The following is a 70786-nucleotide window of genomic DNA, read 5'->3' on the forward strand; positions in this document are numbered from 1 at the left end:
TCTTGCTCGTAGAACCAGAATTTGGTCCATTAATAAAAGGAGAGGATGAAGCTGGCAATATACAAATTTTATTCAAATGTACTTTCAAATTTGAAACAATATTCAGTAGGATTTAACAGAGTTATTTACGTGAAAATTCCCATTGAATACAGTAGAAAAGAGTATGTATATATATATATATATATATATATGCATATATATATATATATATATAGGAATATCACAGATTTAAAAAATATCTGCATAGCCAGAAAAAGGAGACCCCACAGGAAATGCCCTCTGCTTTCACATGCGCTTTTTCCATTGTTTTTTTTTTTTTTATCCTCATGAACATTCATTGAGACAGCAGGAAAAGACGGGAGGAAGGGTGGGTGGGGGAAGAGGGGTGGGGTGGGTGATGCCAGATGACCCGATGGCACCGATGCAGGCCAGTGCTTTTCATCGTGGCATCGCCCCATGTCCACAGGACACAGCAGACACTACACAGGTAATCCAGCTCCTTTCCCGTTTGTGGCGGGCTGCATCGTCTTCGGCTCGTTGAGTCGTTTCAAATCTCTGAATGAAAATCCACAAAAACAGGGAGTCTTGATCGTACCACCGAAGGGCCGCACGCAGGCGTACTCGTAAAATGTTGGACAAGAAAAAAAAAAAAAAAAACGGCGTCAAAAATGATCTTCAGATTATTATAGGATGTAAACATTTGTGGTATTGATTGTATTATGGGATAGAAAGCGTTGCTGGTGGATTCATCAGTCTCTGACAAAACTGTCACTTTTTCTCCTCACGTCTTGTCGGTCATATTGAAAATGAACAACTGAGATAAGTTTCACAGAAATACGTGCACAAATAAACATACCGGTAATGAAAAGTATTTCTATAATATATATATTCATATATATTCATTTAATATCATTACTGTCAGATGTTATTGAACCCATAAAAGTACCATAAAACAAAGTTTGAAACAGTGATACTGAAAAGCAACATAAACAATTGGGTTATTTTTCAAAAGGAATAAATTATAAAGATTATATATATACAAAATATTAGCATTAAGGATATTTACAATTAGGTTTAAAAAAAAGATGCCAATTTCTTTCTTTTTTTTTTTGCTATACATGCTAATGTATTGATGGGTGGTAGTCTGCCCCCTACAGGCCACAAGGAGGCATAATTAAAATCACTCAGTGGCTCATTTATCATCTCCAGTGTAAGATTGTGCTCAGAGGCCCACACTAATTAGTGAAGAAAAAAAAAAAGAAGTCTTCATGTTAATGAAGCTGAAAAGAGACATAAAAGAAGATTCACCTGATTTGTTTTAAAAAATTTGAACGCCTGAAAACAAATCCAGCATATTGAAAAAAAAAAAAAAAAACTGGTGCTGGAGACGGGTTCAGTGGATTCAGACGTAAAAACCTCTCTTTACACAACTCGTTGTACGAAATAGTATTAAAATACACTTTTACACAGTAGAAGAGGGTAGAAAAAAAAAAAGAGAAGAGATTTTCATTGGCACAAAAAATCTTGAGTTCTCGTCTCCTTCCATCCTGAGATGAGCTTCAGCGATCAGTAGCCGAGTAAGAAAAGTCACAATTATAGAAAATAGAAGACGCGACTCTTCTCTTTGTGTCGAGCTGTACGTTGGTCGCAGCCTTTAAAACCAATTCGTCCACTCGCTGAAGTTGCAACTCACAGCAGTTTGGGAAAATATAGCCTCAGTGTTTTTCACAGGGGAAGCAAAGTTTCAAAATAAAATGTCCCCATTAAAAGTTTTCCAGTTGATCCCGGTCTGTTAACAAAATAAAAGAATTAAGATCCAGAATATCCTAAAATCCCCCCCCCCCAAAAAAAAAAAAGCTTCTCAAGTGGAGAAATGGAAGACAAGAGTCTGTGTGTGTTTCACAAAGAAAATGTAGGAAAACTTTCCTGTAGTGGTGATGTGAGCAGGTCAATACGTACATCCACTGTTAGACTTTTATGTCAAGAGTCCCGTGTCACTTCCCGTGTTGACGCTGCAAATTACAGGACCGGTCGGGCGAACTAACACGGGGATGAATGCACGGGGGAATGCATCAGGGGCGGCTCGCAAACATAAAGGAAGGTGGACAAACCTGTTTATGATCTGAATAAGGACATCTAAATAAAACCACACTTGGAAGTCTTGTACTTTGAAAATCGTTGAGGATGACAGCGACTTTGGAAAGACTGGATTTTTTTTTTTTTGCTGGTCGGCGTGACGTCTCCCCCGACACTCTAGAGAGTCACTGATTGTACCCAGAAACGATGTCGGCTTTCTGCCCCGTTACACAGACAAAACACACTATCTCTCTCGCACACACACTTGTCCACGCTCGCTTAAATTTCGAAGAGAAACATGGTCGGTTGCAGGTTTACAGGTTCTCTCCCGGCTGGTACTGAGGCTCCGTGGAGGTGAAGTAATCCTCCAGGAAGCCCTGCAGGTACTCGAAGGTGGGCCGCTCCTCGGGCTCTTTCCTCCAGCAGGTCAGCATCAGCTCGTGGAGGGACTCGGGGCACTCGGCCGGGCACGGCATCCTGTAGCCGCGCTCCACCTGGTCCAACACCTCCCGGTTCACCATACCTGGAAACGGGGGGAAAAGACACATCGCAGTTCGAATCTAACGCTCGTGACAAAATACACCTCAAAGTCAGTAATCTTGAGTCACAACGAAAATTTAAAATAAAAAAGGTTAAATAAATATGCATTCTTGCCTGGATAGGGCACTCGGCCTTTGGTAGCCAGTTCGGTCAGCAGGATCCCAAACGACCAGACGTCGGATTTAATGGTGAAGCGGCCGTACAGCGCAGCCTCGGGAGCCGTCCACTTGATGGGAAACTTGGCTCCTGCAGGAGGAACCGGTTTATCAGCAAAGTTGAAATTAGAGCACTGAAGCACATACCGACACTGGAATTACCGCGTAGCTGTTGCATTCCTCCGCTAAGCGCTCGAGGTGGAGTTGACGTGCAGGTCTGTCCAAACCCATGTCGATACAGAACTCGCAGTGACCCTGACCTTTGACCTCTAAATTCTAATCAGTGAATCTACGAGTCCGAGTGAATGTTTGTGCCACATTGGAAGAGATTTCCTCAAGGTGTTCCTGAGATATCGCGTTCACAAAATGGATTTGAACTCGCAGTGACCTTGACTTTTGACCCTCGACCACCAAATTCTTATCAGGTCATCGTTGGTACCCAGTGAATGTTTCCGCCAAGTTTGAACAAATCCCCTCAAGGCGTTCTTGATATATGGCTTTCACGAGAACAGGGCGGTCAGATGACGGGCACGTGAGGTCACAGTGACCTTGACCTTTGACCTTTGCCCCCCAAAATCGAATCAGTGCTTCCTCCGTATCAAGTGAATGCTTTTGCCAAGTTTGAAGTAATTCAGCAAACAGTGCACGAACACTCGTGCTATAAAGTGAGCCTGTATCCCATCGTGGTCTCACCTTGCCTGGCAGTGTACTCGTTATCCTCAATGAGGCGAGCCAGACCAAAATCGGCCACTTTGCAAACCAGGTTATCTCCCACCAGGATGTTAGCGGCTCTCAGGTCCCGGTGCACGTAGTTCATCCTCTCCACGTAGGCCATCCCCGAAGCAATCTGAAAAAAAAACAAAAAAAAAAAAAAAAGGCAAACATTTTGGGATTATTTTCCATTTATAAAAAAAACCCCAAAAAACCCCCCAAAAAATTAGAAAACAACGACCAGTGAGAGCAAAGTATTGGTGCTGACCTGTGAGGCCATGTCCACCAGCTGAGGGAGGCGGAGCATCTTCCCCATGTCTCCCTTCAGGAAGTCCAACAAGCTTCCTGTTAGCAGAGACACAGACGGCAAAAGTGAGAATAATCTGACCCCTGCTGGATCTGTCTAAATCCTGGAAAGTCTATAATTCTTAAAAACACCTTTTTTTTTTTTTTTTTTATAAATGCACGATGGTGCGTTTAATGGACAAATTCCATGTTGTTTTGATGAACAGTTTTTTTTTTCAGGCAGTAAAACACACCACTTGGTTTTAAATGTCAAATCCTTGGAGTCACACAGGTTTTTAGCTTTTTCACCCGTAAACCTCCTTTAAGCAGGTTTTTCTTTAATACCATATTAATTCTGCCATATTTATTTGGGAAAACACACAAATAGAGAACAAAAACAAAAAAATTCTGACTGAATTGTTTGCACTTATTTTTTTCACACTGCCTGGAAGCCCTGCAATAAATTTAAATATAAATATTCACATCCAAGATTTTAGTCTGAATTTTTTCCTGAATTTTGCGGCATTTTAACATTTTCCTGCATCTGATAAGACAAACAAAAGACAGGTTTGTTTTGTTTTTTTTAACGGTGCAGCTCGACTCTTTAGAAACACATGAAACGTCACGAAAGAATAAAAACGCCGAAATGTGCGACTTTGACGCCGACCTTGGCCCATGTACTCCGTGACGATGTAAATGGGCTCCTCGGACACCACGGCGTAAAGCTGAACCAGCTTTTCGTGCCTCAGTTTCTTCATGACCTGAGCCTCCTGCAGGAAGGCCTCGGGCGACATGGTGCCCGGCTTCAGGGTCTTGATCGCCACCCGCGTCGTACCGTTCCACGTTCCTAAAGCAAAAAACAGGCGTCAGGATCGCGTCGGTATTGATCGTTAGGACTCTTTTTTTTTTTTTTTTTTTAGCTTCTGGTATTGAATCGGGGAACTTCTGCAATTGGATTAGAGTGTGAAGAAAGAATTGCGACGTAACATTTAAACACCAAATATTGTAGTCGAGAGCACAAAGAAAGCTTTCTGTTTCTGTGGACGCGCGATTTTTCTTGGGGTGACAGACGAGAGCCGGACTCACCCATCCAGACCTCTCCGAAGCAGCCCTGTCCCAGCTTCAGGTCGAGGCGGAGCGACTCTCGCGGGATCTCCCAGGCGTCCTTGGCGAGGCCTTGAGTCTGCGGCTTCAGGACGGGACAGATGTCCGTCAGACTGTGACACAGTCCGTCGGCGTGCTCTGAGGAGGGACGACAGGGAGATAGCGGGTAACGGCGGCGTGAACGTACGAGGCCTCTTTACTCACTCGTGTGATTACCGCCGACTCTGCGATTTTTTTGTTTTGTTTTGTTTTTGTTTTGCCGGTGGACTCACTGCGGTAGTGATTGACAAGCTGCTGCAGGACGCTGAACTGCGTGCGCGACGTGATGTAGAAGCCGCCGCTGTCCAGCTTCCTGATCTTGTAGTGCTTCACGTTCAGCCCTTTGGTGTTGTCGTAGTCGAGCACGGACAGACAGTAGGCACCTGGAGAGGGTAACGAAACACATCGGATGATGCATTAAATGAAGACTCGCGAATATTATGTTATTATGCAGCAAGTGGTTCCGACCCAGAGATCTGATTGGTCGACTCAACATTTGGAACGTGTTTAAATCAGCATGACATCCCACCCTGCTCATCACTCGTAAATAGCACTCCGCCGATATGTAATTGGAATTGAATTTCATATAATATGCAGTATGATGTTGTTCTTACTTGTTAAAGGTCTATTAATTGTGACCCATTTGGTGAAATCGGGTCTCTTTTTTTGTTGCTCCGAGTAACACCACGGATAGTCGCTTAAAATCCCAGCGGCGGCTGGCTTGACCGGTTTGGTTTTAAACACCCGACACGGTGCTAAAATCTTTTAAAAAAAATAAATAAATACACGAGTCCATCGATATCATTTTTTCAGCAGAGATCTTGGTTACAACCAGACTGAGCTAGCTGAGCAGTTTAGTGTTTCTACGCGCTGCATTTATTCAGTTTGAGAAAACAAAAACAAAACCGACCGGATCTCGTCTCCGTTGCTAGGGTCGTTGCTAAGGGGCGGCCTACGTCCCGCAGTCGGAAACACCGCGTAGGTTACACTCGCTTCTGCTGACGCGACTGTTTTCCAGTTGTTGGTCGTGCGCCACGCGTTGCCACGCGAACGGAGATCACGCAAGCAAAAAGTCTCGTATTTTGAGAGCACAGCACGAGCACATTTTGATTACATACTTCATTTGGTCGGTAACTTCTTGTATGATCCCAATATCACCCTCGAGGGTAACACCGCTTAACTATATATTTCACACAATTTTTTCTTCTACCACAACAAACACCGGGTTACATCAGGTGACGGAGCCCGTTCGCGTGGCAGGGCGAGGAGTGAACCGGATTGGGGAAAAAAAAATAGTTTAGATGCGCTCGTTGCACCACCAGAGGGCAGCGTCAGTCAAGTGTAAAAACAGTGCGAGTCACAGAGCCGGGTCCCCTGAAGGCGACGGCGAGGACGAGGACGCCGCCGCCGCCCCCACTGCCTTCTCTTCACGTTCGAAGTGGGCGATGCGGCCGGCGGCCGTCCGAGTCCCTCGGCCTCGGATCCACGCTTGACCTAATTCTGTCTTTGCTCACCCAGCCGGTACCTCCCAAACCGCACGTGCTCGCCTAAATCTAGACGCCTTCTGTCCAGCTCTCCCCACCTTGACCCTCTCCGTACCCTCTTAAGGGCTTGTGTGCATATTCTTTAATAGGAATGCTGTAATGCACATGTGTATGCAGACACACACACACACACACACACACACACACACACACACACACACACACACACAAAGCCCGCAGGGACCGTGTCGCTGCAGCAGCAGCAGCCTATCAGAACCATCTCCAGCAGACCCACGGGCGTCACATCCAACCTTTTCCCATCTGCCCGGGTTTGTTTCTCTTCTGTACCCACGCGAGCAGCATGGCGACATGTCTTACTGCCGCAAAGAATTTGACTTTCTTCTCCTTTTTTTTTTTTATTTTGCTAGACACGTCGGAGAAGTCAAACTCGAGCTTCGTGTCGAGAGTTGAGCTTTTTTTTTTTTTTTTTTTTTTTTACAAGGTTCATAAAAATATACCCGAAGAGTTACATTTCCAGGACAAAGTGCTCTGCTGGTAGGATTGTTGAGCAACACCGTTGACTTAATGAGGTCCTTTACAAGCTCACTATCTTTTTACTGTTGTAAAAAAAAAAATATATATATCTTCTCTCCGCTTCGCTGTTTGAGGAAGCCAAAAGTCGTGACATTCCTTCGGCTCTTTAAAAATACTTCCTCTGTTTAACGGGGGGCTCGGTATCGACTGAAATAGTCTGATGCAGGTGCAGTCGAATACCGGAGACACTTTTAACAATCAGGAGGAAAAGAATTTTCTGTGACGAAATCATGAAAACGGTGTTTTTCGTTCGCGGGACGGGAGAACGTGTAATACACACCGTGCCCGCCGGAGGGCGCCGTGTCAGCGTCACCGTTTTGGCTTGCGTTCGCGTGAAAAGTACACGATTGAGCAAGTACGACCCTGCGGGCCAATATCCATACTTGGGAATCTCTGGAGGGATTCTGTTCAGGTTTATTGACAAACTTTTTACCTTTGGTGGTCTCGCTCTCTCTCACCAGGAAAGTTCCTCTCCGGTTCTCCAAGCTCAGCAGCAGCCTCTCCGAGTCGCGGCGCGTGATTTTGCCGAAGTACCACCTGGTGAGGTTCGAGAGGGAGAAAACGTGGGAGCGGATCGGTGAGAGGACGAAGACGAATGTTGGGGAGAAGAAGAAGAAGAAGAAGAAGAAGAAGAAGAAGAAGAAGAAGAAGAAGAAAGGGGACGGCAAATGGAGGGTGAACCTCTTGGCTGCACGGTGTATTCCAGATGTGATGTGTACGAGCGCCGACAGTGCAACAGCTGCTTACCTGGACTCCAGAGTCAGTTTGAGGTGACTGGTGGAGCAGGAGGCAAAGGTGAGAAATGAAGTGTTAGTGTTTGAGCTTTATTGTTAGCGAGCAGGTTAGTATGTTAAGAACGGCAGAGAAAGCAGTAAATGTTCTACCTAAAGGAACAGTTGGGAATGTTTTGTGTTGTTTATTTTTGCTTTCTCGTAGAGGTACATGAGAATCTGGCTAATTATTATTATTATTTAAAGTTTTATCGTTATTATCCCCTGATGTTATTTATTGATTTTTAACACAGCGTTTTAATTGTTGCCATTTTTAGTCCTGCATCATCTTTGTTCTTCTCATCATTTACATTTTTTTTCTTTCTTGTTTTGTTTATTTATTTTTGTTCCCCTTAGACCGAGCCAAGCTAGCCGTTTACCTCCGTTTCCAGTCTTTGTGCTAAGCTAAGCTAACACACGGCTTCCTTTTAGAGGCATATTTAGAAACAACAACAAAAAAAATACATAAATTTGTTTTATCATTACACACGCTGGAAGTGTAAAAGCAACCGTGTTTGAAACGGTTTCCGGGCTGGACAGTGACGTCTTGGGAGTCTCCGCTGTTGCCTAGCAACCTCATCCGTTTCCCCCGTTTCCTGTCCTTATGCTAAGCTAAGCTACCCGGCTGCAGCTTCCCCGGTGTGATCGTCATCCTCTCATCTACCTCTACCAGCAAGAAAGCAAATACGGTCATTTCCAAAAATGTCAAAACTATTCCTTTTAAGAACTCAAAATCAAAATCACATCAAGCAAAAAAAAAAAAAAAAGTTTGAAAATCTGCACGTTAATACTCAAGTGAACAACAGATAAAAGAGACAGAGCGGGGAAAAAAAAATGAAATAAAAATGAAAGTGTTTTTTTGTTTGTTTTACTCTTCTGCCTGGATGGAGTCGGACGGAGCCACGTAATTGCTGGGGATGTAACCGCTCTCTCCGGTGGTCAGGGAGCGCGCCAGCCACCAGTCGCCTTCTCTGCACAGACCAAAACGACAGCGCACACATTTACACATCCGCGACACCGACGTGCATTTTTCTTCCATTTGCAGTAAACAACAGTTTCATTTTAAGTCATTTCCCGCAAGTAATTAAGCTCTCGGCCACTGGAGAAGCTCGATGAATTAAAAAAGCCCCTTTTTTTCTTCTGCGATATTAAAAGAAAATAACATTTTCGAAGCTACGTAATTGCACAAACATGCGATGGCGCCTGCGATGCTACACTTCATCAGGGACTGGAGCTGCTGCAGATTTGCAGCACCGTGCTAGAGTTAAATAAGTACTTCTTTACATTCAGTCGACTCGAAATGTTTATGGTGCAGCACATCTTTACAGCAACTCCTCTGAACTACAGTACTGAAAGGTTCACGGGAGGTGAGGGGGGAGGGAGTGGGGAGGGAGAGGGGAGAGTTATGTGGTCGGTGCCTTTCTAGAAGTGAAGTGGTTTTAAAGTGTTACGTGACACCAAAAAAAAACAAAAACAACGCAAATACAATTACAGAGAAGCGTCACAAACCTGCAGTTCACCTTCCTCCTGTAAAAAAAACACATGATGGTTTGTGATGAAGAAATGAACGGGAGAGATGAAAAGGGGGGAAAATGGTGGAAAAAGAAGAAGAGGTTAAAGAAATACAGAGAGCAGAGTAGCACAAAGTACACAGATAAGACTCGAATATACGACGTTACATAACGAAGAAAAAGCACAAAGTCTGAGATTTTCAAGCCTGTCGGGTCTCTCTCTCTCTCTGTGTGTGTGTGTGTGTGCACTACTTTAATATTACATTTAACTCAGACAACTAAGCTAATTTGGACTGTTTTAACCCTCGTTAACTAATCTGAGACTTGGATTCGTGGATCCTGGACCCTACTTGACCCAGTAATGATCCGGGTCTGTGGCTTAAGGGGCCAGATGCAGCGATAATCCACCATTGTTCTGAGCTGCTGCCTTCTAGGTCAGCAGTTTGTTTCGGCACTGGTGGGGCGGGGAAGGGTAGGGGGGGGGGGGTTGCAGCACTGCCGTATTACGGTTCACTGCACCTCTATTGATTCATAAGAGCCACCGAAAAAACCCTCTACTTTAAAAAAAAACCAAAAAAAAAAACCAAGCGTGACCTTCCCTTTAACTCCGCCCCCTCTCCTTCCTAAACAGGTTGAGATTGGATTAAAGTCTCGCTTCTTCCACCGGCAAAACAATAAATAAATAAATAAATATCCTAAATGAAGTGCAAACAGCAGCGAAGACGATCAGCTTTTGTGAATGAAGCGACATTTTTTGTGCAGAAATGTGTCAACTCGACTGAGGGGTGGGGGGGGGGGGGTGATGAGAGGAGGTGGGGAGCCCGTTCCCATGGTTACGGAAGTTCTCAGAGAGACGAGTGACACGTATTTTAGAGCCCGAGGCAGTCAGTCAGACCAAAAAAAAAAAAAAAAAGATGATTTTGGGGCGATGCGAGCGACGGAGGAGACGTACGCTGCGTTTTCCAAAACGTCCTGCTCGCGTACTGACGCTCACTATTTTGAGTGCACAAGTTCAGAAGTACAGAAACGTGCACCAGCGTGCCGGCGTCGATCAGGGTGTTTATTGAGCGTGTTAAAACAAAAGGGGGAAAGAAAATATGCAAATTTCTGGGTCAAATATTTGTCGGCACGTGTTGCATTCAAATGTCGCGGTTATTTCCGGTTATTGCCGTCCAAGTACGACACAAGTAAGTGCCTTAACATGAAAAGAGTACGATGCGTGAGCGCACGAAAGGGAAGTATTTAAAACAAAGCCACAGATAAATATATATATATATATATATATAAAAAGTTAGTGCGAATGTTTATTGTGTGTTCCTTACGTGTTGTTTACGATCTGGAGGCGTTCGCCCTTCCTGAACGACAGATCCGAGGCCGTCCGAGACTCGTAGTCGTACAGCGCCACGAAGGTCGTCACGCCTCCTGTTCAGACGAGAAGTTTTACAGTGAAAAAAAACACAACAAAAAAAACACATGGAAAAAGGCGCTGAATCAAAAAAAACAATTTTTTATTTATTTTTTATTAATCTTTGAGCTTCTCACCGGCGAGCGTGATTCTGTTGGGAGAAGTGACGGTGTTGTTGTCCACGCCCCCGAACAGCGCCAGCTCGGCGTTATTCGGATTGCCGCCGAGGCCTCCGTCCACGGTGGGGCTCCGGTTGGGCGTCAGGGACTGCTGGGCGGAGTTGGGGTGGTGGGCGCCTGCCCCTCCCCCGGAGCTCAAGTTGCCTTCGAGGCTGCGGGTTCGGTGGCCCGCGTCCTTGGGCTTACTCTTGGATCCCCCCATAGCCGAGGCCCTGTGGTGCGTTCAGGGACGGAGGAAAAAAAAAAAAAAAAAAAAGTCTGTGAGACGGCAGCCGAAGAGGACTTAACTAAAACACAATTTCAAAGCACAGAAAAAAAAATGAATGATAAATTACACCATAATTTGCTATCAAATAGACTTTTCTAAGAGTACGAAGGCCAGATGCAGAAACAGGAGATGGAAAGTGTCACGCTGAGACCACATGAAGCAAAAAAAAAAAAAAAAAAAAAAAAAGTCCCCGCGGACGGCGGAGCAGCTGCCGCTCTTCGGTTTCAACACAAGACGTGCCATCGGCTTCGCCCACGGCTGCCACCGGCAGAGCGAACACACACGGCAGACATGTGGCACATGTGTCGGATGCCACATAGAGACACATGCGGAGGCAAATTGTTTCCATTGACTTTTTTTTTTTTTCAAACCGAGTTATTCTATTTATTTACTGTAAAAAAAACAAACAATCAAAGTGATTTGATTTGCAAGACGATAGAGGTCAACTTAAGGTGATGACATTTTTTAAGAACATTTTTAAAACCAAAAAATGAAGGCAGAAAACATATATATATATATATATATATAGGTCCATTTATGTCTGTTTCTGTGCTTCTACACTGAGAGAACAAGTTACAAGTCACATTCCTTGTATGTGTAAACACACCCGGCCGATAAAGCTTTATTCGCTTTATATATATATATATATATATATAAACTCATCAGTTAATTATTACTTCCAAACCCACTTTGTTGGCTTTGATCTCCGGGTGGGTCAGAGAGCTGCTGTCACACGTGACTTTAACGTCGTCGTTATTAATATTTTACGACGAGCTCGTGGTTACGACACGGGAAGTCGTGGGCACCGTACGGCTTTCAATGGAGCTCTAAGTGGTTCAGTGGGGAAATAGTTGCCGGGCAACGGCACCTCGGTACCATGATGCAGGAAATGCACATTTTCCTCGTTACCCAAGTTGCGAAGACAAACTCGTTAGCTCCACATCCGACGAAACGTGTCCTCTGACGTTTCTGTAAATATCAGCAAACACACTGCAACTAAACAATACTTCCACAATTATACAATGAACTCATGGAAGAGGAATAATATCTGTTGTTGTTGTCGTTTGTTTTCTTTCTTCACCTGTATTTTTTTTTCTCTCCTGCTCCCCATAATTTTATATTAATGGAATATATATCATTTTATCTATCGTTATGACTTTACTTGCTTATCTAAATTACAGCTTTTTTTTTTTTTTAAATGATGTAATATTGAGCACTCGTATATCAAAATTTTGTTCAATACACTTCACACAAAAAATAAAAATAAAAAGTCGAGTTGCGACCTCGTTGAATACCACAAGAGGGCGCCGTTCGTTTGGACTCTCCCGGCGTACGTCGTAAATACGACGCCGTTTGAACGCAGCGAGCGCTCCAGATGGATTAATAGATACACGGCGGATGAAGTTGTCGTTAAATGGACGGAGCTGAGATACTGAACCCACCGAGAGGATGAGATCAGCCCAGAGGTCGAGAGGGCGGACGCAGCTTTTCCTTCCCCGCCTGCTCAGACCGGCCGAGTGGCTCTAATCACTGCTTACTGCGGTGAAATCATCGCACTAAGCCCGGGATAATTAAAGGACTCGAGCCCCTGCGATTGTGGGTAGATGTGGCCGCGGGGGGTCCGCCAGGAAATGCTAATTTACAGAAAACACTGCAGACGAGTCGAGGGGTAAAATAAAGTGCGCGTTGGTGGGAGCGTCTTCCCGCCCGACTCGGTAGCTATTTCAGGAGGCCGTGGACGCGCCGCTGAAAGTCTTCCCCGCTTTTTTTTTTTCAGTCAGTTCGGAGCGGGGGGGGGGGGGGAGAGAGAAAAATGTCCGGGCGGAAAAAGAAGGACTCCACTTCGCTAACTCGGGCGAAAGCAAACTAGTGAAGCGGTTGGCATCGGTCTTTTTTTTTTTTTCTTTAAAAGCTTCCTCCCCCTCCCTCCCTCCCTCCCTCTCTCTCTCTCCCTCTCAACAGAACAGCTGGAGCAGCAGAAGGAGACGTGGAGATCTTCGTGTTTTCAGGCACTTTTTAAGGAGACTCCTGCGGATCGCTGAGATTAAAAAGAGACGGACAGCTGGATGGACCGAAAGGAGGAAGAGGAGGAAGAGGAAGGGGACGTAACGCGGGGGTTGATATTTGGTTGGCATCGCGAATGTGGTGTGGAGGGTGTGGGGGGGTGTGATGAGGGGTCAATGAGGCCGGACGGTCGATCTATCTGCCCTCCCGGAGGGCATGTCTAGTGATAAAAAGGGGGTCGCATCCCAGCAAGTGTAACACACACACACACACACACACACACACACACACACACACACACACACACACACACACACACACACACACACACACACACACACAGGAGAGCACACACAAAGATGACGGGTGTCTCTTTGTGTGTTTCTGTGTTCTCCACGGCCGCACTGGTTGCATGGTTTTAATAAGCCGCAGGATACTCTGTCTCTGTCTCTGTGTCTCTGTCTCTGTCTCTCTGTCTCTGTCAACGTAACAAAACAAAAAAAAAAGCTTTCCATCGTTCCAGACCAGACTTTCCCTTCGGTGTGACGTCGCTCCGATGGCGATTAAATAACAGCAGAACGTCGGCGGATGAGGGGCGAGTTATGCCGACGAGGTGATTATGTTTTTATGTTTCGAACACCTGCTGTGCGTGTAGCGTCGGATTTAAAGACCATGTTTAAAGGTTGAATCGCTTTGAAATGGATATAAAAGTATTCGTAGCTTCCGGGTTTGAAAAAATGAGGCCGATGCAGAAGCGCCTTAAAGCTGCAATACCACCGCGTGCCACTAGAGGTCGGCTCAAAAAAAAAAAAAAAAAGCCTCCGATCTCCATAGACTCCCATTCAACTTCTCTGATAAATCTCTCAGTCAATAAAATGTGTCCACCAGTTATCTCGGTGTTGTTAGCTGAAGTCGCTCCTTCTTATTAGTTTTCTGGAGGTCCATCTGAAAATAATCCCTCATTCATTAGAAAAGAAGATTCAAGAAGACCTGTTTTTTGGGGGGCGTGTCTATTTGATTGACAGGCCCGTGGTGCAGTCGGGTTACAGCTGTCGGCGGGGCGGGACGTAGTCTCGTCCCGGTTTCCGATCAGATCGAGTCCGACTCGCCGCTCGCTCCGCCCCTCTCCGAGCTCGTCCAAATATGGTCGCTTCCTGCTCCGGACCAGCAAAGACACGGCGACGGACAAAAAGCTTTTAACAAGCAGAAAAGTACGGATGTACGGAAACGAAAGGAACGAAGCGGAATCATGTCCGTGTGTGTGTGTGTGTGTGTGTGTGTGTGTGTGTGTGTGTGTGTGTGTGTGTGTGTGTGTGTGTGTGTGTGTGTGTGTGTGTGTGTATTATCTGCGGTAATGATAACAGGAGGTTGATTCGGACGGCCCTAATAGGCCCGACTGTACCGTAATGAGCACCTACTGTCTGAGAGGAAAGAGCTGCGTGGAAATCCCTGAGGCGAGGCTGGCTGGCTGGGTGGGTGGGGGGGAGGGAGGGTGGGGGTCGGTGGGAGGGCGGGAGGGGGATTTGCTTAATTATGCATAAGATCAGGCAATGAATTCCAAATCCTTCAAGTCTCCTGAGCTTTTCGGTAAATGGGAATAGTCTTTTAATATTGCTGCTGGGGTTATTTAAACCCCCCTCCCCCCCTCTCTCCCTCTCCTTCACAGGATGCGGCCCATCCCTGTTTTTTTGCTTTCTCTTTCATTTTCGTTGTATAAAGAAAAAACAATTACAGCCTCTGAATGGCGTTTTTCTCGTTGAAATAATAGAAGAAAAAAAAAAAAAGGATGTGGCGTCACTCATTCATTAAAACCTAAAAGTGTTTTGTCGGGATCGTCCCGACGACAACGAACGCTCGGTTGCAAATTCAGCAATGTTTTAGGCCCCTCTTTAAAAATAAAAAAATAAAAATTCGCGAGTAATAATAATATGTTTACGTAGCACGCTGGGGCTTGTTCGTTGCCATGACGGCGACAGCTGACCCCGTCACGACGGTGCTTCACGATATTTTTGGAGGCGTGTCAGGTGACGGACTTTGTACATTTAAGCATGTTATTTACGTCATATCTGAACGCCCGCAGTTGTTGTTTTAAAAAAAAAGCCTAAAAGTCAAACAAAGTCATTTTGTATTTACACATTTAACGCCAAATAAATGTCTCTTCAATATTAAGTGGTATTATCAAAGTAAGATTTGGCTGCATGCGGTCACGGTGACATAAAGCGAACCGGAAGACACAATTAAATCATTATTGCAATTATTTGTATGACAATTATTCGCCCTTTTGTTTATGTTTACGTTCGTGCATAATCGGCCACGTGATTTCATCATCACGCCCGAGAAAAAAGAAGCTGAAAAAGATCACGAGCCGATGTGCAATCGAGCTAAAAAAATAAAAAAAATAAAAAAATCATCCACTTTAATTGGGGGAAATCGAGCACGATACGTGTAAACAACTCGCTGCACGTCAAACAGTCATTTCATATCTCGTTTTAACTCTGATAAAAAAAATAAAATAAAAATAATGCTGGAAGACTAATTCAATTAGAGATAATGAGAATATATATATATATTTTTTTTAGTTTTGTTAGCAAAGTTACCGTAACGACTTTAAAAAAGACAATAATTTGAAATAAGCAGGAAATCCAGCCGCCAACATTGAATTCACACGACGCCGATATCGGCTCTTCGTCTGCGAACGAGACGCGTTCGACTCGTATTCACGCAGCGATGATACTGAATTCGCTGCGTCGCTGCCCGCCGGCGACCCGGTCTGATCCGTTCAAGGGTGGAGGTAAAATTGGATCAGAGAAGCGATTAAGAACCGGATGATGGAGACAATTGAACTTTTGGTCTCCGCAGACCTTCCTCTCAGGGCGAAGCTTAGCGGCCCGACCGCAGGAAGTTATCATCCTGTTTTTATTGCATTTGCATAACGGACGTTTTAAAATGGCGCGTGCGTGATCGCCGAGGGTGACTCTTTGTTTGTTTGTTTGTGCCGTTCTGATTTTGGACCATTTCAATGAAAGTAGGTTGTCGGTTGTTTTTTTTCGTCCGTAGAAGAAGAAACGTCGCTTCACTTCAAATCGAGGCTCATAAATCCTCCCGTTTTTTTTTTTTTTTTTTTTACAGCTTCTGTCTCATTTGAATGGAGAGAGCAGAGGAAGTATTTGCCTGAGCGAGTGAGCGAATGTCAGGCCTGGTGCATGTATTCCTTCATCTTAATGCTCTCTATGTAATTACTACGGGAGGAGGGAGGGGAGGGGGGAGTGAGTGGGAGGGAAAGGAAAGGAAAGGAAAGTGGCTTTGGCTTCTTGCGTCACCAGCCGCCAATTGTAAGCATAATCCAAACCCTGCTTGTTCCGTCCAGATTATCAACATCTATTCCCTAATCGTATTCGCCCAAAACGCAAAGCGAGGACTTTCCATCCGGGGGCCGACGAAGGCCGGACAGACCGGTCCGACCGCCGCCGCTCCGATCCCGACTCGATAAATCCTTCAACGACGACAAAATAAAAGATACAAAAGGTTTGCGCTCCTCGTGTTCAGGTGGGCCGCCGCCGCCGCCGCTTCCTCACTTCTGAACAAACAACCGGCTGAATGTCATCGCTTGTACAAACACCAGTAGAGGAAGTGGTTGGCTTTTTGGATGTGTTTGCACAACCGGCGCTGCACCCCCCCCCTCCCACCTCCCACCAGGCTAATACGAGTAAGGAAGTGCGTACAGGTGATTTGTATGAGCACCTTTAACAGGTATAAAATATTTAGAAAAAGGTGCTTCACAATAAATAAAACAGCCCACAAACAGCGTGATTTAGACTTCAATGTAAAGTAGTGCGCTGAATCCAATCCGTTGTGAACCAGCGGATCCAGATGACTTTAAAAGTGACACCATGACTTTATTGGTGCGACACGGTGATCTCTTGTTTAAAAGCGCGAGCAGCTGCATTTTGAAGCCGGTCGAAAGAGGCCCGAATAAAATGACACTTCCTGTTTTTTTGTTTTTGTTTTGTTTGTAGCCATCAGGTTGATCATCACAAAAAGAGAGCGGACAGCATGTCGTAAAAAAGCTCTCGGCATGTCGCACGCAGATTTTAAAACTCAAAGCCAGAAAACGCTCCTCCGCCATGTTTCGGAAGGTAAACAACACTCCCCCTCTCCTCCTCCACCCTCCACACACACACACACACACACACACACACACACACACACACACACACACACACACACACACACACACACACACACACACACACACACACACACACACACACCCGCCCGACGGCAGGACTGCTGAGTCCTGGATAAAAGTGTGTACCTTCCTCCTCCTCCTCCTCCTCCTCCTCCAACCTGTGCTTGCGTCACGGACAGACACAGGGATGGGGAGCTGGTGGAGTCAATATTTACTGCTCCACACACACACACACACACACACACACACACACACACACACACACACACACACACACACACACACACACACACACACACACACACACACACACACACACACACACACGGCCCGGGCCGTTGTTGCCATGGAGGCGATTCCAAGCATTCCACAAAGCAACAAACTGCACAGATGCAGGATCGTTGCACTCGGACTCGCTGGGCCAGAACAGAGGGAGCGAGAGCGCCCGCATGCCGATCTGATGAAGAATAAAAGAGCACGATTGGCCGAGGCTCCCAAAATTACGTCGGTCACCTCATGAAAGCGTGTTTTTTTTTTGGAGGAAGAAAAAACAACAAAAACAACAAAAAAAACCCACAAGAGACCGAGAAAGTGAGATCACCTGGAAGAAGTTCTATCCGTTGTTGTGTTTTTGAGCCCAAACGCAGCATGATTTCCATGAAAACAACAACAACAACATCATGTTTACTAATTATCCCGGCCTTTTTTTTCTCCTTTCAGGAGCCCCTCAGTGCTTCGGCTTCTATAATAGGATCAGAGGGCTGTGAGCCTTTATCCCCTTTTCACTGTGTGAAAGTGAGTTTCTCCGCACTGCTATTTTTTTTTTAGGGGAGGAGGGGGGAGCTTTAAAAAAAAAAAAAAGCGTCCTACGGTATGTTCGGATCGCATTTTTTTTGCTTCGCCGGACGCCCGTCGCTAACCCGGCCCTTAAAAATCACATGACGTCTCGGGCCTCGCCGGAGCAGCTGGCCGCTCGTGTCTTAAACCCCGTGCTTTACAGAGGAATTTTTTTTCGCCCACTTCCCGACGACAAACACGGCTGGCAGCCGCTGCAGGTTCATGGATTTTCTGTTATCCCCTGTTCCTAATCTGAGTACGACATATATCAAATTATTTTAGGGATTGAGGCTCAGAGGGAAAATATCTGGGCCATTTTAGATGACGCGACGTGTTTGGCGTTTTGCAAAAGGGTGCGGAGCAGACCGACCTCATGAAGTAATAGTTGGACATCTTTAGGAAATATGTGATTTCTGGCTTTGATGAAAAGATGGATAACATCGAGCTACATCCAGCAGCACCTACCGTCTTAGCTTAGTTTAGCATAGCATAGCATAGTAAAATTTGCCGACCAAGCACCTCTACATCTCAATAATTACCATGTTGTGTGTTGTTTGCATTGACTGGATATAAAAGTGTTCGTAGCTTCCGGGTCTGAAAAACGTTACCGATGCCGAAGTGCCTTAAAATGCAATACCACCGACCGCCACTAGAGGGTGCCTCCGAAAAGCCTCCATAGACTCCCATTCAACTTCTTTCAAAGTCTTTCTTGTTCGTTTTCTGGAGGTCCATCTGAAAATAATCCCTCATTCATTAGAACGTAAGCTTCAAAAAGACGTGGGTTTTTTTTGGGGGGGAGGCGTGTCTGTTTGATTGACAGGCCTGTGGTGCAGTCAGGTTACGGCTATCGCCTGATGTCCAATCAGATCGGTCAGATCCACCACCCCCACCCCCACAGCTCCTCCAAATATGGTCGCTTCCTGCTCCAAAATCCGAACCCGAAGCTTCATAACGGCCGTTCGCAAACCAACGGGTGACGTCACCGCTTGGTTGCCGCTTGTTTCTTTTTTTTATTCGATTCAATTCTTATTTTTATTTATATAACGCCAAATCTGAACGGAAAAAGAAACAAAATTTGAGGTATGTGGGAGGGTTACGTGTGAGATTATTTCTTGGCTTTTGAGCAGCGACTTTGACAAAAGTATTGCTTTTTAATTTTTTTTTGTTTTTTTTTGCACACATTAAACAACATGTTAAATAGTAATTAAGCTTTAGAGCCCGGCTACCTAGCTGTTAACTGGCGGCTTGGCCGACCGACCAGATGGATATCGGAGTGTATTTTCCAAACTAGGACTTCAAGAGAACGTGCTGTCTCCTCCTTCTTTCCACCTTTTCGTCTCCACTCGTCATGAAATCATCTCCGCCCGCTTTCATCCCCGACATTATGTCAAAGCCCACAAAACAACACTTTGAAACCGAACACTTCCCAGTTCCACCGACGGCACTGTGATTAAAACGGGGAGGAAGAAGAAGAAGAAGAAGAAGTCACTGCGGGACCAAAAAAAACCCAACAAAAAACCCCACTACTGACACACAAAAACGAGTTTTACCCTCACGAGAACATCATCGGTTGTTTTTTTTCTGCTTGGAAACCGTCACCTCTGAGCTTCTCGCAACTGATGATGCAGCCGTCCTGCCGTCGAACTGGTTGAACGGTTCCTACCGATCTGCACCTGCGTTAACTGAATCCTCCGACTAACCGTCCCGGACTGGGTGTGACGGGTCTGGAGCTCAGACAAGACACACAAGAGGACATTACGCTGTTGCAACGGATTCCAGCACATTAAACCAACAGTTAACGTTTCACAACAGCGTTTTTTTTTGTGCATACAGTGATTCTACGTGTCGAATTGGCATTAATTAAACAGCCCTTATTTTGACAGCTGACTGTTAGCCCCGTGGTTCAATAAGTTCAATAAATAAATTCAAAAAAGAATATATTGCTTTATCAGTTAGTCCTTTCAAAAACAAAAAAAACAACAACAACAACAACAAAAAAATCGCATTTTCCTTTCTTGACTTTTTTGTTTTGTTTTTGGAGACAATCTGCTGCAAAAATCCCCCAAAAAATTGAATTGCGACAATCAAAAAAAAAACCTGTGAAACTCTGGAGGGGCTGAACATTTCCAGTTTCTAAGGAACCCGGAGGCTGTCCGTGATGACGCCGTCACACGCAGGGTACAACCGGTGTATTAAAACATGTTTTTTTTTTTTTTTTACTACCGCACACCGGCGAAGGTGCAAAACACGTCGGATGCGCCGCTCCTGGAAAAACATCGGCCTCGCTTCCCTTCTTTTCTTTTTTGTTTCCTCCCTCTGCACCGCCGCGCTCGTCTAAATATGGTCATTATAAAGAACTGAGGCTGATGAGCTGCGGTCATGTGTTCAGACAAGAAGTGGAGAGGAGAGAGAGGGCGAGAGAGGAAGGGAGGAGAAGAAAAAGATAATCCTCACGGGCTTTACCCCCCCCCCCTCCCTCCACCTCCTCCACCTCCCATCCCACCACCCATTTTTTTTCTATTTCTACAATCCTTTTCCTCCCGGCGGAAACGGGTGGAAATAAAGGATTTCATTTGCCTTTGTTGTGCCAAGCTATACGTCACAGGAGGAGGAGGAAAAAAAGAAACGTGAGTGAACCTGGTAGTTTTGCGGAAACGCGACAAGAACGTAAGAATCCAACACGGGAAACAAACAAAAAAAAAAAAGATAGCAGCGATGCACGATCAAACGAACAAATCACTATCAGAACCGCTCCATGCTGCCGACGGTGAACTTCGGTGAACTGAAGTATTGTGATAGCGAACATCCCCCCTTTTTCAAATTCACCCCTTTTTTTTTTTTTTCTCATCACATTTCAAAAGAGGGCAGCATTTGATCTGCTCAATTCCACCGAGGCTTCGCCGTGCGCCCTCGGTAAGCCGGGGTTTTGTTTCTGTGTTGGGGAGGGGGGTTAGCGTTTGATATCCCCAACTTGGAAAAATCTCAGGCCCTAAATCCACCCTTTGAGGGGGGGGGTGGGCATATACGTACTGCTTGTGTATATATACATAGCCATGTAAAGATGTTAAGACGATGAGAAAAAAAAGGGGGGGGGAGCCAGGTGGCGTCCCCCCCCACACACCCTCTCCACCACCCCCTCCATCTCTGCTGCAGTCAGTCACGGCTGAGGAATGCGGACCGGAGGACGAGGCGAGTTTCAACTGCTCTCCCCGCTCACACGAGCCCTCGGCAGGAATGTACGGTGGAAGCAGGTAGAGACACCGTTCAGGTGCACGGGGTGTTCAGGTGCACGGGGTGTTCAGGTGCACGGGGTGTTCAGGTGCACGGGCTGCCCTCGAGCCACACACACACACACACAGGCAAGTCATCCCCTTCTTCACCAGCTGTTAGGGTTGAGTGGGGTGGATGGGGTGGATGGGGTGGGGGAGGGGGGGGCGATTTCGTTTTCACGTAAGAAGAAGAAGAATGTGATTCAAGATTGCGACACGCTGCCGACGAAACGAGCTCCAGACCAGACCGCTCTACTGTCAACGCAGGAGGAGAAAAGCATGCTGGGAAATCCTTGGATAACATAACAACCCTTGGGATGTACCATTTTCCAAAGAGGGGAGGGGAGGGGAGGGGAGGGGGGGGGGAATCCTTAATGTACAAAATCCGCACACAAAAAATCACTCCAATCCAACCGGGTATCACGGCAAAGCGTGAAATAGACACGCCAGTCTATTAAAAAGAAAAAAAAAGAAGAAAAAAAAAGGCGTGACAGTTACACGTTTTCCTGAAACCATGCGTAGAGCCATGAGATTTACAGGAAAATGAAACTTGTGATTGGGGTTACGAAACAAAAACCAACGCGTCGTCTCCTCCTGGATTCGAGCGTCATCGTCCCGCGTGGCCGCCTGCAACTGGTAACATGTCTTTTTGTTGCGGGACCTCGGTCACATGACATTTACTTGCGTTTAACTTTCACGCTTTCAAAAAACGCCCAAAGCGTGGCTATTTCACGTTTTCACCGTGGTGGGCCGGCGTGTCTATTGCGGTGAGACCGGGTTGTCCAATCAGAGGAGAGCTCTTTTGTGTTTGCTAATTGGAAGAGAAGGGAAACCAATATTCGTTGAAGATAAACGTGGATAATTCAAATGAACACATTTAAAAAAACTATAAAAAAAACAAGACCGGGAGATCTCGTGTACGTCGAGGCCTCGCTTCCTCGGAGATAGACGAATAAAAGCGACAGAGGCGCAGACACATTGAATTATTAAAATGTACCCGTGTCAGGCTCCATCATCAAAACATAACCGCTCCCCCGCCATGACATTTCCATAACAGATTGGAGGGCAACGCCTCCCCCCCCCCCAACCAAACACCGAAGTGATTTCTTCCATCTCTTTTGAAAAAACAACCTTTGTTTCCCGAAGGCCCTGATTTCAATATTCAAATGTGGCTCGGCGGGTCGGCGAAGGGCAATCAGTTGGTGGAGCTCATGGGGGGGTGGGAGGAGCGGGGGGGGGGGCTCCTGCACTTCCTCCAACCTCCGCCGGTGAGCAGGGATCACGGACAGCGACAGGTGGCGTTTTACAGTGAAATAAAAGCACAAAAAAGTTGCAACAATAAATCCGCTTTTAATTTGAAAAAATCTGGAGACCTAAAGAGCGAGTGGAGAGCAGAAACATTTTTTTTTAGCTCCAAAGCAGGATGTGAACCGACAGCCCTAAATCTGAATCACTGAGACTTCAATCACTGCTTGTTGTTTTCGAAAAAAGTTATTTGAGTAGCAATCGATTCATGAAGAAAAATAATGAACAGATCAACCGATATTAAGAAATAATCTTTAGTTGCAGCCCTGGAACGGATCTATTACGATAGTTTCTTCTGTAAAACATGAGAAAATAGTGAAAATACACAATGAAATGTATTAAATACCACAATTATGTTGCTTGTTGTGTCGAAACCAAACCGAGATGTTAAAAATGAGAAAGTTCGCTGCTGTTTAGCATTTCAGCTCTAAAAGTGTCTGATTATCTGTGTGACAACTAATTTTAGGTCAACTGACAATCTGACTAAACGGCTTCAGCTCCAATCGAGTCGTTTTGTGTCGTGACACAGTACTGATTTTTGTTTGTTTTTGTTTCTGCGTTTCGGTTGCGACTCCTTCCACCCGAGAGGATCAGAAGTCACACGGCAGGAACCTCCGTGCAGCTTTTTTTTTTTTCGTTGAGGAAATTCCACAGAAATCCGCTTCTGTTATCTGGTTTTGGGTGAGATTATGAGATTTGTCCGGGCCAGAGGTCGAGTCTCCGCCAGTAAAAACAAAAAAAAACTCCCATGTCAACACGTTTTAAGAGGGTGGGGGTGAGTTGGTGGTGGTGGTGGTGGTGGTGGTGGGGGGGGGGCAGCGTGTGCTTTCTTCCCAGCATCTCATCACCATCATCATCATCATCATCCCGACCAGGCTCCCACAGCTGCGCCTACACAAAGCCACACATAGAGGCGTCTTTTCTAAATGCCAGAGACTCTTTTCCTGTCACAAGAAAATGTGAGCGGAGCGATGGGAATGAAGGGTGTGAGAGTGGAGGAGGGGGGTCGGGGGGGTGGAGAGGGGGTCGGGGAGGGGGCTTTTTTTTTTTTTTGCTTCTTCTTCCCCTTACCGAGGCAACAGTGGGATGGATTGAGTGAGGAGAGGGATGCGTGGCCCTGTGTCACCCATGGGCCCGTTCCCAGAGCGGCGGCACAGGAAGTGGCCGGGTGGAGAATTAGGGGGTGGGGGTGAGTGGTGGGGAGGGTGGGGGCGGGGGGGTGGGGGGGCACGACAAACCCTCCTCTGTTTGTCTGTATCACAACCCGGCTATCAGTTACTTCATTCAAACGGTCGGCGCGCCTCGATTCCTGCACCCTCATCAATCAGCTGCATTTACCGGCTGCAGCTTTACCGTGGCTTCTGGTTTGAGCGTGAACACGTCCGACTTCTCTGGAGACGACGCGCCGCCGCCGACAACGACAACGACAACGAACGTGGACGTGAAAGAGAAAAACCCCGGGATCTCCGACTGTGTGTCGAAGTCGGACGTAGCTCTTTCAGGTCTGACAAATGAGGCCGATGCAGAGGCGCCTGAAGCTGCGATACCACCGTGTGCCACCAGAGGTCGGCGACCAAAAAAAAAAACAAAAAAAAAAGCCTTTCGGCTCCGTAGACTCCCGTTCAACTGGCCTCATTCAATTCGAAGTCAATAAAAAGATTTCTGGCGGTGCATCTGAAAATAATCTCGTCATTTAAAATTATTATAAAATACGTTTTTTGTCTGTTTGATTGACAGGCCTGTGGTACAGTCAGATTACAACTATCGGCGGGCGGGACGTAGTATCGGCAAATTCAAACAAGCGGTGACAAACGGCGACGTCTCCCGTTGGTTTGTCGAACGGCCGTTACGAAGCCTCGTCTCCAGATTTTGTCCGTCGCCATCTTTGCTGGTTCGGAGCGGATTGGAGCAGGAAGCGACCATATTTGGACGAGTTTTTGAAGCTTATTTTCTAATGAATGAGGGATTATTTTCAGATGGACCTCCAGAAAACTAATAAGAAGGAGCGACTTTGGCTCACATCACCCAGAATAACCCGAATTTTATAAGAGAAGTCGAACGGGAGTCTACGGAGGCTTTTTAGAGCCGACCTCTAGTGGCTCTCGTTGGTATTGCAGCTTAAGGCACTCGTGCATTTGGCCTCGTTTTTCAGACCCGGGAGCTTCGAACGCTTTTATATAATCTCTGCTCGGGAAACTTCACAACATCCGTTCACGAACCCTTCGGGTGACGTCGCCGCCGACTGTAAAGAATAACGTCTGATCCAGAACTGGTCCGCTGATGTGTAAAAAGCCAAACAGCGAGCGAGAGAGAGAGACAGACGGATAAAAGGGCGCGACAGGATGGGAGACGGGCAGAGAACAGGTGGCGCCGGCGCTCCCGCGCTCAGCCGTGCGCCCTTGAACGCAACTAATTAAGCACCGAATCTGGGCCAGAGCGACAGAAGTTCGGTCTCCGCAGCATGAAAAATTCAAAGGCCTTCGTCGGCGGGAAGCCGTCACAAATCTCAGGCCCCCCTTTTTCTTTTTCCACGTATCCAATCCTTCCCCCTCTTTTCCCCCGTCTCTCGGCTTCGACGTGCATCTCGTTGGCGAGCTGAGAAAAAAAAAAAAAAAAGGGGGCTCGACGCGCCGGCGATCACGCAAAGTGTTTTGTTTGTTAAGTGCTCCGAAGCCAAAAGGGGGAATAATGTGCTGTTTCAACAAAGCGGAGTGCGCACGGCGAGAGCGCCCGTTTACTTTCATCCTCCGTCCTGCCATTTTCTCTTCCTCCGGCCAAGAAGCTGCTTCTGCTTCGTAATATCATTAAAAACGGCCACAACGTGTCCTCGGAGCTCGATTGCCAATTAATCCTCGTCTGACCTGAAGGAGAATCGGGACGCTCGCGAGATCAAATGATGAACTCGGCAAACCGCCAGCTAGAACCTAAGAGTCGGTTTTAAATGCAACCGCTTCGGCGGCAAATATACACATCACGATCAAAGATGCTTTAGCGGAGGATTTTTTTTTGGGGGGGGGGGCACTCTGGAGAAAGGAGCCTCCCTCTGCAGGCCACCCCCTAAATACTTTTCCTCGCATCTCCGTGAATAAAAGGTGCACAAAGGCAATTTCTTTTTCTTTTCTTTCTTTTTTTTTTTTTTTTTTGGGGGAAAGTGGAAGCGACTTGTCTTGAAGCCGGCCCAGATGCTTCCTCGGGCCGGATGGCTGCGGGGAAACAAGAGCTTCATTGATGCCAGGCACCAGTGTGTCACCCCGACGGACGGACAGACCACTCCAGTATGAGGGGGAACAAAAAGGGGCCAGTCCGGAGCCACGTTGCCAATTAGGAGGATTTTATTTTTTTCTCTCTCTGGCCTTTCGAGGAGCCACTTTCCAGCAGTCTCATTGGAGCTGACACAAACATCTATGGCTTTCACTGGAAGGCATTCATGGGATTCCAAGGAGCATTAGGTCCCCGTCCCACCTCCTCCTCCTCCTCCTCCTGCGGAGCCTGAAATCTGGCAGTTAAGAAAAAGTACAATGGGCCATCTCGTACCACTTTGAGAAAACACTCCTCGCTCGCCGGTTGGCCGCGACGCCGGAGCGCAGGAGGCATGCTAATGTCCCGCTGGAAAAACTTGGCAGCGCTGGTCTTGGCTTTACGGCAGGTGGAAGTGTTTTTATTCCGGATCTCTTTGAAACCGCGATGGAAGTGTGAATGTTTTGTGAAAATGTACGATTAAAAACACATTCAGCTGGAGTGTCTATTTGACACCGCGGCGTGTCACGACAGCAAAAACGTGACGTTGCCACGCTTTGGGGCTGTCGAGGCGTGACAGTTACACGCCTTGAAATGAAAGCTACCACATTGCCTGGAGCCATGCGATTTACAGGAAAATGAAACTTTTAGCAAATACATGTGGTCGGGGTTAGAAAACAACAAAAAACAAGTCATAAAACCACAAAAAAAATAAATAAATAAAAACAAATGTTTTTGGTCTCCAAACCTCTGTTGCGGGACCTTGATCACATGACCGCTTTCAAAACGTGTCACTTTCACGCCTAAACATCCCAAAAGCGTGTCTAGATCACGTTTAGCTGCAGCGGACCAGCGTGTCTATTTCACGCTTTGCCGTGATATTGCGTTTATCAGTCTGCATTCCACCGGTCCAACATTAAAAATAATAGTAAATCCAAGGGCTATAATATGTTTTTCCTGCCTGCGGCCAAACATCCTAATTCCTGCAGGAAAAATACAAAACACATAAAAAAAACAAATTAAAAAAATCCACTAAAAAATCTGGTAAAATCTGCCGAGGATTAGTCTAATGCACTCGTGATAATCAAACGTAATAGCACACATATTTTCATTAAAACGCGACTGATGTCTTCGTAGGAATATTCCAGAAAAGATTACCATGGCAGCAAAAAACAAAACAAAACAAGCAAGAGGGGTTTATACACAATATTTTGGATTTAAGCAGATAAATGCGGCGGCAGCACGCATCCATAGGGGCACGGCAGGTTTAAGTGTGTGTGTGTGTGTGTGTGTGTGTGTGTGTGTGTGTGTGTGTGTGTGTGTGTGTGTGTGTGTGTGTGTGTGTGTGTGTGTGTGCGTGCGTGTGTGTGTGTGTACAGTATACATACAGGTCACAATGTCAGCACACAAACAATATGCAAAGAGACTCAGACTGAACATTTCTTCAGGTCTGTGCTAATCTCTTTTTTTTTTTCTATTATTAGTTAGCGCCACAATAAGAGTCAATATTTGGACCCTTTGAGTCATGTTGAGTGGGAGAGACTAATCCTGAGCATATGACAGCCACGTCTTTCGCAAAAAAAACACACAAAAAAAGTGTGTGGGCTCCTGGGGAAAGAAAATATGTGGCAGTCAGAGCGAAAAAGAGTATTTTTTTTTTTTAATGTTTCTTATTAATTTCCTCTGATCTTCTCACTTGAAATACAAGTACAGCAGGTAGCCTGTAAAAAGTCTCAGAGGCTGCCAAGTTTCAGTTGTGAAAGCTTTCCAAGCCACGGGGAGGTATTTTCTCTTAAAAAAAAATAATAATAACTTGTCGGCACTGGGATTGTTTCCTAAAAGTAAGTGCAGAGGAGGAGAACTGTATGTCGAACACATGTAAGGCTGGGATTTTATTCTAGAAAACAAAACAACAACAGCAAAAACCGCTATGGTTTGGTTGTGAGGAAAATACAGGTTGAATTTAGGTCACGGAAAAAAAAAAACTTACGTGCGTGTAAGTTTCACGCTTAGAAAGTCCCAAAAAAAAACGACTATCTGACCATCTCACGTTTTGCTGCAGCGGATCAATCAGCGTGTCTTTTTCACGCTTTTGCCGTTATCAGTTTGCGTGCCACCGGTCCAACATTAAATATAAAGATAGTACAAATTAAAAAAAAAAAAAAAAAAACGGTCTGGTTTGGTTGTGAGGAAACCACAAGTGTGTGGTTGAATTTAGGTCACAGAGAGGACTAAAATATATATAAATAACAGGAGGTAGGAGGGTATTTAACCTCATAATTTAATGCATCGTTGAGATCCAGCCCTTCATTCATTTTTTTATCGACCCCCCCCTCCACCCACCCCCTGCTCCCCCCCTTGTCCGTCCTGCCCTTAACTGAAAGTCGCCAAAATAACAAGTTGTGGAGGCTGTACTCACCCCTGAAGCGCAGGCTACCGGAAGATTGGTGTGTTTTTTTTTTTTTTTTTTTGGCGTCGTCGCTCCTTTCTGTCGGATCAGACAGGCGGATTTAACATCCAAACCATCAAACGAACTGACCGGAGAGACTCAAAGCTCACAGATCCGAGAATTTCTTTTTTTTTTTTTTTTTTTTTTTTTTTAGGAGGGCTTGTGGAGAGGAGGAGGAATCAGCAGCAGCAGCGGCGGCGGCAGGAGAGAGACAAGTCGCGGAGCCAAAACAAGCGACAAGAGGAGGCGATCCCATTCAACTGGAGGGAGGGGGTGGTGGTGGTGGTGGTGGGAGGAGGGGAGGAGAGGAGGTGGGGGGCGGCCCCGAGGGGGTGGGGGGGGGGGGTCATGCCGGGGAAAGCCTCCGGAACTGAGGAAACATTATTTAAATTCACGCAGGCCAGAAGGAGAAAAGTGGAAAGGACTTCTGTTACATGTGTGCAGAGGAGAGGCGGCGAGCGGCGGCAGCAAAACACCAAAACACCGAGGATGTGACGTCAGAAGCGCAGGGAAGGAGGGTGGGCGGGGCCTCCGCGAAGGATCCTCCGGCGCTGATTGGTGGGATTGTTTTTTCCGCACAGTTGAGCTCTGATTTGGTTTGAATGGCGTGTCACGGAAGGCCCCGCCTCACCTGAGCGAGCAGGTTCAAACGTGCCTCGGAGTTATTCATGTTGTTGGGGATGATTTTTTTTAATTTTTTTTAATTTTGTTTTGTTAATGGCGTTGAGACGGCGTCGCACCACACCTCGGATTTTTTATTTTTTTTTATTTTTTATTTTTAATTTTTTTTATGGGGTTCAATTCTTTGTTTAAAATTTCAGATTAAAGTGTCGGAGTGATGTGGCCACAATGTAATTCAGACTGATTAAAAAGGATTAAATTAAATATTTTAAAAAAAATTAATGAACTAGAGTGCGACATAAAATGCAAAATAAACAGATTTTAAATTATTGTGAGGTAAAGAAATCAAAGATCAGTCTTCCTTGTTTTGATCTCATTCTCCTCTGGTGACACAATGCTGCCACCTGCTGTTTAAATGGGGTATCATATGCTTTATTTAAATACAAGTACTGTAGTTATACAGCACAATGTGTTGCAAATAGTGGTGGAAGGAATACTCAGATCTTTCACTTAAGTAAAAGTAAAAAGATAATCCATAAAAACTGTAAGCGGTGATATGTGGGCCCTCGCACGCTGCATGTCGAGGATCCAGCGGGTCGGGGCCACCAGTCACTTTTTGGATGACATGCTATGTCTTATCACTTTTTGGAGTATGACCTTTTACTGAACTGACATGCATGCCTCAAGTGTGGATTGAACCCAGGTACTTCTCATTGTGAGGCAACTGCTCTAACCACTGCAGCACTGTCATATTATAACGTGGTGTCCGAAATATATATATATAAAAAAAAAAAAGGGGGATAAAGTCTGTGGTAGTTCAGACAGAAATCCAAGAAGACACATCCTTTATTTTTTGTGACTGACTTTTATTTTGAGTTTTTGTATTGTTATTGACCTTTGGTTTGGTTATGACTGCATGTACAACACAAACCCGAAACCGGCAACTGTTGTGACCCGCCCTCCGTGCACTGCGTGTTTGACCTTGAACGGGGCTTGAACCCGCGTCCTCATGAGGTCTTCTCAACTGGTTAACTCAACAGGTAAAAGATTCTACTTCACCGAGGTTGCTATTAATGGTTCAAATCCCACCTCGGCCTGTTGATGGTGCTTCAACTTTTAGTGAAGTTGAAACGTTTGGAGAAATTGAAAAAGTTTTGCATCCACTGCACATTACAGGAAGATATTTAATATCACTGCAGAACCCCGTTGAAAACACGTATATCTACTATCCAAAGAATGTCTGCGGCAATTTTGGTCGCATTTGAATGAATATTTGTGGACGGTGGAGTTATAGGTTGCAGTGAGCCAAAGATGTGTCACAATGCAGATAATCATATGGGAAAATTGGTGGTGCAGTGGTTAACACTGCTGCCTCTCAACCAGAAGATTAAGGATTCAATTCCCCTCCCTGTCATTACTGAAAAATGCTATAGCATGTCATTAAAATTATGAAAAAAAAGTCATACTATAGCAAAAAGTGACCCAAAACATATTTTTGGGTCACTTTTTAGCCGCCACACCACACCGATTATCACTTTTCTGACAAAACTGAAACTATAAGATTTATAATGTAGGAATAATGGCAGAGGGGCCGTTGTACCGGACTACATTTTACTAAAGTATCCCTAACGGTGCTCGGCGAGCGGTTGGCAACGGCTTTTTGGTTTTGAGTCTGTATGTTATGTATAATATTAATACGTAAAATAACTGCAAAACTGTTGCTGTCATAAATGCAGTGCAGCTCTGCTGCATGGACCCCCGAAATATTGTGTTTGGTGTCTTCCTGATGCTCAGATAGCAGCAGATGGCATCTCGGTATGTTTTTTTTTTTTTTTTTTGAGTAAAATATGAAAATATTAGATAATACCCAGAAAGAAATATGCACCGAATATATCAAATGAAAATGGTGTTGGACAGAGAGAGAGAGAGGCTACCGCCTATGTTTAAGATCAGGAAGAAGAGGCTCAGTTTTGGACGTCTGCCATGCGAAGGTCTTCGACTGCTTGATTTCCCCTCCGGCTGCTGTGAAGTGAAAAGTTGAAACAAGAAAACGGCAATTTGCACACAAAAAAAAAAAAAGACAGAACTCCGTTTAAATCCGCTTTAGAGAGAGAAATCATTTATAAACAACAACCGCAGTGAGTTACAAGCACGATACGGCTTATCTGGAGAAAAGTAGTCCAAAAAAATTGCATATGGAAGGAGTCGAAGGAGGACGGTGAAAGCGTCGTAATTAATACGTAGCCGTGCCACGGGGGAGATTTTTTTAATTTTTTTTATATTGTTTGCGCAGGTATCCAAAGAAACTAATCAGTGGACTGAGAGAGGTCACACGTTGTAGCTTAGAAAGAAACTCCTTTTCAGCTTTTGGGACTTAAAAGCGAGCAGCTTCCGTTATAGTGACGCACAACACGTCCACAAATCCGTTAAAATATTCAGTTAGCTCGTTTTGTAAGATATTACTGTTGTAATACTTTGTTATGCTCATATGTATTTTTTTTTTCTGTAAACTGGGTCGTATATTCTGTAACTTTGACATTAGTGTGTTCAATTCAGGCATGATTATATTTTTATTTTGCTTGTTTCTCATCTCCTCCTCCTTTCTGCGTATCCTGAATCGTAACACTGCTACACAGCTAGCTGCTTTTTCTGGGAATAAATAAAAAATAAAAAATCTCTCCTTCTTGACACTTTTCTAGCCGACCCGTCGAATCTGTGCAGCCCAGTGTCACGCCGAAGCGTGAAATAGACACGCCGGTCCACTACAGCCAAAAAAATAAAAATAAATAAAGTGATAGCCACGCCTTTGGGGCTGTCAGGGCGTGAAAGTTACACGTTTTGAAATCCTGAAACTTAAATGTCACGTGACGCGGGATCATGTGACTGAGGTCCCGCAACACAGGTTTGGAGACCAAGTAAAAAAAATTTTAAAAAAAAGGAAAATTTTGTTGGCAGTATTTGGAGGAAGGAGGTGTGGCTTGGCCATGCGGGGAAGATGAAGTGTAAATCCAGGAGGTGGCAATGAATTTGTTTTGTTGTTTCCAAACACCAACCAATGTTTTTATTTAGTTGGTTTTTTTTTGGAAAGCGTGAAATTTTACACGCGCGTGAATGTCTGTCTACGCGTGAAAGTTACACGTTTTGAAAGCGCGCGAAATGTAAACGTCATGTGACGTGGGATCACGTGATCAAGGTCCCGCAACAGAGGTTTGGAGACCAAAAAAGGAAATTCTTTGGTGTTAGTTGGAGGTAGGAGGGGCGGTTTCTTGACTTGTTTTTTGTTCCCAAACATGTTTTAATTTTTCCCAAACCCCAACCAATGTTTTTATTTAGCCGACCACATGTTTTTGCTACAAGTTTCATTTTCCTGTAAATCACATGGCTCCAAAGCCTGCAATAGATTTCATTTTCGTCCACTGCAGGAAAACGTGTAACTTTCACGCCTAGACAGGGCAAAGCGTGGCAATCTCGGCGTGTCTACTTCGAGCTCGGTTCCCTCCACGTTCTCTCATATTTCTTATTCACACGTTCAGTGTCATTAGTCGCCTTCATTTCCGATTTCCGTCTGTCACGTCCCGACGGTCGTCCGTGTCTCTGGCGTCGGGCGGCCCGACGGGGAAGAGCATGTCGCTGTCCAGGGAGAGGTTGCTGCCCAGGCCGGCCATGCGGCTGCGCAGCAGGAAGTGCGTCCTCCTCTGCAGCAGCCGCTGCTGCTCCTGCTTCAGCTCCACGTAGGAGCGCGAGAAGGTGTGAAAGATGGAGGTGACGGGGAAGGCCATGAGCAGGATGCCGCTCAGGATGCTGCTCAGGGCCACCACCTGACCCGGGATGCTCCTCGGCACCATGTCCCCGTAGCCCACCGTCGTCATGGTGATGACGGCCCACCAGTAGGTCGCCGGGATGCTGGTGAACTCCTGCGTGGCGGCCATCTCGTTCTCGATCAAGTACAGCAGAGGGGAGTAGAGCGCGATGGCCACGCAGAGGAAGAGGAGGAGCAGCCCGAACTCCCGCGTGCAGCGCCGCGCCGTCAGGCCGAGCGTCTGCAGGCCGAGCGAGTGGCGAGCCAGCCGCATCACGTAGAGGATGCGCAGCGCCCGCAGGACCCGCAGCACCAGGCCCACTTTGTCCAGGTAGCTGCTGCCGGAGCCCGGGCGCTTCTCGCCTTCGGAGGTGCTGTCCACCATCAGCGTGATGTAGTACGGCAGGATGGCCACCACGTCGATGAGGTTGAGCGGCTGCCGCAGGAACGTCAGCTTGCTGCGGTCCTGAATGAAGCGCAGCGTGAACTCCAGGGAGAACCAGGCGACGCACACCGTCTCCACGATGAAGATGTTGTAGCACATCTGGGAACACGTGCCCTGCGGGAGGAGGAGGAGGAGGAGGAGGAGAAAACAAGGAAGTGAACGTCAGCGTGTGTGAGCCGCGCTGAAACCACTAGAGGGAGCCACTGCGATGGGAAATCTGCAGGAGGCTGTCAGGGTGAAGACTTCATACTGCAAAAATATGTCTACAACCAGCAAGAAGAAAAAGGAAACATATTTGTTTGTGAAATATCAAGCTCATGCCAAAACAAATCTACTTCATTAAAAGGTATGTCAGCTAGCTACGAGAATCATAAAAAAAAACAAAAAACATAAAGTCTTATCACGTCCTATAAAAGGGACCACGCTGTTGTTCATAAGCTTTTTTGTTGGAGGTGGTGTGTTTTTTTTTTTTTCTCTTTTCGACGCAGTAATGATGCTGATTCAGTGCGTGGAGGAGCCGCGGTTCAAAGCGTTTGATACCACAAGCCGTTTTGAACGCAGCCCATATGAGGGAATAATATCATTACGAAACACTCCCACAGAGGAGGAAACGTTCAGAGTGGACTCATCGCTGAAACCTAAAAAAAACAAAAAAACCTCCAGTTAAACCACCCGACAGAGACAGGATACACTCACAGGGGCTTCGAGCAGCAATTAATTAAGAGGCTTTGCGGGGAGATTATTGACACTTTTAATTAAACGGATTAATTCAGACACACCGAGAACAGCAGAGTGTGAATGCAAAGCAACGCTGGCAGGTTGAATATATATATTTCTCCTCTTTCTTTCTTTTTTTTCTTCTACTTTTCCACGACTCTGATTGTTTCCACATGATTTCGTTTTTTTTTTTGTTTTTCCAGCAGTACAAAGTTAAAGTAGGCTCCTACTTGATGTGAAAACTTGTGTAAGCTGCATGAAATGTGGTTAGCAGCCACTTTCAAACACACGCAGGGAAAAAAAAAAAAAGACCCAGAGAGGTTGGTTTTTGCATTCCACCCACCTACCACGCATTCAATATCTCTACTTGATTTCCCCTGAACAAAAGTTGCAATAGCAAATTTAAAGCATTTCTTCTAAAAGGGAAAAAAAAAAAAAAAAAAAAGCGCCGGCAGTCTCCACCTCCACCCCGGAAAAAGGGCTTCTTTTTTTTTCTGCCGAAATCCTCGAAAGACAAATTAATGAATTCAGTCAGAACCTGTTTACACTTTTACTGGATGATTATGTGTCTGGCTCGAATATTTTCATTTTCCTTTGATTTGACTACAACAAAAAAGGACCAAGGTGCTAATTATGGTTGTGATTGAAGTCAAGACATAACAATGGGGGAGCATTTCATGAAAAAAAGCAAACCGAGACGTCTTATAATCTGGTAAAAACTAACCGTGGCTCTCTCAGCAGTCAGTGCGAGGAAGTTTTTAAATGACATGACAAGACGAGACGTGCAAATTATTAGCCTTTTTTCTTTTCATAGCTGCTTTTAAAATTAGCGTGCGAATTTAACCTGTTTAAATACAATCGCTCCACCATATTGGGTCCATTTGTTCTTTGTCAATACAGTGAGGTCTTTTTTTTATGCGCTGTGACTGGAGGAAACAATAAAAACACAAGTCCCAGCAGGCTATTTGTGTACTTGTGAAGTATATTCTGAAAAATATATATATATATATTTTTTTACTGAATTATTTTTTAACCTGTCCGAAAGAACGCCGCTGATTAACCACAGAGGACGATCTCCCTCTCGCTCCCTCCATCCCTGTCAGTGCTGCAGAGGTTGAGGCTCCGCCCACAGTGAGACACACAGAGATCAGAGGACAGAAAAACGCAGCAGAGACTCTCAACACTGAGCTGGAAAAGAAACGGGTGCTCGTAAACACAAAGAGGAGATCAGAGTTACGCTCCGGTTCGACTGAATGCTGCGACTTTTCAAATTGATTAATTAATTAATTAAAAAAATGTATATAGCTCAGCTTTGTGAATACGTTTTGTCAAAGTAGCTCTCGGAAGGGAAAGAGGTTGGAGACTCCCTGGTGTCGAGTTAGTTAGACGGATGGATAGATAACTTTATTAATGTCTCCTTCATGCTCTGGCATCTCGATCATATATTTTGTGCACGTTACCATTTTTAAAACGCGACATGTCGAACGTCCTCCGTCTACTCACCGCCTCCTCCTCCTCCCTCATGGCGGGCATGGTGCTGATGGACAGGTTGACGGCGGTGATGGTGACGAACAGCACGGACAAACAAGCGAAGATCTTGCCCGGCAGGCCCGAGTGAGGCCTCTCCACCATGTCCCTGAGGCTGCCCATGCACCGGCCCAGCCTGGACGACTCGGCCGCCGGCTGCTCCCGCCCGCGGCCGCTGTCCGAATCCAGCAGGTCCTCCAGGAGCTCCTCCTCCTCGGCCCTCTCCATCGCCTCCAACTCGTCCATGCGCTGCAGCAGGCGCCGGCGGCAGCACCACTCCAGGCTCTCCTCGGGGACGCCCCAGTAGAGCAGCTCCTCCCGGAAGGAGAGGGCGCACATCTCCCGGAGGGAGCGCAGCTTACCGGCCCGCAGGAAGGTCAGGATGGTGCGGAAGGCGCCGGGGCTGCGGTCGAAGAAGAACTCGTTGTGCGCGACGTCGTAGTCGTCGCAGACGCTCATGATCTCGTCGAAGCTGCTGCAGAGGTGCAGCTGGCCCAGACGGGACAGCGGGAAGTCCTCCAAGGTGGTCCACGGCAGCTGGTAGCGCAGGCCGCCCACGTTGATGATGGCGTGGAGCTTCCGGGCGGCGGACAGCGGCGCGGCGTCCCGGACGGCGCCGAGCTCCGGGGCGAGCTGCGCCCTCTTGTAGAAGGCGCCCTTGCTGGCCTCCTCCTCTTGCTGGGGAGGAGGGTTGAGGGAGTTGTCGGAGGCGCAGCTCAGGGCGCTGTAGTCGTAGTCGGAGCCATCGCCCGCCAGCAGGGTCATCTTTACCGCTGCACTCACATCCCTGGGCTCAGCCTCCCATCGGCACGCTGTCACCTGCACGGCGAGGAAGAGGAAGTCACTCCAGGAGGAGATTTTCTATAAAATAAAAAAAAATTTTTTTACAAAATGTGTCGACAAAAGTAAAATCAGTGGTGTTTTGTTTAGTTTAAATTGAAACCACACTGACACGGTTTCGTTAACATCGTGCTCCTCTGCTTCGCCACTAAAACATCACGCTCTTCTTCATGACTAATACCACAATGCAGCATTATTGCAGCAGGAGGCACTTAGACTGTTTGCATTTTAATTCTCATGGCTGCTTGTCATTATGCGAGGTCATCGCCCCGTATGTAAACAACCTCCGCCTCAGTAGAATGATGATGACGATGATTAATATTATTATTATTATGTATTATCAATCAATTAATTTGATTTAGAGAGCAGATGCACCATGGTCCCAATACATATTACAGTTAAAAAGAATATATGCAAACATATAACAGGCAGTTTAAAAAAAGGGATAAATAAAACAACCACATTAAAAAAGAAAAACGTCAATGTTTATCATCAATTATTATTATCATTATTATTATGCTGTGGGGAAAAAAATACACCTGCCGGTTAGAAATGGAAAAAAGACGCTCCAATGAAGGTAGCGGATGAAGAAGATGAAGAAGATGAAGAAGATGAAGGTACCGAATACAAACCACAAAATGGACGCAAGGTCCCGATCGGAGACGAGATGAAAATATCAGACAGATATAAATGGACGTTAGCTTTGAATGAAAATTATAATTATGAGTTTTATTTTTATTCATTTAAAATCAATTTTCATCGATTTAACCGTGTTAACCGCTTCAGAAAGGTTGATTAACAACAACAACAACATACATGTTGTAAATAGCCTGATACTGTAGTGCATGCTGGGAAATGAGGCAATTAATTTGTTTTTTAAAGTTTGTTAAATAGATTGACAATTATGGAGGCAGGAAGCATGCTCTGAACTGTGATTGGTTGTTTCACTGTGAATGTAATTGGTCCTTAACCCCCGTAAACCTAATTTTACCTCGAACCCCCCCCCCCCCCAAAATGTAACAACCAATCACAGGCAGAGCTTCCCTGCACGCTGATCCAATCAACACGAGCCCTACAGCCGGGGCGCTGATTAGCTTAGCTTAGCATAAAGGCTCCAGAGAATAACTGCACCAGCTCCAACATAATGTTGCTCAATCTGTCATCAAAATTTTTTTCGATTGAATAAACTAAAACAGCAGGACATGTAAATTAGTGATTTTCTCAGGGGGGCTGATTCAGCAGTTTTTGTTTTTTTTCTAGCTTTAAAAGTGAGCCCGGCTTCCCGTTTCCAGTCTTGATGTTGAGCCGCGCTAATCAACTCCCCGCTCTTCTGCTAAAATTAGCGCGTGGACCTGACAGAGGTATTAATCTTCTCATCTCACTCGGGGTGCATTTTCCCCCTAAAATCCTCGACCTCCTCCTCCTTTTATTCTTTGGACGAATCTGACAAAGAGACGCTGACAGAGAAGATAACACCAACTGGGGGGCGAGCGGTGGATCTGACTCGATCTGATTAGAAACACGGCGATACTAAGTCCCGCCCACCGATAGCCGTAACCTGACTGCACCACGGACCTGTCAATCAAACAGACACGCCCCTCAAAAACACGTCTTTTTGAAGCTTATTTTCTAATTAATGACATTAAACACATTTTATTGAATTAGAATTTGATGAGAGAAGTTGAATGGGAGTCAATGGAGCCGGAGGCTTTTTTGGAGTCGACCCCTAGTGGCACTTGGTTGGTATTGCAGTTAAAGGCGCTTCTGCATCGGAACCATTTTTCAAACCCGGAAGCTCCGTCCACTTTTATTTACAGACTATGATTGACATTTTTGTTGTTGTTTTAATTCAAATTAGACACATATATATATATAAAAGGGGAGCAACAAGATCTAATAACAGGAAAGAGAAGGAAGGAGAAAAATGTTTACTGTATATCACCAGTGCAGTGAAGACCTCGTGTCCAAACTAATTTAATAAATTACAGTAATTTACGAGGGCCTCAGTCAGAAATTAAAGTGTCAGTGCCTGGATTTGCCACGCAGCCAATTCCGGGTCAGGAAAGGAGGCCTTTGTGTTTCTAAAGCGGGGGATCTCGATGTGTCAACTGCTCGGTAATTAGGCACCTGCACTGTCAGGCTGCGTGAGCCGCTGATTACAGTCGGCACCGACTTCCACCCATGAAATGAGAGCAGACCCACTGCGAGCTCTCCGGTCGCCTCAATTTCCCGATAGCGTTTCATTTCGGCCGTCATTTTCTTATTTCACATGCGGATGACCTCGAGGTCGCTTCAGGAATCGAGCCGTTTTTGAAGTAAAAAAAATAACGCCTCGAGACGCAGATTCATTCACTTCCTGTATTTTGTCTAACAAAACACGAGAATGAAAATCATGTCTCCAAACAGTGTAAAATCCCTGCTTTATTATTTTTTTTTTTTTTGCTGCTTCTCACATTCTCCCTGCATGCGGTCGAGGTTATCGATACGCCTACAACGCATCGCCGGTGTGGATGTGCACAAGCCTACGCCTCTCTCCTACTAGATTAAATCACATTTAACCCCTTGAGGCCGTTTGATTTCTCACTTTGCCTTTTTTAAAAACCGATTGTGCTTTTTTTTTTTCTTGCCTTTCCGCCGTCACAGGAGCATTCATTTATTTATTTTTTTTACTTTTTTTTTTTACTTTTTCAGAAGTCTATCCGTTGGAGAGATGAAACGCCGCGAAGACACACGAGGGCTGTTCTCCCCAGCAGATCGGCTGAGGTCTGGCCTCTCTGTGTGCCAGCGTTATCACAGCTCAGCCACAGGGCATGTTCTCCAGATTGCCTCGGTGAGTCAGCGGGTTGCGAGTCTTCTGTTGCCTTACTGCATTGTGTGCATGCGTTTTTTTTTTCACGCATGCTTCCCGCATCCTCGGGAGTCTCTGGACGATCTCGGCCCGGGAGGATTTTTAACGAGCGTGACGAGGATAACGAGAGCATAATTTAAAATATTTTTTTTTTTAAGCTCTAAGAAGTTGAGATTTGTTTTTGTCTTTTTGGGTAAAGAAAAATCGACTATTTAAAATGTGCAGAGCAGCTGTGTGTCCTACGAAGAGACGTGAATACTTCTTTTATTAGCGATGACCATTTATGGCGGCAGATCTGCTGCGGGAGACAGATTTATTACAATCTGTCTCTCAATCGAGGATTTGCAATTCAATTTGACTCATTCTGTGAAAAACACATGCTAATTTAGCGAATGTCAGATATTTATCAGTATTTCCGATCACGATTTCAACCTCGGAGACGTCCAACGGTCGGTTGTCTTTCCGGTGGCAGCTGTTCAGAGCAGCGATGGGTCGGGATTTTTATAATAGTCTTTAAAAATATATATATAATTTATGCGACCATCGTCTTATTTTAGCGTTTGGTTGTAACGCGTACCTACCACCAGAAGGTGGCGGTAAATCACCTAAAAGCCACGAAAGAACCAAAAGAAAGTAAAGAAGAACTCATAACTACGAGGGACGGGACTTGACTTTTCGGATATTTAAATAGTTGTTTTCATAGAAAAAAAAATCTAGAAGTATATGCAACTAGCGGCTGTTTTTTAATCGCCGCCTGGTCACGCACCGTCAGCAGGTGGCAGTAATGCACCTAAAAGCTGTTTGCCAGCCGCCATTAAACCACATAAGAACACGTTTTCTCCTGTTCTCCAGAAAACTGTGTCGCTAAGAGATTAGACGTCGCTACGGTAACGGCTAAAACATTCAAAGATGACTACAGCTGTCGGAAAATTGTGCGTGAAACTTCCTTAAAATAAATAAATGAAGATGAGGTGCAGTCAAACTCTGCAGGTAAAGCGAGCATATAAATCCACCAGGATTAAGCGCATCCAATAGAGTGAAGCACTGATCAATAATCAATGATCAGACGGAGAAAATTCGATTAATATTGAAATAATTCAGAGCGATTTTCGAATGGTATTTTTGCTCGAAGGTTTCCACCATGTGTCGGTAAAACTACGAAAATGCTACGCAATGCTGTGTGAAACTCCTTTAAAAGAACAAAACAAAACAAAAAAAGTTTATTTTTAGGTTTCTGGCTCTACCGCAGCTTTTCCCCGTCGGCCCGAGAGCGCAGCGCCGGCCGGGCGGTCCGCTCACAATCAGCAATCAACGCCTTTGTCGCCACACAACAGTAAGTTCGACATGCGGAGCAAAACAATGAAAGCCCCGAGAGACGTGCTTCTCATCGGGTCTCTCAATTTGCACGGCGTTCGTTTGCGCTCGAAATTAAGGCGCGAATGAAGTTTCTGTGAATATTGTTTTAGTTCAGTCTTGTTGGTCGAAGCCCTGTAGGTACCATGAAATAAAGAAAATGCTCCACAGTGGCAGATGTCACCTTAAAAACATCCCGTCATGACCACCTTAATAACCATTCACACCACTACAATGGCAGTGCCCCCCTCCACCTCCCTCCTCCCTCCCTCTCCCCCTACTAACAGCTCTCTACTGGCGGTCTAATGGACTCTTAGGAGGCTGGTGTTTCCAGAAATGGACCACGAGTGTCTCTTTCTTTCTCTGTAAAATCTGGTTAAACACTGAACCAGTCAGGCATCGTGCCAGCAGCAGTTTCTACCCAAAAATACCTTCTTTTTTTTTCATTACAGTAATCCCAGCAGGAATAGTTGTAAACAACAACAACGACAACAAAAAAAGCACTCTTTGTGTGTGTGTGTGTGTGTGAAGTGGGCGGTATTAAAAGCATACTGAAAACCCTGGAAGAAGCAGTGAGTAGCTGCAGAGGGGCAGTAACATCATTTTCTGAGGCATTTCTATAACACTAATGGCTGCTTTTATTTTTTTTGTAATAATTTTTTGTATCCTGTTTATAAGCGTTCGATTTCAGCTGGAAACGCGAACCGCAACGGGAGCTAAAGCATCTCGATACGACGCACCGCTCGTCCCCCGGAAAAAAAACTGTGACAGTCAATATTTAGTCACAAAACCTTCTCACAGGCACCTCAACTTTTTTTTAACCCCCCTCCCCACCGATCGCACCCATCCAGCGTAAGGACGGTATGTTTTTTGTTTTTTTTCTCGCCCGAGTGGATGATTGAACACTCTCAACCGAGTGCTCGTCTAACTCCATTGTATAAAGATTGCGTAACCTTAAGTTCCCCCCCCCCCCACCACCCACCCACCACCCGTGTTGTGACGCAATCATCCGACCACCTAATCGCTTTTCTTTCTCAAGCGAAGTGTTTCCAAGCCCTCGTGTCTTCGCTAGTTCGGAGCCGGTGGTGACCATATTTGGGCGAGGAAATAAGCCTCAAAAAGCTTGTGTTTTTTGGTGTTTGATTGACAGGCCTGTGGAGCGGTCAGGTTACAGCTATCGGTGGGCGGGACGTAGGTCAGGTTTCCAATCAGATCGAGTCAGAGCCACCGCTTAGCTCCTCCCCCAGCTCGTCCAAGCTGCAACCACCCGCAGGTTTGCGAACGGCCGTTACGAAGAATCCAGTTCGGATGTTTGGCCGGCGCCATCTTGCTAGTTCGGAGCGGTTTGGAGCAGGAAGTGACCATATTTGGTAAAGCTGGCGGGGGTGGGGGGGGGGGAGCGAGCGGTGGATCTGACTGATCTGATACTACGTCCAGCCCACCGATAGCTGTAACCTGACTGCAACGCAGGCCTGTCAATCAAACAGACACGCGCCCCCCCCCCCCCAAAAAAAAAAAAAAAAAAACACTACTCTTTGAAGCTTGTTTTATAATTAATGACGGGATTATTTTCAGATGAACCGCCAGAAAACGAATAAGAAGGAGCGACTTTATCTAGAAAAACCGAGATAACTCGCGGTGAAATTTAATTGACTTTGAATTTGATGAGATGAAGTTGAATGGGAGTCTACGGAGCCGAAGGCTTTTAGGAGCCGACCCTCTAGTGGCGCTCGGTGGTATCGCAGGTTAAGAGGCGCTTCCGCATATGGGCGCAAATGACGGCTAAAATTTTGGCGTATTTGCTTTTACAACATTTGCACAGTGCTAAAAGCTATAATCGTATTAAAACATGCACTAAACTCACCGCTCGGTAAGTCGGCGCAGAAAGAGAGAAGAGGTTTTATTCTACTCACTCTTTTCACAGATCATCGTCGAACTGGAGCCGTCGCCGAGGATCCCGTTCATGGAGCCTCCCACCGGGGGCCCTCTCTCTCTCTCTCTCTCTCTCTCTCTCTCTCTCTCGGGAGGCGACTCTTCGATTTGCACCGGAGGATATCTCACACATAAAGACACCTGGGAACAGCAGATTATAATTACTCCCTCTTTTTGGGGGGGAAGAGGGGGGTGAGACAATCAGACAGCCACTATTAGAACCGAAAAAAAAAAAGTCATTAGTTCATCTCATTATTGTCCCAATTACCTGGAGGAGAGAGAGAGAGAGAGAGAGAGAGAGAGAGATATGATGTATTTGAAAGAGAGGCTTTTGCATTGTGGACTCGTAATCCCATTATGGGCTGTAATCGAACATCCTCTTCAAAGTGAGACCACGTTGCTGCGTTTGGGAAAATGATCTTTTGCGGATTTCTCTGCGGTGAGGAGCTCGAAGTGGCTCTCGGATTGTGAAAAGTTTCCTCTCCTTTGAAAACTGGATTTTGAAAAGCGGTTGCGAGCTTTATTATGTACGTACTCGTCCGCACGGCGGAGGCGACGCCTCTCTGCACCGAGATGTCACTAAAAAAATGTTTACAGGTCATAAAAACACGCCGTAACGCAGCTGCAGCCTCGTTACCATGGCGCGCGTGCAGAGTCTATACGGCATGCAAATCCCTGTCAGCTGTGAAAGACGTGTCGGGACACCCCCACCCTCCCCCCTCCAATCAAAAAAATTAAGTATTTCTCTCTTTCAATTAAAACAGGAAACATTTAATCAACTCAGCTCTGATTACAGCTGCGCTTTTATTTTTTTTTTTTTTTAAGATATATCTGATTGTTTTTGTGCAACATCATACGATACAAAAAAAAAAATAACTCACGTGAACACAATACTTCTCATCAACCTCAGGAAGGTCAGCTGCAAGTTGTGGAAAACACACTCATAAAGTGGGACTTACAACAACAACAACAACAACAACAATAACAACAAGTCTGTCTTTCCTGCACAGCAAAAAACAACAACCTCAAAGTTAGAAAATCCTAATATTTTAAAAAGAAGAAGATGCTCACCGAGCTCTCCTGAATCTCAGCAAGCTGTTAGTTTTTCAGAAGAAGCCTGAAGGCGACGACGACGGGAAGAAAAAAATAAAAAAAAGAGGCTTTTTTTTTAATTTATTTTTTTATCAAGCTCGGCTCCGCTGCCTGGTTTAAACTCTGCTCCACCTGTGCACGGACGCCGTGTGAGCAGGAGGAGGCTGTTTCATGTTCATGAGCAACAGGCTGCCTCCCCTCCCTCGTCTCTCTCTCTCTCTCTCTCTCTCTCGACTCCTTCCACCCCACCACCACCACCACCACCTCCACCCTGCTTCCTCGAGCGCTGACATCAGAAGTGGGATGTGCCATTAGAACCAAAAGGCTCTGGAGGAAGAAATCCATGGCAACCAACCAACCAACCAACCATCTAGAGAGCAGTGCATTTTTAAATGCGACTAATCACCGACTTTTCAGCCGTTTTGTAGATTTGTCCGGTGGTGTTCCTCAGGTGAGGAGGAGGGGGTGGGGGAGGAGGAGGAGGAGGAGGAGGAGGGCCGCTGTGGGCTGGCTCAGACTCACCAGGGTGTCCAATTTTAGATAAGTGGTGGGAAATGCGATCATGAGGTACGATGATGATGATGATGATGATGATGAGGAGGAAGGCATGGCTCATACTGTTTCATCGCCAGCAGAACAAGGGCTGCAGTCATGTATTTTTTTCTTACGTTTTTAATTATCACGTCTTTCCAATGTCTTTTAGGTGATAATATCTATTTTTGTCTTTGTTCTTTTTAAATCACTGTATGTGAATCTGAACGAGTCATCAGATAAACCGAAGGAGAGGGCCGTGACATCCAGAGCGATTTTGAGGGAATTCAATTTTTAAAAGAGAAAAACAACATAAAAGATTCAGGTGTTTTTTTATTTTGTTTTTTTGTCATGCTTTTATACCTAAGTGCCAGTTTTTGTTTTCTTGTGTTTGAGGCTATTATCCCTTTTTATCGATCTGAAGCTCAGTGGAAGCCACAGAGGTAAACACACATCCACACACAGCGAGTCCAATCGCAGCATATTATTTTCACTTCAGTGCTGTTATGACACATAATGGTGAAGTGAAAACACAGAGACGGGCATCATTTTGGTTTTATTTTATTATTTTTTTCTACCGCGAGTCCAACAATTTTCCTCCCCGGTCAGCGGTGTGAATTTAAAAACAATTTGTTTTGTTTTTTTGTATGGTTGCGGACCGTGAGAGATGTATTGTAATGAAAAAGGACGGGTCGGGTTTCTCAGAACAGAGCGGCTGTAACTAAAGGCAGCTCGTTGTGTTACAATACCAGGAATGAGATTAACACAAATCACAGCATTTCATTGAAAGGCGAAATAACAAAAAGAGACAGACATCACGGTGGAACTTAAAAACCATAAAAACTGTAAAACTGTAAAATGCAGATGTAATATTGAGAGATACGGTCCCTGTCAAAACAAACAGCGGTATTAAAAGATTATCGTCTGTTCAAATATGGAATTTCTTTTATTTAATTTTTTATTAAATGAACTAGACTTAAGTCGTGCGGTGTTAAGTGTCAGCACGCTAATACGTTACGCTGAAATAGCTCAAAGCAAACCATGTATGTTAAAACATAACAAAACAGTAAAAATACAGCCACTCTCTCTAAAATAAATCCCCCTTAAACTATGAATGTCGACACCAAATTTCATGGCAGTGCTTCCAATACACGTAGAGATATCGAAACCTGAACTGAACCAAAAATAATCCAAAGTGACGGACCAACAGATTGACAGACTAACGATGTCATTCGTAGAGCAACGCTGCAAAAACAAAATATGTGCTCATTTCGGTGTCACAGTATTTGGTGGCAGGGTTTTTGTATTTTTTTACTCTCTCATGGGAAGATGGCCTGTTCGTGTTCATGACTAAGTCTTAATATGCAAATTCGGTCTTGACACTCGAGTGGGCTCGTTTATGGGCGTCAGGCGAACTTCGGTTAGACTGCGCCGCACAAACAAAGGGTCTAAATATATCCAGAAAAAGGAATCGCAATCACAAGGAGTAACAAAGTTCACCTCTGTTGTATTTGCAAATTATAATTGTTTTGTTTTTTTTAATCACAGGACATTTAGGAATTCAGGCACGCTGCGTTTCCTAATACAAATCAACAGGAGAGCCACCGGGAGATTTTGCAATCGAAAAAAAACCCATTTAAACATAAAAGAAGAATGAAAAGGAGCAAGAAATGGATTTTTAAATTGGATGATTAGTGAAGTATTTTTCATGAAGTCGGCGCTGGCAGTGATTGTGCCTACAGGTGTTCACCTGCTGCTTGTTGATTGCTAATTACTGACACAATTTTTAACCTTTTTTTTTATTTTTTTTTTTTGACACGGCGTCTTGCCGTCTAAAAAAAAAAAAGAAAAAGAAAAAGCCAAAATGTTCAGCCTTCACTGAACCCTCTTTGATCCCCCGGTCCTTCATAATCAAATGTCAATTTCAAAGGCAACTTTTATCTCCAAAACGGCAGAGATGATGGAAAAGAAAAAAAAAAAGGTTTTCGAAAAACTTCAATCGGGCATCTTGACAGCGGTGGCGATAGCTTAGTCGACGTTCTGAATAAAGATTGCAGATGTGGCTCAGAGTTGGTGGCTGTAACGCATCGTGCCGCTCTGCTGTTTAAAAGCAGCAAACATGTAGTTTTGACCTTTCCTTCGGTAATACTTTCGTGCAGAGAGTCAAATGACAAATTTAGTATCACTCCCGTAGCTATGTTGTAAATACAAGCTACGTCCAACAAACAGTTAGTTTTGCTTAAAGAGTGGAAACGGCTTTAAAAAAATGCGTTGCCGTAAAGTTGCCAGGCGACTTCAGGACGTCACGCAGTCATGAAAAAGACCGGCAACCTGTAAAACCGCAACTTTTGCAGGAATAGTAAAAGTAAGATAAAACGAGTTAATTAGGCTGTTTAAATCACTCCGTGCTAATCTTCATATTCACCATAAAACCAGCATCCATCTATTCAGCTAACTCTCGACAACAAAGAGAAACTACTTCTTTATTCGACTGATGAAATGTACAGTTGATTTGGTTACCAGGTTTCTTTTAGGAAAACCTCATTAGGAAACAGCAGTTACCCAGCAGTCAAGCATTGTCGCAACTTTTCTTAACTCGTGTTAATCTGCCGCGATATTTTTTAGTTCCTACCTGAACTTCGTGGAGCTGCGCGTCGCCAGACTCCACTCGGCTATTGCTTACAGTTTTCAGTCTTCGCTCTGATTGTAGTCTGGACACCCTGTTCGCATTAAGGTTTCGCTCAGCCAACTCTGAAGGGCGGACCAATCAGCAACCAGCAGGGGGCGTCGATAGTTTAAAAAATTAACCCAAGGTCTACTTCTGTTAGTACGAAACGACTGGAAACGACCCGCGAAGGAGCGTGTGTCCAGACCTACATGCTACCAGGCTAATGGACATCTAAACCCCATCCGACATCTAATGACGGGCAGCGATGGCGGTTGAGCTGAAAAGGCTCTTAAGATGTCTCACGGATGTGCCGTTGAGTGAAATGGACCCACTGTTGTGTCGGCAGAAAGTCCCACGGGACAACAACGTCTTGATGGCTAAGAGCCGAGGTCTTGAGAGTGACTGCCGACGTCTTCACGTCAGTTTGTGGTTCGGTGAGCTCTTGAGAGACGGGACGAGGCTGTAGCACCGGACTCTCTATTTCACTCAGTTGTTCGATCTGGAGGGAGAGGATCACTCTCTCCTGGTTTGTAGGAAAAGGACTTGTAACCGCAAAGAATCTAAGTGCAGACCCAACCCAGGTTTCTAGATTTAGAAATACATTTCATAAAAGCTTGCGGTTCTTCTTGACAAAGCCTGCCGATCGTCATTTCAATTTGTCCACGCGTTCTTTCTACACCGAGCCGGGGGATGGACCGAGGCATCCGGCCACTGTTCGGCTTCACCGTTTCAACCATGAAGACCGAAGGAAGAGGAGAAAAAAAACACGGCTTCTTTATTTCCGTTCAAACACACAAACAAGATCTGATCAGAGACGGCTTTCTTTGTTACGAGGTTTGATGCCGGTCGTGCAGAAGGCCTGAATATCATCTTCATCAGGACTTGGACAAAAGGCCTTGAAGCTAATTAGATTCCCGCTCATTATCCCCTTTGTTTTTTTTTACTGGTTCCTGTTACGGCATCACATTCAAAGAGCCATTGCTCGGGGAGGGGTTCTGGTAATAATGTTCAGCATGTCCTACCCGGACTGATAATTTAAGAAAGTGAATGAACGTAGGAGGGAGAAATGAGGACCGATCATCTGATTTTCTCATTAGCCGACCTGTCGTGGCGACAGGAAGTCCGTTACTCCGGCGCAACAGCAACGAGTCGAAGGTACGTCGTGCAGCAGCGATCACGTACGATGGAAATTACAGCGGGGTTAGCTCGTACGGTGGGTGATTCTCAAGAAGTGCTCTTATCCTTTCTTAAATAGAAATGCAACGGCGTAAAAAGACTCTGAAAAGGTCATTGCGTTAAAAAAAATCAAGAAGTACAAAAAGTATTTTCAGCAAAATATACTGAAAACCCTCAAACTTTGACTGATAGTGTTGCAGCAACGTATATCTTACTGGTGTAGTTGGTCAAGTTTGAAATACTTTATATACATTAATGAGGTTTAATTCAGTGGTTCCCAACCTTTGGGCTTCTTTTTTTTTTTTTAGGTCACAAGAGAATCTGTTGGGTTTTGAGATGAATAATGTGATTTTAACAAGAAAAGGAAAAAAAGTTTTGCCATAATATTATTTATAGATCTTCAGACTACTTTTTGCTTTTACGATGAAGTATTGCATAATTAGAATTTTTTTTTTTGAGCTTTCAAATGACCCCAACGTTAGTGACAGGTTTCGGGAACCGCTAAAACTTTTGAAAGCCCAAAAGGTCGGGAACCACTTGGGTTCGTCTTTAGCAATGTATTTTATTTCCCAAGCTTATCATATGTATTTTTCATGTAAAAACCTTAACGTCAAAAGAGAAGAATGAAATAAGCATAGATTATTTTGAAATGGAAAGTCAGCTCAAAACCTCGTCCTCGTAACCACACTTTTTAAACGATGTCTGTTGATAGAAGAACACAAAAGGTCTGGAAACTATAAAACAAATAAATACGGACGCGTGATTTTCACAAACTCAAAACAAATAAAAAGAAGTTGAGGCACAGCAGTGTCTGTTTGACTGGGATCAGTCGTAGTCCTCTGCAGCTGAATGGATTTCACTTCGCAAGTGTCAATATTGTAACTTCTTAAAGACACCTTTAAGTGTCTGTGCTGCAAATGGAAAGCGGAGGAGGATGAAGACGCATTTAGGGAAAAAAAAAAACACAAAAAAAAAACGAGACCCGCTATCGGGAATCAGGGGAGTCGGAACACAATGTACGACAGTGAGGAGGAAAAAAAAATGCGTGGGAGGTGTCTGTGACCTGCAGCCTATTTCTGACGGCTGCCAGGTCACAAGCGTTCCTTCAAAACAACACGCCTCACCGATCTCTACCTCTAACGAGCTACAAAGGCGGGCGCCTCTGCTGAACCCGTGCAAACATTGACTCAAAAGACAAAAAAAAATTGTCCTCCGATTCGAGGCGGCGTTAAAAATCCTCACGATTTTTAGACGTACGAGGGGGTAAAAATAGAAACGTTTACTCTTCGGTTATTAGACGCGGCGACGCATTGCAAGCAGGAGTGATGTCACCCTCAACCCCTCGAGCTGTTAAGTCGTCCACCTGGATGCTCTAAAAACGGCATCTTCCAGAAGTAGACCAGGGATCTATTTAGAAAAAAAAAACTCCTTTATTTTTGGCATGTATCGTGGTCCATCTGTGCCGCGAAACCAGTTTGGATAGTTTTCCTAAAATATGAGCTCGTTTTGAACGGTCTCCTCTCGTGGTAATGGTTTATTAAGCGGCGTTGTGGAGAGCGTTGAGCACGCAGTGGGCTGAAAAGGCTTAAAAGCAACCGGATCGCACCCGACTGCAGCTGAAGTGGTCGATAGAGGAGGCTGACGGTGGAAATCATAGACAAATTCAAGTGCGGGGTTTTAAAATGAGCCTAAATTATGAATTAAATTGTAATAATATAAGCACCATTTAAAAACAAAAAACAAAAAAAAAGTATAATCATTTACAAATCAATCATCAGCAAAGCAGACTTGAAGCAGGGCTTCAAAAATAGCTTTGTTTTTCACTGTAGACTATAAAAGCTTATGTTAAAAGCATTTATAGTCTACAGTAAAAAATGAAGCTATTTTTTTAAGCTTATTTTAAAAGCTTTTATAGTCTGCAGTGAAAAATGAAGCTATTTTTGAAGCCTTGCTTCAAGTGCTAATCCTACAGTAACATATTATTTGAAGTTGATTTGAATAATATGTTAATAAACAGTTGCCTATAATCACATTTAGCAGATGCAGTACAACAATCATTTGGCGTTGCGTTTCTAACAGGTGACTAAAGTTTTTGAAAACTCTCTCCGAGTTCATGTCTACGGGCAAAAGTCTTCCGGTCTCTGATACGAGCCACAGGAGTGCTTCCTAAATTTGCCCCCCACCCAACCTGCCGCATCTTAAGAGGTGAAACATTTAACTGTCAATTCTGCAGGACATCAGGTTAATTTTACAACCGCTGGAATTCACTAATTTTTAAAACGTCTCGACATTCGACATAATTATTGCTTCCACTGCAATTATAAAAATGATTCTAGTCACTTTAAAATCATCACTGACACTAAGCAAAGCCACCTGAAATTCACTTGAAGTGCATACCTGAATTTATTTGAGATCTGTTACTGACCAAAAGGTCAGTGTTTTTCAGATTTACTGCATTCTGGCAAAAGTACTTTGGCAAAGAATTTGTAAAATATAACTCACTATAAACACAACTTCACCCATGAAACATTTACACCTCATAGATTTTGCATGAGTTCATAAGCCACCTCTGGCAAGTGTGATTCTTCAACTCTACACTTTTTATGATATAATTTCTGAAGAGGAGTGCGCTGAGACCAGAACACTTTGTTGTACTTTTACCTTTATCGGTTCAATGTGCAATAACGCACTGAGTCACAGCGGCTTGACATCTCAAGAGGCACCATTTATGACACACTGACCATTAAAGAGGATATCTGGAAATTGATTTTTTTTTTTTTTTTGGCAACGAATTTTGAAGAATACTTTCACAGTGGAGACTGTCAGAAGCACTTTAGTTTCCCAGTGTGACTAAACACACTTTTATCTCCTTTCACCAACGCTGGAACATTTTGTCCGCTTCTTAAACAGACCTCCGAAGACAGAAAAGGGGAGGAGGTTCACCAATTTCTTCTTTCTTACGAGACTCTTTGATCGCGTCTTCAGAAGGAAGTCGGTGAAGGGATCAGGACATATTTCAGCCGGGTAGCAAAAAAAAAAAGGACGTAAGATGAACACTGTTAGTGTTTGGTGTGTGCCTTGAATTTTAAATGCCTAAAAAAAAAACGCCGATCGATAGCATCCATCCACCCGACCCGATCTGTGGCGGTAACGCTTTCAAGTAATTAAGATGTCACTGAAGTTGACGAACCCAGAAGAGTACAGCACATTTCCCGAGAGGACAGCGGAGAGCATTCCTGCTGCAAGTGACAGCTTGATTGTTTTTCTAGTCCCAGGCCTGTTCGACTTGAGGCTCGCGGACCAAATACGGCACCTTCTGAATTTTTTTTCTCTGGCCCACAAGGATTTGCCTGAAAAATCACGCTGAAACGTGCAAATATTAGGACGCAAGAAAGTAGGCGTGTTCAATTTTAGTCATAAACATTGACTGCAACAGGATTGAAGCCACTCCGTACCTGCCAATTGGTCGATCTGGAACCATAAACTGTATGTTAAAAGTGGACGTAGCTTCCGGGTCTGAAAAACGAGGCCGACGCAGAAGTGCCTTAAGCTGCAATACCACCGAGCGCCACTAGAGGTCGGCTCCAAAACAGCTCCGGCTCCATAGACTCCCATTCAACTTCTCTCATGAAATACCACGTCAATACATTTTTTCCACGTGTCATTACGGTGTTGTTCGCTAAAGTCACTCTTTCCTATTAGTTTTCTGGCGCTCCATCTAAAAATAATCCCTTCAGCAATTAGATATTAGGCCTCAAAAAGCTGCATTTTTGGGGACGTGTCTGTTTTGATTGACAGGCCTGTTGGAGTCAAGTTTTTCACCATCAGTGGGCGGGACATAGTGTGCTCAGGTTCCTCCCTAGCTCGTCCAAATATGGTCACTTCCTGCTCCAAAATAGCAAGATGGCGACGGCCGAAATGCAGAACTCGAGGCTTCAGAACAGCAATTCACAAACCCAACTGGTGATGTCACCGTTGTTTGCCGATGTCGCACTCTGGACTTTTAGAGAAATTCACGTCAACTCGGCCAGAAACAACCTTCAAAATATCACCACCCGTCTCTTTAGTTTCTCTGGAAGCCAAAGAGACAACGAACCTTGAAATGTCTTCGTCACCAACGCACGTTAAAAAAAAAAACAACTTTCAAACGCTGCAACAGAAAGCTGCGAATTAACAGAGCGGAGAGAAGGAAAGAAAAAAAGAAAAACAGTGTGAAGAAATAATTAGCGCTTCGTAGTTTAATGAGCCGAGAGTCGAATTATAACCAAACCTCATTCTGCGTGTTTTTGTGCTCCCGATTTAAACATATCGTACCGCATTCAAAACTCTCGTTTAAAAGAAAGAAAAGAAAAACTCCCTCCGGCTGACACCGCGCCGAGCGCACCATTAACGGAGCAACAGCTGCCGATGACGGAGCGCAATTATATCACCGCCGGGGCGTCAAAACAAAGCACAAGAGGCACCGAGCGGGACGGTATCGCAGCATCGCACGTTCGACACGTCGGGAGGTCACGTGACTTCGTACCAAAAATAGCACCAGGTCCGAGTTCCCGGCGAGCGCTCCGAGGCCAGATGATGATGCTGCTGCTGCTGCTGCAGGATAATGATTTCTGCTTTCATCGCCGCGGCTGTTCAGCTGTGCGGTTTTCTTTTTTTCCTCTCCGCTTCCTCTCTCCGGAGACTGTATTGCTCAGTTTGACCTGCGTGACTTCGGGCTAATCTTAGCGCTTACGACTGCCGCCGAGGCGAACGCTTAAACGTCAGCGGGCCGAACACGCGGGCCGCGCTTTCCCCGACTGCATCTTGTTGTTTTCTGCCTTTGACTCTGCTGTAGAGGGAAACGTCTGTCGCCCTGAATTGTCGGGTTAGTGATGATAATCAGCAAGTCAAACACACAATTTGGCTGAACTGTTACAAAACCTACAGGACAATTACAGATCGCTTGGACTGGCGAGTCGACCTTTACCTCGTGCTTCGTAATCAGGTGTACGATGAGAAAGAAAACAACAAAAAAACAGCCTTTGTTTCAACTGAACGGGAAGAAAAGGATTTAAAATTGACAAAAATCGAATCTATTTACGAAGAAGTCTGCTTCATCCGAAGGCGTGTACGTCTTTCTTCGCTTGCCTCGATAGAAGATGAAAAAGAAGAAGAAAACAAAGTTTGTCCCGACTTACCTGCCGTCTTTGCAGCGAAGACTTCGAAGGAATTTGGGCAATAAATCCGATTCGGATGGAAAACAAAGTTGTAGCCATGACGATAGAAAATACTTTGAATACGGTATATTGAGTCAGTTCACCTGCTTTAATTTGGCCCTCTGTGGGCTGCAAACCACTTTCCTATTACCTCAGTGAAGTATATAATCGGGTTTGGCTTCTTCTGCCATCGAAGGCTGTAGATTACAGTTTGAGGAAGTCTTCCTGACAACTTCCTGCCCTCCCCCCAAAAAAACATCCAGCTCAAACAGCTGCACAGAATTTGCCTAATGAGACGACTTCTTGCCAAAAAAAACCCACAAAAACAAACGTCAGTGGTTCAGAAAGACGGGTCCTCTTTTGAGTCCCCCGTTACTTTGCCGTATTTTTAACCAAAGCTTTTGCTTTACGGTAGAAGCTGGTTGCTTAAAGGACTTTTAAGATTATCCGATGTAATAATAATAACACAAAAATGGTATTTACAGTTTTATTCTATAAATATTGCATGCAAATTAAGTCGTGCATTGACACAGAGCTGCAATCATGGAGAGGGAAAAATCAGTTGAAGTGGAGTAAACATTTCATTTCCAGGCAATATTATGCTGAATCATCTTTTTGAGTGTGCGGGGGAGATCTGCAGCGTAATCAAGGTTTCTGACTCGAGGGAAAACATTCCCTAAACAATTTTCTTTTTTTTTTTTCCGCTGCAAGTTTATCCAACTTTAGTAAACGTTTTCTCTGGTTTTCATTATTTGTCCCTCCAGATCATGTGGTCTTATATCTCCGATACTTCTTTCCTCTTCACGTAATTCTTCCCTCTGCGGACCGAAATGAAATGAATTCGTTGATCGAAAGAAATCTTTGACTATTTGAATCAGTTAATTCAACCTTTTCCAGCTTGTAGTTTGAGGATTTGCTGCTTTCATGTTTTACATCGTTGTAAACAGTGTTTTTGAGGTTTTGAGACATGTTGGTTGAACAAAACAAGATCTACGATGTCGCCTCTATTTTTGGGATAGTTTGGTGAGTTTTTTTTTTCAGTATTTTGCAGCATTTTAAAGACCAAATGGTTAATTAAGGAAATAATGGCAGATTATTTAATAATCAAAAAACAGTTGAAGTCTAATTGAGCTATCTCACACAAGCAGCACCGCGCCCAACTTTGACCTTTGCTGAGCTGTTTCGTCACCAATCTAAGGACCAACCCTTTTTTTTTTTTTATCATATTTACAAAGCATCATAAAGGTATTGGTGTAATAACATCCCGTGAGCATGCGCTGCTCGTGTAATCTTGATGGAAATTAGATTACAAATCCATATTTATGCCGCATCACTATCACGTAAACAATGAAATGTCAGTAGACTGAAAGAAATCTCAGCAAAACTGACAAGTGTCGCAGTGAAGTGTGATTTCCAACCGGGCCGCCGGTTCTTTTTATTTTGTTTGTTTTTTCAGTCTCATCCTGCTGACGGCGAGCAGCTGACGACCTTTTGGCTCTCGCGAACGGCAGGAAGGACTCATCCCCGTGGCAGCGCTGTCGTCCGATCACCGGGCGAGTTGTGAAGAGGAGAAGCCACGCTGCGTACGCCCTCTCGGGGGGGGGGAAAGGTCACCGCGGTGACGGACGCCGAGCGTTAGTACACCTGAGAAGTTCCCTCGACTTCGTCTGGCGGAAAAGAAGCAGCATCGAGGCCACTGTGGTGTCTGGATGAAGGTATGTTCAGAAAGACGTGGACAGATATTAAACTACGAGACCTTATTTTGATGTGATTATGCAACTGACTTTATTTGCCACGAAGAGAAACGACCCTGATTGGATTTGGGTTCCCAGTTTCCAGGATCCCGGCTGACCGTCATCTGAGCTATCTAATAGAGATTTTTTATTTTATTTATTTTTTTATCAAACCAGCAGAAAAACAGCTGCTTCCTGAATCCCGAGGATCAGAGCTGGAAGACTTCGGGGTTAAAGGAAGCTCCGGGGGATTTAGTGAAGTAATGATTGCCGGTCCAGCACAGAGTGCAGCACACAGTAATGAATTCTTTTGAAAAAAAACATTTCAAGAATAAAGTCAAATTCTCAGCTTGTTCGCCGGCGGGGTGTCTTTAATATCCTCAGAGGAGTGAAGACTTCCACAGTTTGATGAGAAAAATCGGATTAAAACAAATAAAGAAAATTGAAACGGCCACCGGAACGACGTTGTCGGGACATGTGTATGATTTTTGTCCAACCTCCAACCGTTAGGATTTTTTAATACCGTTGTTGTATAATTAAAGCCGAGCTTCCGGGAGCACGAGGCGGACCCTCAAATAGTGCAAATTAGCTTATTTCTATTCAGAGAAATCTTGCCGAAGACACGATATAAATATCTTTTGTTTTAAGTTTAATTCAGTTTCTATGGAGACCACATTGTTGCTATGTGACGGTGTCGAAACACGAGCTGGGGGTTGGGGTGGGGGGGGGGGGGGGCGGTATGTGGTATGTAAAGACATGTGAAACATAGTTTATACATATATTTATGATTATAACAAAGGAAAAAAAAAACATTGTTTATTTTCCACCTATACGACAACATGTATTTACTTTGGTGAATAAGTCTTTTGGATGCTCCTTTATAAAGTAAATATGAATGTACTTTTTTTTTTTACACCTCAGATCTTATTTCTAATTAGAATAATAATTAGAATAAAGTCAGTGTTGAGGATTAACTTCAAGCTCAACAATATGACCTGTTTGTCAAAGGCTTAAGCAGCAGAATATCCAATTAGTGGAGGCTGATTAATTCGGCTCCGGGGTTTCCTCCTGTTTCCAGCATTGTTTGAATCCTCTTTGTTTTTCTGATTCACAGAAACACGTAGTAATTAAATTACACCCCCCCCCGAATGTGTCTCTTCCTTTCTTTCCTCTCTTGTAAGACTACTTGGGAGTGTGAGAAGTCAACGTCTGCTGTCGGGGAAGATGTCAGCTTATAACTCAGCAGGTCTTGTTGATCGCGGCGGCTTTGAGCAAAATAACATCTCCGCTCTCAGAGCAATCTGTGCAGACGACCGTCCCTCTACCTGCTCCGTTGCGTACCACTTACCGTTGTTTTCATGGGAACGTTCCTCTGAATGCGGTTATTAGGAAAACATGACTGGTATAAAGTTGCCTGTTTTAAAATCCAGAAAAAAAAATCTTCAATAACGAACGACGTATTTAAAAATGTCCCCTCCGAATCTTGATTCACTGCCATTTTTTTTTTTTTTACTGCCAAATCTATAATTGTTAAATGCCTATAAAACCTTTTAAAAAATAATAATAATAATAATAATAACCCTGCATGAGAATAGAATGCGTATTTAATCATAAAATTACTTTAAATTTGATCTGTAAACTTGCTTTGGTGAATGTCCAACCGGTTCGCTAATGTCAAACTGGCTCCCGCTGTTGTTTGGTTCCTGTCCAAACTCAGTGGGGGGTCCGTCATTAAAACGTACCGTTTCTTCGCGTACGAGGTTACTCATCATTTGGACGGCAGACTCGCCCCTCTTAGAAACAGTCTCTGCTGGATGTGAATGAGGTCTTGGACTCGACGTATAAGTGAGTCAAACTAACAGGAGGTCTTTGGTGTCAATTCTTCACGTGGCAGATGGATCGTTCCATTTACCAGTTGTTGTTGTTTTTTTCTCGTGGAAGACAATATGGACTTTCATATTCATACATGATAGTTTGACAAAAAGGTCTCACGTGACAGATTTCAGATTAAAAAGATTGTCACGCAAATTAATACTGAGATTTCAGTGTGTTAAATAATCAGATCTTTGTGACGAAGGGTTTAAATTTGAAGGTCGTGGAAACTGTTCGCTCCTTTTTTTTTTTTTTTCTTGTTGAATGAAATTCCCATCAAATCGAAAGACAGCCGACACAAAAACAGGCGCCGCAATCTAGACCGTACTGTTCAAAGGTCACGTCCGACGATTTTACGTTGTCGCCAAGTTTGGCAGCAGTCTTTTAAGATGCCGAGAATCTCACGATTTTGGGATCTAACGCGGTCGCGTGCTGCGTTCAAAAGGAAGCCGTGCGCGCCGTGTGATTTTAGTTTGGATCTCTTGTATGTTTGTGTGCAGCTGCACGTTCCCTCCGAATAACAGACAAAGACTGTGCTGTTGACTTAAGAGCAGGTTCTTCTCGGTGAATCAAGATAACAATGCACCTGAACGCACCTCGGTTTCAGACAAACGGGCTCGTGGTTGCACATTTTGGGCTCGTTGTTCAAACAGCTTAGTCTGAATCTAGCAAAGGTCATAGTTGGGCTTGTTGCTGCTTTGCAAGGAGTGTGAAATAGATCAATTAGACTTCAACTGTTTTTTTTTTGTTTTTTTATCAATTCATCTGCCATTATTTCCTTAATTAACCATTTGGTCTTTAAAATGTTACAAAATACTGGAAAAAAAACAACTCACCAAACTATTTTAAAAATAGAGGTGACATCGTTGGAAAAGGTAAAAATACTGATTAAAATAGTCAGTTTCAAGCAACTAATTCGTTTCATTTCAGGACTATTTTAAAGTATTGTACAACCTTCAATGAAAAGTTCAATTTGACACGTTTTCTTCCCACTTTATGTCGAGTTCTCTTCAAATCTGCTGGTGCGTATTAGTCGTTTCGATGGTCAAAGTCATCGTCATCCTCCTCAGAGACGTCCCTGCAGCTGAGTGCACGTCAAAATGTGAAACATGAGAGGCCTGAGGTCTGTGCAATTTCACTTCCCGCTTCAACACTGGAAACAATCTCTCTATGACAACAATTAGTCAGTAACACGAGATGCATAAAAAATAAATAAATTTAAAAAAACACACCAATGTGAGAAGAAAACACCTTCACACCCTCGACTTGAGAAACAAACTGTAGAGTTGTAAAAACACAATAAGCTGACAACAGCACTTATATTATGTGGCGCAGCAGAATGACTTTTAACATTAACGGAGGATCAAAAAATAATACATCGGGGAGGGGAAATTTAATTATTGCGTACGTCAGAAGTCGCCATCTCTCCTCCCTCGGTAATTACTCTGGAGGCCTACGTGGCTCTTCACCTCCGGCCGACCTTGTGACACGGTGACGTTCGCCGCTCTCGGCAGATCCGATTAACGTCTTCGGCAGGAAAACGGTAAAAGTCAAGGGATTTTCGAAACGCGCACTTTTGACGTGAGAAGGGGAAACACGTGCGGCGTGACACGTCTCTTGAACCGCTTGTGTTCTTCGCTGAATAAACCGCTTGTCATTTTGCTTATTTTACAGCTGCAGCGGCATCTGATATTTTTTAAGTCACCGAGGACGAGATATAACCGCCGATTCGTTCTTTTTGACCAGAGCAGCCTGTTTTGAGGGCTTGCGGGAAAAGTTTGAGGTAGTTTGAGAACGAAGCAGTGACTCTGACAAAATGTAGAAACAATTGGCAAGACGACTGTTTTTGATTTTGATCATTTCTGCAAAATAATACAAAAAAAATACTATAATGCAGATTAAAGACTTGTGGTTTAATCATTCTGACATTTTAGATTTAGAACAGTTATTTTCTGTAAAATATATCACATTTTAATTACGTGTAATTTCGCACAACATAACCCTCCTGGCCAGATCCATTTTTAGCCCTTCATTTGGAAATAATTTGGGCAGGAAAAATAAAAACATGGTTGGGGTGAGGAAACAAAAAAACAACTCACCAAAGACGTTGTCACCTCCTGGATTCGAACCTCGTCGTCCCGCGTGCAACCAGAGAAATGTCCTTTGTTGCCTCTATTGTGGGACCTGGGTCACATGATCCCGTGTCACGTGACATTTACGAGCGTGTAAGTTTCATGCTACAAATTCGTGCAACTGTCACGCCTAGACAGCCCAAAGCGTGTCTATTTCACGCTTTGCCGTTTTGGGGGAACTAAAGCAAAAGAAAAGAAAAAAAATTATTAAAGCTGAATCTACTTTTTTTTTTTTTTTTTTAATTTAACACCACACTGCTGCACTAACTGCAAAAATATACTGTACAAGGCACAAACCCGCAGCTTTTACCATAAAATAGAAGAGGTATCATATCCAGGCACCTTTTACATAAATCCAGAGGTATTCTATGAATAACTTATCAATTACAGCAGTGTGAGGGAAAAAGCATTATGTAAACACCGGACCTCTGACTGCGGCGCCGGTGGAGGGAACTATAGAAAATGAACTTGGGATCAGTGCGTTGCTTGTGTTTTGCTGGTGGTGGGCGGCAGCCGGATCCACCGCTGGAGCCAGTTTTTTTTTCCCTCTGATTTAATGAGAGTCGGGGGCCACTTCAGAGCCACCGGAGTGGGATTTCACCACCTGGTGAGAACAGAGAATAAAACCGTTAGAGCAGGTTGGACAGTTTGTTTTCGCTCTCCTCACTTTTCTTCTGTTTTTTTGTTTTTTTTCACTGTAAAAGCGGAAAATTTAAGCACGTCGTTTACGGGGACCGTTTATGGTTTGTCACCGAATGCCTGTTAGGGGGTTGAGGGGGTGAGGGGGGGTGGGGGGGGTTAGGGCGCAGCTTGTTGTAAAGCTGACTTTATTTGTGCAAATACCTGGAAGTTGTAATTAAATTGAGACTTTATTTGCACAATGCAGCAGCTTTTGAGAGTATCGCTGTGTTTTAAGTGGAACTCGTGAGCTCGGGGCTACGACACGGGAAGTCGTGTGCACCGTATCGTAAAAAAAAACACAAAAAAAACACTGTTGCTAGGCAACGGCACCGCGGACGGCGTCTAGAAGCCACACAGGCTAAAAAGTTTAGCGTCAGTTTTTATAAATTTTTTTATTCAGTAAGTCGGTGAGACTTTTTTCTTACATGTCAAGTGTCGCTGCTGTAGTTTTTTTTTTTAGTTTCTGAGATTCAGACAGTCTTGCTGCGGAGGAATATTTTAAGAGGACGTAGTTTGCGGCTCTGTAAAGCTACTGGGCCCCAGAGCTGCTTTGAGCTAAATGCTAACGTCAGAATGCTAACACGGTCATATGTTGCGTTCAAATGCAACTCGCGAGCTCGTGGTTACGACACGCGCACCCCAGGCAAGTGTTTGAGTCGTAAAAAACACGGTTGCTAGGCAACGGCAATGTGGACGCCGTCTAGAGGCCACACAGGCTAACAATTTAGCGAACTGAGAGGTTTTGCCAAGTATGGCGTCAGTCGGTTTGTTTTTATTCAATAATTATTTGACGATCATGGCTGCTGTAGTTTTTTGAACTTACACAGCCTCAGCAAACACGTCACAACTCCTGAACTCGAGGCTTGTAGAAAATTTCCAGTTCCGACATGGTGACCACCACAAGAGGGCGCCGTTCATACGGACTCTTCTGGCATACGCGGTAAATACGACTGCATTTGAACGCAGCATATGTCCCGGTTTTGTTTGTCCTATTTATCCTGCACGAGTACACACACACAGCCAGTGTTTTCACACCGCAGCTTATACGTTTTTTGCGAATGTTTGTTGAGGAGGACACCTTTTGTTGGGCCTCAGTTTTTTTTGGGGGGGGGTGAGTAACACAGAAAAAACACATTTGTTTTGTTTACAAGGCAACTCCACAGAACTTATGCTAAAAAGTACCCCCCCCCAAAAAAAAGAAGAGATTAAGAGGAAGAGGACAGACGGTTGTAATGCAGCCAAGAAAGCGAAACACCCACATGATGGCGCACCGAGGAGAGTTTTCTACCCGTGAAGAGAAAATACCACCAACACTGCAAATAAAAAGAGCGTTTCCAGCTTAACAACAGTGAGATTTAAAACCTCCATGTGATATCAAGGCAAAAAAAAGAAAGAAAGAAAATCAACTATAAAAAAAAATAATTAAGACTAAAATGAACAGAAAAGTCAGCTGACAAAAAGAGGTCAAATATAATCAGGAGTTGCAGAGGACAACAGAAAGCTGATGGGACGGCTCAAAATAACAAGAAGAAGGGAAGCTCACTCAGAACCGACCCACCAAGGGGGGGTCACACACACACACACACACACACACACACACACACACACACACACACACACACACACACCTGATCCCCATGACCACTAATCAGTTTGGGACTCTCACCTGATTGGCTGCTGCCGCCTGCATGAGCGCCCCGCGGTCACATGTCTGTTACAGGCACTGAATTATCAATTTTATAGTTGTTGTAATTGATAAAAAAAACAAAAAAACTTCTTAGGATTTATATATAAGGAAGTTAAAAAAAAATTGTGTTGGTTTCCTTTTAATTTGGACTCATATTCTCTATCTTCTAAACTTGGACTTTTCTTGTGCTAAATATTTCAAGTTAAAGTCTTTTTTTTTTTTTCTCAATTTGGTTAAATAAAACCTTAAATTTGCACCCGTCTACCCGAAAAATCACAAATTTGCCTCAAAGGACTTCAGTTTGTCATCATCATACCACGACACGCTGACTGGTGCTTTTCGGTTAGAAGGTCGCAGCATTATGTTTATAATATAGCCTACTCTCTCCTCCAACTATGCACATTTTGCATGCCAATTACATAACTTTGCTCCACCGGCTGAATATAAAGACGCTCTGCAGTGTTGGGTTTTTTTTAAATCAGTTTTTTTGCTCTTTTATATAATTTTCAAGCTTTTTTTTTTTTTTTTTTTCTTTCTTCCCACAAAGCAAACTGAGCTCAATTTAAAGCAGCATAATCCCGTTTTTCTTTTCTTTAATTTCACAATCTTGACTTGAATACATCTTCCCTTCACCAGACTGCTCGTGCACTTACTTTAAAAAAAATAAAATAATGTATGCTCGCTTCATAAGATTTAATTTGCACTTCTGAATTTGCCAGTTCGATGGTAAAAACATTTTTTTTTAAATGATGTTGAAGTATTGGAGGGAGCACTTTCAGTAAATGTCTCTTCATTCAGTGAAGTGCTTGTTGAACAGCTCGTTGTGCCTCTTGACTTGCATCACGTGCTGGTGTCGCCCTCTGCAGGCCGTCGGCGGAGCTCACAACTCACTATTATCAAATTATTATTTCCTCTTGTTACACTAGCTGTCACTGTAGTACCAGATATAAACAGACACTCTGCATACAGTCCGGTGTCTCCTGATTCACGTAAGTTATAATGGAATAATCAGCATCCCGTATTTGAATCAAAAGTTAGATTATGTTAAAAAAAAAAATTATAATAAATGATTAAAAAAAAAACAACAAAAAAAACAGGAAAACTACAGATCATTCCTCTTTCTGCTTTTATTTTGGTAATATTTTGATGCTCCACCTTTTTTTTTTTTTTTTTTTTGGCATCCAGGGAAGCATTCGCACACCTGAAGGAAAGTGACTCATGTCTCTCGAGAAAAAAAACTGATGCCGAGAAGTGTCTGCAAAACGGACAATGTCATCTTTATTCCACATAAACGGGCCCTTTATACGCTGTCGTTTAGAACAACAACAAAAACTAATCTTTGAAGCATCTTTTAAACACCAATATCAACGCACCGGAAAATATACGTTTAAAATCTGGATCTACAACGTGGGATTTAAATTTAAAGTTATTATGCGGCGACCACGTGCCCCTTGTGTCCGGATGACCTCGGTCCTTCTCTAACTTTTTTTTTTTGTGTGATTTTTTTGTTGTTGTTGTTGCCATGACACCAAAGTGATGTGAATGAAATGCCAACCTCATCGTGTATTTCATTCTTGTCCGATTTCACACAGTAAAAATCTGTATGTGCTCCAAAAACTCATTGCTAGCTCTGAAGGGCACGTGAGTCACCGAGACGACATTATCTATCTGCACACACACACACACACACACACACACACACACACACACACACACACACACACACACACACACACACACGTGCTGCTGCTTTTTTTTTTTTTTCTTCTCTTCCTTTTTTTTTTTTTTTTTTTTTTTCACCCGCGATGATGTCATAACCAGAGACTTCCTGAACACAAGGTTCATTCACCAGAGGCCCCTCCTCCCCGACACACCAAACAAGCCGTCTCCACGGCAACCCCAGCCATCCCTCCTGGGGGCATGCGAGTTCCTCTTTCCTTGTTGTTTGTTGTTTTGAAGGGGAGGATTTCGGTTGGAAACTGTGTGTGTGTGTGTGTGTGTGTGTGTGTGTGTGTGTGTGTGTGTGTGTGTGTGTGTGTGTGTGTGTGTGTGTGTGTGTGTGTGTGTGTGTGTGTGTGTGTGTTGCTCCTGTAAATAAAATTCTCAGGGGTTTCAAGCTCTGAATATTTTTTAATGTCGCGTGAGTTACATAAACAAACAAAGCCGGGTGTCCCATGAGGCCATCTGCTCCTGGCTCGGAGCACTTGATGAGTCACCGTCTGACTGCGGGGTCGAATGATTTTCAAATTTTTTTTTCCCTCTTTTTTTTTTTTAAAATAAAAAGACACCTTTGAGCTGCCTCGACTTGAGATTCAGTCCAGAATATTTAAGATGCTACGACCGCGACCTTAAACGCATCTTATGCATTCATGCATGAGACAGACAAGGACGTTCATTATGTGTATGGTTATTATTTATTGCTTCTTTTAGGGATACAAAAATAGCATGAATAGAGATTTTTTTTTTTTTTTTTTTCCCCCAGAGGCTGAAAAAAAAGAGAAAAGAAATACATATACATGACGACTATCAACACAGAAAAATAAAAATAAGACAGTATTAATAACCTTCCTGTTCACCAAAGATTCCTTCAAAAGACTGTAAAATTATAATAACAAAACACTTCAATAAAAATATGAACTATTGAGGGGTAAATGTATCATAATTCCCTTCAAAAGAAATAAAACAGATTAAAGATATAATGATGACTATAACAGACGGGTGATATATAACAAACAACAATCTGCTTCTACTTTAGACTCATAACGTTTCATATCTAATATTTACACAAAAGGGGAAAAAAACAAATCTGTTTAATACAGATTACATTCAAGAAATGTCAAATGCACTTGTGCTGAACTGGCTCAATGTGAAATATCCTTCAAAAGATCAATATTAGCTTCACCAATATCCAAAAATATAATCTTATTTTCCATCAAATAGGTGCATATCAAATATTAAAACATTGTGATTCAGGCTTTCATTTTACTTTTATGTTTTTAAAAAAAAAAATCTTTTCGAACACACGACTGGCACTTTTTTTTTTTTTTCAATGAACTCCAAAAATATGTTTTAAACGAATGCTTTTTCTCATCAAAGCAAGTCATGTTAACATATCAGTAATTCCACTATGGTGCTTATGAAAATGAAATGTTTGCTCTTCAACATCTGCAAAGCATGAAGGTTCTGCACGGGCAGCTTTTCATATGATATTACAGATATGATTCAAAATGCAAACTACACACAAAACAATACACAGTTTAAGCCTTTGGAGATTTTTGTCTTCGACTGTGGAATCAACCGCAGAAGTTATTACAATCAATAATAATTAAAAAAAAATGGGGAAAAAAAACCCCGCCTTTAAATCAGAGTATAAATTTTCTTACTTCAGCTTGCATGATTTAAAATACACTTTTCAGGTGATATTCAATGGAAAAAATTTTTTAAAAAAAATATCCTCGTGCAGGGAAATCATTTTTTTTTTTAAATGAACGCTGTCGCCGAAGCTACTTTGGCACCTGAATATATAACTGAATATTTTACGAATATAAAATTGGCACATTATTCACATGACTCATATATTATATAAAAAAAAAACAAAAAAAAAAAACATTGACCCCCCCTTCGTTATTTAAAACAGTGCATATTAGGAGGCGTCACAATAGTTCATTTGGTATTCGGTTAAGGCAGATGAGATGATCAGCACGTCAAAGTACACACAGACAAAACACACACTTTGTGCAACAGGACCAACTTCATGGCCACAATGAAATATTTAAACATAATTTTTGGGCTGCATTTATTTATAAAAAAAATTTGGTGTGACATGAACCTGTTAGTGCTGCAAGGCTACGTAACCGTCATTCAGTCTCATGAGGCAAACAGGTGAGAGTTTATTTCCTGAACATTATGGCTGACGCTGTTGTGTGTGTGTGGGGGGGGGGGGAGGGGGGGGTTGGTGATTTTTTTTTTTTTTTTTTTTTTTTTTTTTTAATTTCCCCCTTTAAAAAGACACCGTTTAACGAGCTTCGACCTGAAAAAGATAAATAAGCGTAATAAGGCACGTTTGCCCGTTGAATTCGTTTTACGGCGGGAAAACAAACATCCAAAGCAAACACGACCAGCTGGGAGCTGATGTTTCGAAAGTTTATGGGGCAGAGAGGAAAACAAACAAAAAAACGAGGAAGAGAAAGTCTGATTGTAGGTGGAAGTGTGTGTGTGTGTGTGTGTGTGTGTGTGTGTGTGTGTGTGTGTGTGTGTGTGTGTGTGTGTGTGTGTGTGTGTGTTGGAGATGTGGGGAGGAGAGGGTGGGGATGTTGTCACTTCCTGTTGGGGGTCCCTCCTCTATGTCTGCCCTCTGGCCTGAACGCCCGTCAGGTCCTTTCTTATGATCTCATTCACTAGAAAGCAAACAGAGAGATGCACATCAGGACAGGAGCAACATCACAGAGGGTGGGGGGGGGGGGGATTTACATAATCACATTTCAAAATAGTCATTAAACATTAAAGTGATGAATTTAATTTATTTGTTTGTTTATTTTATTTTTTTCCCCCCCCCACGTTTTTCTCCTGGTGCGTTCTCCTAAAAAAATTATGAAAAACAAAAAAAGCAAAACAAAACATAAAGTGGGAAATCTTTAAAAAAAAAATAATAATAATATATCTATCTATATATATATAGATATATAAAACAAGGATAAACACAACAAGTTGAAATTTGATGCCATTCCAGTTGCCAGGGTTTTGATTGACAGCTCTGCAGACAAAAAAAACGCCGCATTAATGTCCAGTCACCTCTAGAGGCAGCAAGAGATTACTCGCTGTTGCTCGGCTGATCACGAGTGTGCGTCGACACAAACACACACACACACACACACACACACACACACACACACACACACACACACACACACACACACACACACACACACAGAAGAGGAAGGAGGGGTTGAAATGGAAACTTTCATACTTCTAAAAATAGGAGCACAAGGTGTGAGAGGGGGAGACGGCAAAACACGCCATCAAAAATAAAAGACTGTTTGTCCGCTAAACATGAAACCGGCTGCATGTTGAGTTCATGCACGGAGACACAAAGAAGTGAACAGGAAGCAGTTGCACTTCCTACCTGAGCGAATAAACGCCCGCTCAGGTGGTTCTGCCGGAGAGGAATGACGGGTATGTGGAACATGTCTGTCTGTCTGTCTGTCTGTCTGTCTGTCTGACTGACTGTCTGTCTGTCTGTTTGTCCGGTTATGCCACACAGTGCGGTGTTGAGCTCTGGTGTTTGTCTGGGAGCCGTCAGTCTGTCCGTCTGTGCACGCTGGCACCCGCAGACGTTATAGGCCGCTGCCACCGCCGCCGCCGCCGCCGCCACCACCACCGCCTCGGGGGAACTCATTAGGGCCGATGAGTAATAGAAGTATTTTCAAAGTAAAATACAGGGGCACATCGAGTCTTGTGATTCTGTAACCACGGCAACGGCGCCTCACATTTTGGCTATTAAACTGTCGCGTGTTAAAATGTGAATATCGTCATACAGTAGTTAAGAGTTGTCGACGTACTGATTTTTAAAAAAAAATTTTGCTTTACTTTAATGGCTTTAAAAAAAAAAAAAAAAAAAAAAAAAGTGCTTCTGTCACCGCTGCAAGGATCAGTTCAATGATTGTTTTTTTTTTTAACATAAAACTATTATTTTTTTTTTATCATCGATTCACCTTTTTTTAAATGAAAAAAAAAAAAAAAAAAGTAAAATTCTCTGATTCAGTCTTCTTACAATGTGAATATTTGTCTGTCTCTTTTTAGCACATTATAATAAATGTTATATATTTTAAGTTGTGGACTTTTTAAGGTGCGCCTTCGTCTTTGGAAAACACTTGTCAAGAATTTTTTTTCATTTTTTTTTCACCATTTTCTGTCATTTTAAACACCAAATCGATTAATCAAGAAAATAACACATTGTCGCGGCCCCAATCGACAGCTTAATATTTTATGAAATATGGTGACATCCCCTAAACTAACTATGAAGCTGCAGCCATCAGCTGATTATTTTAGTTTAGCAGCATCAGACACCCATACGGGAGATAACAGGCTGCAAAAGGGAAGCGCTGACCTCGGCAATAAATTAGCAAAAACAAAAAAGTATTTTTTTTGTTGTTTTTGCAAGGTGATGATGGCACATTTTGAATCAAGAGCTGTAAATATAATATGAGCAATATAGAAGATATCATTCTGAATTGAAGTGCATGAAACAACAGCAATTAAGTGTTTTGAATCGAATTAATCTCCTCAACGAGCTGCTCTTTGCCTCCGTGTGATCGATTTGCAGATGTGAGCAAATTTTGTTTTAATAGCCGCCGCCGCAGCATCGTGAGAGCTTCCCTAAATAAAAAAAAATAAAAAATAAAAACCTGCAGTAAAAAGTGGGCGCTCTGCTGTCGTCACGACAACGCCGTCCCTGTTTATTCAAGTCTGTAGTGGAATTCCCTCTTGACACCTAATGCCTTAAAAAGACAACTTTCATCTCCCCCACAGGATTTATAAAAAAAAAAAAAAAAAAAAAATATGTCCCGAGTATAAAACCGGCCTTCAGGCGAAGCAGCGGCCGCAAGGAGGCCGACGTACAAACGCGCCGCTGTTCTGGAGTCCCGATGAAGGGTTGGCACGGAGACGGACGTCCGAAGGGAGAAACACTCGGTCTAGTCTGTTCGCGTAGGCGAGCGTCTGGCACACGGCTTCTCTGCTCTGTTTACCGAGCCAAGAAAACACCCCCCCCCCCCCCACCTCCTCCCTCCCCCCCCCTGTACGGTAGCCGACTCGGTCGGCGCTTCGTACGCCGCGACGTGTTCACGCGCAGACGTGAAAGTTCGCGGGCTCGGATCGATTCCACCGAGGCCCCTGTGGGAATGCGTGTAGTGACGCCGTCGAAAACCAGCGGAGAGGAAGCAGAGCGAGACGGCTCACCGCTAATCTCACCACAGATCTGGTCTGTCAGTGCTTAAAGGGCACGTTTGCATTTTTTAATTGTTTTTTTTTTTTATCATGTTTGTTTTGAAACTATGTTAAGGCACCCAGAGTTCCTCGTTCTTTCTCTACGTCTCACAAAGAAATCCATTTAAATCCGTTTTCTGCGCAAACTGTGTTTTGCTTTCACGATTTAACGCAACAGTCGCACAAAAGAAGCTTATTCAGCTGGTTTGGGTGGAGCTCAGCTATGTGAAGAAATGTTACTAAACAGGAGTTGCTCCCAAGACACTTTCATTTTGTCAAAGGAGCTCTGAGGGAAAAAAAACAAAATAAATAAAAAGCTCTGCTCTGATTGGTCCGAAGGCCGAACCCTGACCAGAGGCAGCTTCTTTTTTTATTTTTTTTGGTGAAATCGAATTAGCGTCAAATGAACTTGAGGATACATTTCACCGTTTCGGTTTTAGGAATGACAAGAAAGAAAAAAAAAAAAAAAACCACATTTTTATCCTCTTGATTTTTCTTCAAGTGCCATTTGGAAGAGATATATCTTCACCGCGCGTGCGCGCGTTTTACTCGTCTGAACCGACTTGCGTATTTGACGAAAGCCTTTTCCGAATGAGGATGGAAGTGAGCTGAGACTAATGCGTCCGACCGGCCTGGTTGCTGTGTGCTTTATCTTTCCTGCCCTGATCTCTACCTGCTGGAACAATTTCACCTGCTCCGCTGCCTCCGGGCTTTATTCCACACCCACCGAAGCTGTCGCTCGCTCAGCCGTTGGCAGGCTCGGCCAGTTGCTCTTTCTTTTTTTTTTGGGGGGGGGGGGGGGGGGGTGAGGGGGGGGGGGATTAGCCAAGTATGTGGCACGCGGTGCGCTCCAGCAGATATTCTTAACCTTGGTCGTCTTTGGGCATCAATAGGAGGCGTGGGAACTCGTGCGAGGGCTGAAGCTACAAACAACACCCACCTCCACCCACCCCCCCACCACCCACCCCCAACCCCCACCGGCCCATGAAAATACCTGATTGTCATCAAGCATTTGTCACCAAAGTTCACAGTTCGGGCTCAGTCGAAGATGTGACAGTTATCGACCGCAACCCGCTGTAACGATACCAGGATGTGGCATCACCCCCTTTTTTTTTTTTTTTTTTCTCTTCAAAGATGACTCCAAGTGTGTTTCATACTTGTAGGTGAGCCAGCTTATAATGACTGTTCTGCGGTCGACAATCGAACCTTAACACTGAGTGGGATTTTTTTTTTTCAACCTCATTTAAACTTCTTACTTCGAAAAGATGTTTTTGAATATCGGGAAGTCCCATTTTCTTTTCTCATTAAAGCAGCGAATGACGAGGAGAGTGGGTGGAAGACTGGCCTGCAACTTGTAATGCATTACGCGTTAGGTTTTTAAACTCGTACTGCTTTTATTATATCGTCATGAAACGATCAAATTTCCTGCAGTTCAGAGGGATAAAAGACGGCTATTTCATCCCAACAGTGACGAGTCGAGTTTGGATTTTGGCCGTCGCCATCTTGGTGGTTTGGAGCCAGTAGTGACCATATTTGGAGCCAGTAGTGACCATATTTGGAGCCAGTAGTGACCATATTTGGAGCCAATAGTGACCATATTTGGAGCCAGCGACGGAGCTGATTCGATCTCATCGGAAACCCGACGATACTACGTCCCGCCCACCGATGGCTGTGACCTGCCTGCACCACGGGCCTGTCAATCAAACAGACACGCCCTCAAAATTCTTTTATTTTTTAATCTTATTTTCTAATTAAGGAGGTGATTATTTTCAGATGGACCTCTGGAAAAGTAATAAGAAGGAGCGACTTTAGAGAACAACACTGAGATAACTGGTGGAGAAACTTCATTGACTGAGAAATTTATGAGAGAAGTTGAATGGGAGTCTATGGAGCCGCAGGCTTTTTGAAGTCAACCCCCAGTGGCGCTCGGTGGTATTGCAGCTTAAGACGCCTCCGCATCGGCCTCATTTCTCAGAGCTGAAAGCTACGAACACTTTTATATCCCGTCTGTGTTTCATCTCAGTAACCGTTTATTCTATATGTATTTTTTTTGCGATATTTTCAGGGGTGAAGTGAGATTTGAATAAGAAAAACAACATCCTGATGCAGAGGCACCTTGGGAAAATGACGGGCCGTCATCATCCCTTTCACTATGGGAGGATCAAAGTAGGGGTGGGGAGGGGGGGGGTCTCCAGTTCAACTGTTTCTCTAAGTCCTTGTTAATTCACCAGCTCACAGCCCTGTTGCTGTTTACTGTGGAGGGAAACCCTGCAAGCTCCATCCAAAAAACACAAATTCCATTGCCTTTTTTTTTTTTTTCCCTTCTTCATTTCATTTTTTTCCACACATGCACAGAGCTCCTTCCCTTTTCCTGCAAAACTAACCTCCACCCTTCTGCTATCTTTACAGGGATCAGGCTGGATTTCTGAAAGGGACCAGCAGCTGCAAATAGGAATTTCTAGTGCCAGATTTGCAGGGTCCTGTGGTCGAAAAAAAAAAAAAAATAAAGCATAAACCCCTCTGATGGGCTCCCCCACAGAGG

At 44.1% G+C, this 70786-nt stretch overlaps 3 protein-coding genes and 1 long non-coding RNA gene across 10 annotated transcripts in view; 1 reads left to right on the top strand and 3 right to left on the bottom strand.

Annotated features, from left to right (window-relative positions):
- Positions 1-303: 303 nt before the first annotated feature.
- On the bottom strand, positions 304-28698 carry src (v-src avian sarcoma (Schmidt-Ruppin A-2) viral oncogene homolog). 4 transcript variants are annotated; one of them, XM_069710903.1, is made up of 14 exons: positions 28382-28698; positions 10812-11065; positions 10592-10691; positions 9268-9285; positions 8631-8729; positions 7736-7762; positions 7422-7525; positions 5144-5293; positions 4854-5009; positions 4435-4614; positions 3751-3827; positions 3465-3618; positions 2731-2862; positions 304-2599 (listed from the first exon to the last, which is right to left on the bottom strand). In XM_069710903.1, the coding sequence occupies exons 2-14, from the start codon at positions 11053-11055 to the stop codon at positions 2391-2393; spliced, it is 1650 nt and encodes a 549-aa protein (XP_069567004.1). In that variant the 5' UTR covers positions 11056-11065; positions 28382-28698; the 3' UTR covers positions 304-2390. The 4 variants fall into 4 exon arrangements, with proteins under 4 accessions (XP_069567004.1, XP_069567006.1, XP_069567007.1 ...); XM_069710905.1 differs by lacking the exon at positions 9268-9285; XM_069710906.1 differs by lacking the exon at positions 7736-7762.
- Positions 26745-28492, top strand: LOC138628137 (uncharacterized). Its single transcript, XR_011311447.1, has 2 exons — positions 26745-27263; positions 27342-28492. It is a non-coding gene; the product is annotated as an uncharacterized lncRNA (long non-coding RNA).
- Positions 28699-31129: 2431 nt separating the features above from the next.
- On the bottom strand, positions 31130-43667 carry kcng1 (potassium voltage-gated channel, subfamily G, member 1). Of its 3 annotated transcripts, none has more exons than XM_069710921.1 (5): positions 43565-43667; positions 43375-43412; positions 42475-42634; positions 35497-36339; positions 31130-33390 (listed from the first exon to the last, which is right to left on the bottom strand). In XM_069710921.1, exons 4-5 carry the CDS (start codon positions 36283-36285, stop codon positions 32581-32583), a joined length of 1599 nt encoding a protein of 532 aa, XP_069567022.1. In that variant the 5' UTR covers positions 36286-36339; positions 42475-42634; positions 43375-43412; positions 43565-43667; the 3' UTR covers positions 31130-32580. The 3 variants fall into 3 exon arrangements, with proteins under 3 accessions (XP_069567022.1, XP_069567021.1, XP_069567023.1); XM_069710920.1 differs by having other exon boundaries at positions 35497-36381; XM_069710922.1 differs by lacking the exon at positions 43375-43412 and having other exon boundaries at positions 35497-36381.
- Positions 43668-65234: 21567 nt separating this feature from the next.
- Positions 65235-70786, bottom strand: part of nfatc2a (nuclear factor of activated T cells 2a) — a 16566-nt gene continuing 11014 nt past the window's right edge. For both annotated transcript variants that reach the window (XM_069710879.1, XM_069710878.1), the window contains exon 10: positions 65235-65657. In XM_069710879.1, coding sequence (XP_069566980.1) covers positions 65602-65657 — 56 coding nt within the window. In that variant the 3' untranslated portion in view covers positions 65235-65601. The remainder of the gene's footprint in view (positions 65658-70786) is intronic.

Source organism: Brachyistius frenatus, unplaced genomic scaffold (assembly GCF_029030835.1).
Source record: "Brachyistius frenatus isolate BFR_SWC_R1_liver_20210118 unplaced genomic scaffold, ASM2903083v1 Contig_95, whole genome shotgun sequence".
Lineage (NCBI taxonomy): Eukaryota > Metazoa > Chordata > Actinopteri > Embiotocidae > Brachyistius > Brachyistius frenatus.

Excerpts from the sequence above, each read along its gene's own strand:
- src (XM_069710903.1), bottom strand. The coding sequence starts at position 11,055 with ATGGGGGGATCCAAGAGTAAGCCCAAGGACGCGGGCCACCGAACCCGC. Across the intron at positions 7,763-8,630 it reads GACTCCATCCAGGCAGAAGA|TCACCTCAAACTGACTCTGG; the intron begins GTAAAACAAACA and ends CTGCTCCACCAG. Across the intron at positions 7,526-7,735 it reads AAACTGACTCTGGAGTCCAG|GTGGTACTTCGGCAAAATCA; the intron begins GTAAGCAGCTGT and ends GAACCTCACCAG.
- kcng1 (XM_069710922.1), bottom strand. The coding sequence starts at position 36,285 with ATGACCCTGCTGGCGGGCGATGGCTCCGACTACGACTACAGCGCCCTG. Across the intron at positions 33,391-35,496 it reads TGAGGGAGGAGGAGGAGGCG|GGCACGTGTTCCCAGATGTG; the intron begins GTGAGTAGACGG and ends CTCCTCCCGCAG.